Here is a 72,089-nt window from a genome sequence, read left to right as displayed (position 1 = left end):
ATTTATGACTTAAAGAATTTGAGAGATTGATTTGAAAGAGTTTGAGAGAATACCCAAGGAGGATAAGGGGATTTTGCTACGGATTTGTGCACTCCAACTCCAGACAAAACTCAAACACAAAACCAACTCAAGATCACGGGCACTCTCCTACAATCAAATCTAGATGAATGCAACTATTTGTTAGCAAGTTCCCCTTGGGTTGACGCGGGTTTGACTTGGCGACTACATGATTCACTCATTGCATGAATTTTTTTTAAAAAGTTTGTATTTTTGGTTGCATGAAAACCCAGGTTGTTACATAGGAGGCGCTCCATCCAGTCCTCCACCTCTCCAGGTGTGGCCTTCTCCATCCCCATCTGTCTCACATCCCCAAACCCTAGTTGGCGCATCAGCAGGCTGACGAGTTCGCCCTACTCTTCCGCAGGGGCGCTGGCAAGGAGGCTGGATCTGGATGACAAGGACGTGCATGAGCTCGCACTACTCTCCTGCAGAGGAAGTCTGTCGCCCGCGTCTGCCTCGTCCAGAGGGTGCGGGTTCGTCGATCTCGTTCGGGACTACACAGGATGCACATACTACATTGGAGGCGTTAGATGGAGTTGTATGTTCTGTGTTCATCCAGGGCAATGTTGTTCAGTGCCCATTACATCTCTTTATTAGTAGTTAGATAAACGTAAATGCCAACTGATGCAGTAGCATTACTATGTGTGGCCCGTGGCTACTTCAAAATGAATCATCAAATTAGAACACACAAGGTAGCTAATATATGAATTTTAGTGTGAAATAATGATGGGCTGGACTGGTCAATGCATAGCTGCTACTTGCACTTCGTCCAAGTATCATGTGAATAAATGAATTGTGATTTACTTGAGTGTATACCTTCATTGTTCACATTACTGGAGTCACCTTGGTCATGCTGTAGGTTGTAGCAGTGGTTAACATGGTTATGGAATGGCAATGCAGCGAGCAAAGGCAGCTTCAGGACCGGATTGTGCCTCAGTTACAGAAACTGTATTCTACCACAACCTGCTAAGAATCTGAATTGAGGTTTCTTCAAGGTATATTGATTCTAGATTCTTCATATATCAGTTTTAATTTGGATGTATATCCTGGATCCATGTATGGCCTGTTGTAGCTTAATTCCTACTATAAGATGCAGCATTTAATTTTGTGCATACAAGGAAGACTGTGCATTAGAGCCAAACAGTTTAAGTATCCTTTGGTAATTCCCTAGAGGTGGCATCCTATGCTGTTTCTGAAAACTGCTTCTGTGCTATTTCTGGAACCTAAAAATCCTGTGCCTTCAGTTTGACAGCATCACAACTCTGGGCTCACTATAGTATATTTTCTGTACAATGAAGGACAGGTCTGACACTTTGGATGCCATATCCTCCCCTTCGTCACTGCTTCATATAGCTTGGTGAGTTAGTTTTTGCTGCTAGTTGAATGCCAATATGCACAGATGATTTTGTGAACTGCCTATTCATCTGTGATCAATTGGCAACACTAGTTTCAGCTTGTGGCACTAGTTTTATTAGTGCAATTAGTGATTGGCTGATTGTAAACATGAAACTGAAATATATGTTAAATAGGTGTTTGCTATTGTCACATTTTTTTTTGCCGTTGTCTGACCTTGTTATCTGAGTTAACCATGGTACTGAATCTACACATGTTCTGTCAACCTAGCTCACCTTGCAACTTTCTGTTGATCTAGTTGCTGAATTGGTGCTGCGTGTTAACCAGGGAGGAGTCAGGCAAATGAAATCTTCTTTTCTTTTGTTGTTTGTCTTGGTTTTCTGACATCTTTGACCATGCTAGTTCTCTATATTCCAACTTGCAATCTGTATTGTTGTATGCTTGTAGACTTTGCATTATTCCATCTAGGTCTGAAAAATAATTTCTGATCTGAAAATTTAGGTCTGAAAATAATTTAAGGCTGACCTGTACACATTCCAAAGCTGATTTATTGCTAAGTTCAGTTTTCTTTGCCCAGTCCAGCACAAGTTAATTATTTTTGTACTTGTCTGTAACACTCTCTTAACGGGGAAAATAAATGCTACTTTGCTATGTGTACTAGGAATTACTAAGTGAGTAGCTGCTATATTTTTTATAGCTATGACACCCATTGCCTGCTTTGTTAGTTCATCAATGGCTTGTTTACTCAACTGAAATATCTAGCATTTTGGTTTTGAACTGAATTCGTTGACATCAGCTTGGTACTTGTCTGCTATTATTTTGTGTTTCATTTTTCAATTGTTCGTTTTAGACTTACAAAGTAGACAGGTACAGTAGCTCTTGATCCAAGTATTCACTGCTTGTCTTTTAAATGGCTAATAGCTAGTTAATTCATCTTCCCTTGCAGCAGTTTAAGAATCCTACTTGCTTCTTGTTGTCTTTGATCAACTTCTTCCCCTACAATCCTGTGATTGAACCTATTTGTATTTATCTATTAGATGTACCCAGGATACGTGAGGAACTATCACTACGTCAAAATAGCACTTCACTGCCGGTTCAAAACACCCCATCACTGCCGGATTTTGAACCGGCACAACCATATCGGCAGTGATGAGGGTCATCTATCACTGTCGGTTCCTACAAACCGGCAATGTTCTTCAACTTCACTGCCGATTGTTTACAGAACCGGTAGAGTTCCGGTCCACCAACACTGCCGGTTAATTAGACCACCCGACAGAGTTCAGTTCCACCAACACTGTCGGTTTGTGTTTTAACCGGCAATGTTGTCATAACGAGCACTGCCGGTTTGTGACAAGAACTGGCAGTGATGGAAAAGCTAACGTTGCCGGTTTGTGGCTCAAGCCAGCAGTGCCATCTTGACCAACACTGTCGGTTTGTTTCTAACCGGCAGTGAAGGCTACGACAACACTGCCGGTTTGTTGCTAACCGGCAGTGATGGCCCGTTCACATTTTATTGTTTTATAATTTTTTTTAATTTATATTTTTTCGTGGAATCGGGTTTCACTTTATATACGCTACGTAGACGACAGGACCATCAATATTAAACATTACAAATGTTACGGTTACGGTTCCAATGTTCTAATCAAGAACTCGATCCCTCAAAATAAAAAAGAAATTATTCGATAAGATGAAGCTTGCTTCTCGGACTTATTACAATAATCTAGCGAGCCGCTCTAGGCCATAGTGGTCCTTGAACTTCACGGATTGTGCGATGGAAAATACTCTATCTTTTTCCAATACCTCGGCTAAGATGAATTTTGCTAGCTCCGATTGCAGTGCGACGATCTCCATGTCTAACAGCCTTTCGTGGTTATATTTCTTACGCTGTCATTCAAAAAAGATGATATCCAAAGAGGAATCAGTAAATCATTTTGTTGAATTATTAACAAACATAAATGAAATGGGGATTATACACACCAACTTATCTGCTTCTTCCGATTTCTCGCCGATGTAGCGAAGCATTGCCCACATTACATAAAACCCGCATTCATTGTTTCCCACCGGCTGTTTTAGGTACTTCCCCTTCATTTCGACAACCTTGAATGGGACCTGCGTCCCACCGATATGTCTTCTTCGGACACTATGCAACATTAAAAGGAGAAACATTAGAAAGTGGTATGTGTGACTAGAAAATAATATGTTATTAGGATCGCTTACTAATTCAGCACCGCCACCAGTGCATCCAGATGATGAAATGGTTTCTTCTTCAAGTCCCACACCTCGATCAGATTTTTTGCAAGATTGACACAAATGAAGATGAAATGATTACTGCAATCATAGAATCCTAATTATTGAATAATTTTAACGAAAAAGAAGCATAAAATTAAAAGCCAAGAACACATACTCGCAGTTGTAGGCTAGAAGTATGTGGGTTTTGTTCTTCATCTTGAATTCATCGAAAACAACAATCAATCTCTCTTTCAAGTCTTCCACGTCACATCCTTGGAGGCCTAAACATGTCTTCTCATTGACTCGCAAGTGGTCCAAGAAGCCTATGTTATCCCATTTGCTTTTTAGTATGCAAAATTTTGCTATACACCTACATAAAATCATGGGAATTGATCAAAAGTTAACAATTTTTGTCTCGAGAGAGTAGTTAATTATAATATCGTGCGTGTAGGGTACTTACATAGTCCACAACATCAACATTTGTGAATCGAGAGAGCATTTCTGGTATAGCTAGAACAAGCACTCCCACTCGACATCGAACTTCTCTTCTTTAGGATAATAAAAAACATATGGCGAACAGATAATAACCTCAAAACCAAAGTCCTTCGTCTCTGTTGTTTGAGCCATGTAATATTCATGCAACTGGCGCATATATGTTGTCAAATTTTTATACTCGTCATCGGGAACCAAAAGATTGCCCCTTTCATACTTCATTGCCGGTGTTCCCGTCCCATGTACATCATAATAGATGTTCACGGCCTCTTCCATGGTTAATTCAGGGTTGTCCTCGACGTACTTCTGTATCTTCCTTAAATCTTTATTGTGTATTTCATCGGCTCTTATTGTAGCGTACTGATTCTGTGTTTGCCTTTCAAATTCGGACTTCAACAAACACGGAGGCAGTGAGGCACAGAGATTGAAGAAACTAACACAATCTTCCTTCAAGATGTGTGCTATAAATTTTCCTTCCATCAAGTTTGTAACGCTGCCACTGAACGACCTTTTTCTTTTTTGTTGGTCCTTGAACTACGAGGATACCTTTGATCTTGTTTTGGGCTAAGGTGGAGGAGGAGGAGGAGGATGACGATGAGAATTCTGTTTTTCCGGGGCTGATGAAGATGGAGGAGGAGGATTCTTCTCTTTTCTCGGGGCTGATGAAGATGGAGTTAGACGAGGAGGAATAGAAGGAGACCTCTGTCTTCTCGGGGGTGATGACAAGGGATGAGGAGGGGAGTGATCTCTGTTGGGAGATGGTGAGTGATCATCGCGTGTGGGCAAAGACTCGCAGTCGTCCTCATCATCAGAGGACAATTGGTGGTCAAGCTTAATGAAGCGCTTGCGCCAGGCCACTTGAGATCCCTTGTTATGACCAAGTTTTAGCATGTCTTCTGCTGTGTGGTACTCAATGTGTATCTTGTTATACTTCTTATCAAGTATTCTGTCAATGGTGATGCGAGCGTACCCCTGTGGAATTGGGCGGCCATTAATGGTCTCGTCTCTCGCAGGCCAGGCCTAGCCGAGTGCCACCTTGTCCTTTGTCCATTCCTGACGGATGTACAACTTGACATTGACGGGTTTAGTGATGCCGTCCACCGGATGAGGCACATTTGCATCTTCTTCATCGAGCGGGGTCGATCCACAGCTGCTGCAACCCCTAAACTATGGGCCAAAGGCAGTAGGAGTAGGGTTTTGTGGTACTCCTGACCCCTTGGACAACAAAATTTGCTGGACTCATGCTTCAACAGTCATGTCAATCCGTGCGTCCATTCTATCTTCCATTCGAGTGCTTGGGTGAGCACGTCTTTCTCCCTATTAGAAGTGTGAGTCCCTTGCCTCACCTCCTCAGTTAACTAGGAGATCCTCTAGATGAGTTCGCTCATGGGTTGATTTGTGGAGCTAAAGCTCCCATCCTCGGCATGCCATACATTCCTCCCCATACAGTATATTACCAATCTAGGCTCCCAATTGGCGATCTCAACCTGAACGCCTTCCTCAGCAAGGCGATCCATCTTTTCAAGTTCTGCTTCAAATTTTGGCATCTTTTTGGCGTAGCCACGAGAGCCGAGATGATGAGGATTTGTTGCTTTCTACGAGTTCTCCTTATTCTTCCTGCTCAGTTCTAAGTACTCCTCGGATAACCAATATTCCTTGAAATCCTGCCAGAAGTCCTTCTGCTTGCTAAACTATCCACCATCGAAATCTGTCTCTTTATTTTGGAGGACAAAATTCTTGTACAATGTCTCCTTGAAATTCTTGAAGCATGTCCCCATGATTTCTTTTGCTTTTTTCTTGACTAACTCCTTGTCATACTCCATTGGGAAAGTGAAATACTATGGGATCTTAATATCCCATATGTAATCCTTCTCACTTTCGGGAACCCTCCATGGGTCATCATCTTTCTCAATCCACTTCTTGTACCTAATCAGGATGAAGTCCCTTACAAGTAACCCAATGATAGTCTTGTATTTGGTCAAAGCTATAGGCGGTGAGAGTGGATCCCTGAATTCATCGAACTCAGTGATGTGCCAGTGTGCATTCCTGACAATAGGAATCTTTGACACGCTTCGCTTGGATCTGGCCTTCCTGCTACCCGAACCCTCTACCTCCTCGGCCGGCAGAGGCTCCTGCTGGAGACACCAAGTAAGCTATGACCCTCTCAATTGATTAGCGTGTGTGGCTACATAGTCATATGATACCAAAGTTACCTGGCCATCTTTTTCATTTTGACCTAGATCGAGCAGGCCGGACGGGGTCCATGGCTGCTCGTTCTCACTATCCTGATTGACTTCATCACCGTTTGTCGGATCATGCGACTCTCTCGTCCCAACGATATCAGCTGCTTCTTGTTGTCGATCTGTTCTTCGACGACAGGGTAACAGGCGACACCGAGTCATGGTTGTGACACGATCGTGGTTAGTTTTGGCTGCAGACAACTACTAATAGCATATGTTCATATTATATATATATATATATATATATATATATATATATAATATGTTTAATGCAAAGTCCACATACAACAAAATCAAATAATAGCATATGTTCACCTAGAACAAATTCATTGTTTGATTGACCACATACAACAAAGTCCACCTACCGTTCTATGAATCTAAGCCTACATCAACTTCCAAATAAGAAAAGCAATGATCATAGACATAAATAAAAGCATAACATCTTTCCAAGACAAAGGAGCAATTCTCCTAATCTTCACATCTCCGGCGGGTGGCTTCTCTTCAATCTCCAGTGCCAGCGGATGGCCATAGTTTGTATTCATTGGACCATAGTAGCCGGTTGCCCATGGTTTGTAAGGTAGGCCAGATGACTATAGTAGGCCCTCAAAGCTTTAGCTTATGTGTTGTATTTTTTGTGCAAATTACCAGGGTAGCGATTGACTTGAGCATAGCAATCTTCCTAGGTTCGATAAATCCCAAGCATGTGACCAACATGCACTACATACCATGCCATGGTTGCCTATACATTTAAGTAAACTAGGTTGTCATTCAAACATGATGTATTCTTATAAAATTTAACATATTTATGAATAATACACAACCATTGCATAGATAGGAGTGTTTGGAAAATAGCTATTCACATGCCTGAACATTGATTGCTTTTGCTGGGTTTTAACTCTAGCCTACCCCAACTTGTTTGGGACTTATAAGCTTTGTTGTTGTTGTTGTTGTACACAACCATTGCATAGACAAACAAAGGATACAAAATACAAATGTGACAACTACGTTGGCAATGTTCCTGATACAGGTTCGCAGCTTTCCACCATGGTTTCATTACGTTAGTCTGTTAATATAGACCAATTTTAAAAGTTGTTTTTAACTTATTTTTTTCTAGAATAATCATCTATAGATGCCTTTTTTAAGCATGCTATACATTCCATCAAAATCAATTGACACTCTACCTATAGCGATTATTTTTCCTACAAATGAAATTCAACAACATCATTTCTAGATATAGACCTTTTTTTACTAATGTACGTTGCTGAACAATGTACAGGTTGAGCTCAGCTTCCTAAATGCAGTTCTTTGTACAAGCAGGCTTAAAGCCTTTGCTACAGATTAAAAAATAGAGGGGAACAAAATAATTTATAAAAGGAAGCTTAAAAAAATAACCAAAAAGATAACAACACATGACCATAGCACACATATCTGTAGCCTCAGTAATAGTTACTACAACTTATGATTATATCATCATTGCACATGACCATAGCCTCAGTCTAATTAATATATTAAGTCATGATAACCTTAGTCTAAGTGCCATCATAGACTAGAGAAAACACTCAGATTAAATATAGTTATCATCGGCATTGACATCATAGGAAATGTATAGTGCTAAGAAGTAAGAAGACACCATTGGCAATGGATCAATGCTCAGATTAAAAACAACCATCATAAGCATAGACATGTGCTTGGTATAGAGAAATCCTCAGAATATAATCAATCGTCATTGGCATGGACATGTGCTCAGATTTATATAACGAACATATTTCAACAGTGGACATGTGCTCAGTATAACCATTTTCATTAACAAATTCAACTCGAGCTTGAGCAATCACTAAGAGAGAGATAAGGTTGACGACCGCCAACCGTTGTGGGAAACCAGGTTGAGCTACGGAAACTCCAAACCATGGGGTATTTCATCAAACACATAGACGTCAGTGAGCCACGCACTCACCGTTGGGGGTGGGAAAACAGTTGTCTGCGCGCTCCTTCAGGCCTCGACAGTGGGAGTGCAGGTTTGGAGGAGGGGCACGGCCGGCATTGTGGACGAGGAACGAGGGCACGGACGGCGTGGTGCTCCGGTGTGGGGCAGTGCACGGGCGTCGATGTCAAAGAAGAGGAGCGCAGGGCTAGGAACGGCGACGCGGGGGGCGGTGGACGGGTGCCTGGGGAACGGTGGTGCCCTTCGGCGCGGGGTGTTGCTTCGGCGGCACTGGGGGAGGGGTTGACACGGGGTCTTCTAGGCGGCCCTCGAGACCCATGTTCAAATCCTAGGCGGCCCAATTTTTTTGTTTTAATTTTATAATTTATTAAGTGGTCTAAAGGTGAAAAAGAAAAAATAAATTAGCCTTAGGAAACATCCTACACTAGCACAGCGGTTAAGTCTCAGAACTCTATAGCCCGAGACCCGAGCTCGAACCCAGGGGCTGGTAATATTTTTTTTATATATCACTGCCGGACCAATCCACAAACCGACAGTGATGTGGGTGTAGCAGTTAGGAGTTAAGTAGGATAACTTTTTCATTTCTTTCAAATACCTCCGACTGGCTCAACAGTTAAGACCCCCGCAACTTAGCCCCCGAGACTCGTATTCGAATCCCAGGCGACCCAATTTTTTGTTTTAATTTTATAATTTATTAAGCGGTCTAAAGGTCAAAAAGAAAAAATAAATTAGCCTTAGCACACATCCTACACCAGCGCAACGGTTAATTTTCAGAACTTTGCAGCCCGAGACCTGAGCTTAGACCCGAGGGCTGGCATAATTTTTTTTAATTTTTTATATATCACTGCCGGTTTTAAAAATAAACTGACAGTGATAACCAGCATCACTGTCGGTTTCGTCTCATCACTGCCGGGTTTTTTAAACCGTCAGTGATGTTTATATATATTATAAAATTTCTTTTATATACTGAATAAATAGAAGCATGTGTATTAATATGTTGAAATGGCTTGAAATTTTTTTGGCAAGCATGTACACCCAAATTAAGGCCCCACACAGGATCTTAGGTTTTTTTGATCAGTTTTTTATTTATTATATTTTTTTTGTGTGCTGAATGAGACAAAAGAGGGTGTATTTCATTTTGGACCCAATAGTTTTTTTCATAGATCTCCACAAAATTATTATCCCTAGGGCACATTAGAGCCTATATAAAAGTTTGGCACCATTCCAGATCTTTTCATGGGTAGACTCAGTTCAATCTATAATTAAACGGCGTCGTCGCGCGGAAATTCAATTAAACCTCAGAAAGTAGCAAACCATCTCCGAAAAATCCCAAACTAGGTATTTCCTTCACACGTGGCATGTGCAATTCGAAGAAAAAGTTTGAGATCAATATGACACCGGAATGCGTATGAACTACAGAAACCTTGATAACCTATGTGTATAGTCATGGTTCGATGAAATGGCTCATGTACCTCTATGAAGAATGTATACTCCGCCTATGTTGAAATGGCTTGAAATTTTTTTGGCAAGCATGTATATCCAAATTAAGGCCCTAAACAAGATCTGAGGTTTTTCTGATTATTTTTTATTAATATATTTTTCTCTATGCTAAATGAGACAAAAGAGGGTGAATTATATCTTGGACCCAATAGAATTTTTCATCGACCTCTACAAAATTCTTATCCCTAGGGCACATTAGAGCATGTGTAAAAGTTTGGCACCATTCCGGATCTTTTCGTGGGTAGACTCAGTTCAACCTATAATAAATTGGTGTCGTCGCACGAAAATTCAATTAAACCTCAGAAAGTAGCAAACCATCTCCAGAAAATCCTAAACTTGGTGTTTCCTTCACCTGTGTCACGTGCATGCCTAAGAATAATTTTGAAACCAATACGACACCGGAATGTATATTTCTAGTTGCCCGACTAATATTACATGAATTACATGCATGACAATAATTAAACACACAAAGCCATACAAATTAAAATTAGAACCCAATTAAACTACGACCTTGAAAACCTAACTAAATAAACATTAATTACTATCGAAATCACTGCCGGGATCGATCGGGCCACGCACACTAACATGCCTCTGTAGCCATATATGGTAATTGATGTCATGGATTATGTATCCGCTTATATCGATGAAGGTCAATGCCCATATGAGTGCACTCCCTCGTGCTTCACAATACCGAAAGAATGGTCGGCCATAGATGTAACCTACTGAATGACCACTGTCCCTGTTAGTAATCCTTATGCAGTACTGACGTCCTTCTATAGTGAGCTGGCTGAGGTTTCCACTGTAGAAGTCCCAATCATACCCGAGTTGCTCCGTAGTTTGGTCTAGAATGACCCACAAGCCACATGCAACATAGGTAAGGTCTTGGAGCGTAATCTGCATGCGGAGAAAAAGAAAAAAAATTAGAGAATGTTATTACAATAATAAACAACAAATAACCACAACTCAGGTATAAGTGACCATTTTACCACATCTGCATGGTTGTAGCTCGCAAACCATTCGCTTGCTTGCGGGACGGGGATATCACCAGCATTCAAAGCAAGTGCCTTGTAGTGCAAGAAATTAGGCACATCATAGCAAACACGTCGAAGTGCCTCTAAATAGATGCACACGACACTGAATTGGGCGCTTATCACGTCCGGGCTCTGTCCTCCTGCCTTGTGGATATGGTTCCGATGATTTGCACCTCTCAAAGGGATGGAAAAATTGAGTTCACACGTCCATAGCCGACCACTTGCATTAGATGCCATGTTCTCGATGATGTCCGAGATAAAGAACCAGCTAAGTGCTGTTCGTAGTCAATCTATTGGGGATATAGTCTGCAACATATATGTATGCAACAATGATATTAAACTAATTACACTTATTTATTAGCCTAAAAAACAAAAGATGTTGAAAAATATTTCATACAATAGCTGAAACAGGGAACCGTGGAATGGCCACATTAGGAGCGAATGGCTCAGCGCCAGGGTGGAAACCTGGTTCTTGTGGTGGGGGAGGTCTGTTGTTCATACCACCTGATCGATAAAATGCAAAAAAATATGAACATAAAATATATGCACAAAAAATTCTTCCAAGTAAAATGTGGCAACATAATTAAATATAGATCGAATGCAAGGAATAAGAATATATATAAATGTAGAATGAAAAGAAACGTGAATATAAATATAGATCAAATGAATATAGATAGAATATTGGAGAAGACAACATATCAATACCATTGAAAAATGCAGGAGCCATGACCAAATCATGTAGAGAGAGTGGATTTCTTGAGAAGTGAGAGTGAAACGTGAGAAATAAGACTATGAGAGTTAGTGGGTGGGTGGGATCGATGTATGTGGCCGGCGGTTCATTTTATATAGAGGGGCATGGACATCACTGCCGGTTTTTAAGTAGAATCGACAGTGAAAGTTAATATCACTGTCGGTTTTTAAATAGAACCAACAGTGAAAGTTAATATCACTATCGGTTTGTAAATAGAACCGATAGTGAAGGTGCATATATGTAAAGGATATATTTATTTAGATAGTACAGTGGGAAAGTTTTAAAAACAATGATATATTTATTTAGATAGTAATGAAATACATCAAAAAATAACAAAAATATTAGAAATAAATTACATATACGATAACAAAGACCTTACACTGAAATTCAATATACGATAACAAAGACCTATTTGCGTACAGGTCAATGTTACAATCAATGTGTATCAACACATTATAATGTAACCACCTAAGTAGCATTCTTCTAGCACCAATTAGGGTCAAACAGCAGCACCGAGGTGGTCTACGAACTATACCGGTTAGAGATGACAAGGTGGCATCGATGAATCCGCCTTGTCTGTACATGACCTTTTTCTAGATGCACACCATAGCGGATGGCTCTGTGAACCTCGTGTCATCTCCAATCTTTGGCGTTGCTCTATCTCCAGTAGCATTCTTCTAGTACCTCTTGTATGCACCATTTTGGTGGACTATGACGCATAACAATATCTGTGGTTTGTTGTGAGAGGAAAACACTGTATTATGGCTGACAAGACCTGGCTGAAACCAACATGCATGGAGAGGCTAGCTCCTGGCCGAGGGCGATTTTATAGGGTCTTGCAGTCGTGGTATATTTTTTGTTTCTGAACTAAAGTTGTCAGGGTAGGTGGGAGTAGTGTTCCTACTGTTGTGGTCAGTGGGAGCACTGTTGGCATATGAGGAGCATCTAGACATCACTATCGGTTTTAGTTTAAAAACCGACAGTGAATGGGGTCTTCTGTGTCAGTTCGAGCAACAGACTATTATAGAAGCTATCACTGCCGGTTTTAAAACCAAAACCGGCAGTGAAGGGCTCTGCCGCCATTGCAGTCTTTTAGTAAAAAAATATAAAAAAACACTGTCGGTTTAGAGCCTGCCGTCGCAGCCTTTTTATAAAAAATATAAAAAAATTCCCTAGCCTAGGATTCGAACCCAGGTCTCAGGGTTCTTAGTTTGGAGCCTTAACCACTATGCTAGAATAGGGATTATGTTAGAATTAGTTGTTCTTTTTATTTTATCCTGTCGTAACGCACTACTACTACATAATAAATAAACGAAAAATAAAAAAGTTTGGCCCGCCTGAGATTCGAGCGCGAGTTGCGGGGTCGAGAGTGCACGGCCTTAACCGCTGAGCTAGGATAGGAGTTCGGTTAGATTGGTTTTATTTTTTTTTCTTTTATCCTGTCATAATGCGCAACTAAATAATAAATGCAAAATTTAAAAAGTTTGGCCCACCTAGGATTCGAGCGTGGGTCTTAGAGTACAGAGTGCGCGGCCTTAACCGCTGAGCTAGGATAGGGAGTTCGGTTAGTTTACTTTTCTTTATTTATTTATTAATAGAAATAATGCAGTGAGTTTATATTCTAAAATAACACAAAAATTTGTGTCTTGATTATTTAAATCTATGATAATTAATTAATGGTCTATAATTATCAAATAATAGTGTTTGTGAATATCATCTCAATATTTGATTAGATAGTCAATAATTAATTATATAGAGATGCGCACAAAAAATAAATTAGATATTTAGTGCAAATTACTGATACAACGTCTGCATAATGATTACATAGTTAACAATAATCTAACTATCTTTAGGTGCATCAACAATGAGGGCCTCATTGTGATCAAGCCGTACGTAAGCAGGTTCGTCACCCTCTTGAAGGATAGGTAGGGGTACGTTCGCCCCGAATGGAGGCATTTCCTGATAGCCCCTATAGTCTTCTTCGTTCGTCACTCGATCGACACCGACAATCTTCCTTTTCCCTTCTAGGACTACTTTTAGCCTTTCTTTTGTCTTGTTGTCCCTTGCATAGAAGACTTGCATAACATCTCTTGCAAGGACGAAGGGGTCGTCTCTGTATGCGGTCTTAGTGAGATCAACGGTAGTGAACCCTTTGCTGTCAGTGTTGATTTCCTCAAGCCAGACCCACTAGCAGCAAAATAGAGCTGGCTTCAATGGACCATAGGCTAGCTCCCATATCTCCTCTATGAAACCATAGTATGTCGCCTGCACACTGCCGTTTTCGTCGTGAGCATCAAAACGAACACCACAATTTTGGCATGAGCTCTTCCCATCTTGCTTTTTTGTGTAAAATGTGAATCCATTGATCTCATACCCTTGGTACTTAAGATATGTACTCGAAGGTCCCTTGGCTAAGGCATCCAGTTGATTACCCAACTTTATTCTAAGCAAGCGATGTCGCAACCAATTGATAAATTCCTCCTTATGTTTTTTATCCAGCCAAGCCTGTGACATGCTCGGATACAGAGTTTGCAGCGATTATCTGTGCTCATCAATGTATGTCATCACACCCTTAGCTTGCTAGAGAACAGCGAACTATGCCTATCTGAAAGAAATAGGGTCGCCTACTGTAACAGATTTCTCCCCAATCATTCCTTTGCCACGTAGTCTTCCCTCGTGACGAGATTCTAGAACTTCGACCCTTTTGATGTCCAGATAATATGTGCAGAACTCAATGGCCTCCTCTATTGACCATCCTTCAAGCATGCCCCCTTCTGGCCTGAATCTATTCCTAACATACCTCCTAAAAACTTTCATCAATCTTTCGAAAGGGAACATCTGATGCATGTACATTGGGCCTAAGGCTCTAATTTGGTCAACAAGATGAATGAGCAGATGCAATGAGATATCAAAGTAAGTCAGCAAGAAATGCATCTCAAGCCTAACGAGAGTTTCGGCTATGTCCCGCTACAGCTGCTCTAGCGTGGACACATCAATGACCTTTTTTGAGATCGCGTTGAAGAACGAGCAAAGCTTTATGATTGGGGTGTGGACCTTTGGGGGGAGGATACCACGTAGGGCAATAGGGAGCAGCTGAGTCATAATGACATGACAGTCATGGGCTTTCATAGGGTCATAGTTGAACTTGAGTTCTCTCATGTTCACTAGCCTCTTCGGGTTCGCACAGTAGTCCATCGGGACTTTGAGTTCATTGAAGAAATAAATAAGCGCACGCTTTTCTTCCTTCTTCAATGTCCATGAAGCAACTAGAAGTTCAAATAGGCCATTCTCTAGCTCCATGGGATGCAGCTTCTTCCTAATTCCCAAGTGTTGCATGTACAGGCCTGTGGCTAGTGAATACTTCGATGTCCCCCTGGTGTCCATCAAGGTGTTAAGAGTGTTAGTGCACACGTTTTTAGTGATGTGCATGGGATCAAGACAGTGGCGTACACTCAGAAATGGCCAGTAAGGTAGTTTCCAGAAAACCAATTTTTTCTTCCAAACGCTCCCATCAGGCGCTGCTACTGCTTTGTCCCCGTTTATGAGGGTCGAGATGACGACTAGAGAGGGGGTGAATAGTCGTTACTAAATTTAATTGCGTCGGCCAACCGAAACAAGTGCGGAATTAAAACTATCGGTCTAGCCAAGACTACACCCATCTATCTATGTTCTCTAGCACCTTGCAAAGATCCTAATTAAGCAACAAAGGTGTCGGGGTAGCTAGAGCTCACCTAACCAATTCTATGAGCAAGGTCACACAAACCTATGCCACTAGTATTTCAAGCAATGAGAGAGCTCCCACACATGCTAGTAAGCAAAAGCACAAAGCCGACATGTAGGAGCTGCCGTAGTTGGTCCTGCTCTTTGGCTACTGCTGTCATCCCTGCAATTCCTTCTCCGCAAGCATAGCAAACTGAAACAACATGTTTGTTGTATTAAATTCTTTATAGTCAACAATATCCTGAATTTCACGTCTCAAACCACCATAAAAACGAACAATTTTATCTTCCATTTCCTCTACTATACCACAATGAATCATGCCCTTTTGAAGCTCGGCAAAATATTGTTAAACAGACATATCTCTCTGCTCTAAGCGCTGTAATTTCTTATGCAAATCTCGTTTATAAGAAGCAGGAACAAATCTATCACGCATTTCTTCTTTGAGCCCTTCCCATGAAAGAGGATGTACTTCCAAAGAAGTCCACCAGATTATAGCAAAATCTTTAAATTCGCTAGTGGCTTGTCTAACCTTATGGCAATCAAGTACTAGATGGGACTTAAATTTTGGCTCTACTGTCTAGGTATTCCTCACCATCATATCTCCCATGAAAAGAGGGAATGGTAAATTTAATTTTAGCATAAGGATCATCATTACCTTGATTTCACCGATTTCTATTACCTCCCATACATATTCTATTCTTATGGAGTCTTTTATGCATACGGTTCTCATTGGTCAGCCTCTCATCAACTAAACCATCAGAACCATAAACAACATCATCTTCATCCTCAACGTCATCTTCTTTGTTCTCGTCCATCTTGGGAGGGGCAATCTCAAGCTGTTGAACCCTCCCTGTTAGTGTGGACACTCGCTTGTCCACACCCTCAATATGATGATTGATGCTTCTAATCTCATTTGTTAATGTGTTCATCTGTTGTAGCATGAAATCCTTCAGCTCCTACAAATCACTTTTCAAAATAGGTTCGTCGTCTGGCATGGTTAGTTATAAAACAAAAGCCCTATCAACTATTTATGGGTTGGTTGATTGGTGGAATCACACCCTCACACATGTCTTACGAAGTTTTTACAAAGTTCTTACCAACGCGAGCAGAGGCTGGCAACCAGCGGCTTGGTTGTGATACCTGTGAGAAGTGGCACTGCGATTGCAAGGTCTTTTTTTGTACTGATCTGAAGAATATGTGGAGCTTGGAAGGCACACAAAGAGGAAAAATATATATATGTGGCACACAAGTCAGTAATAGATAGTATTGCTGAATTATATTTCCAAATACTTGTTCTCGTTGCTGGCCTAACGTGTTCCAAGTACCAGGTGTGTGACAACAAGTATGGAGAACCAAGTATAATGGATAGCAAGAGCAACAGAAACAAAGCACAAGACAACACACACTAACACAGCTTAATTAGGCCTTCTCTATGTGCTCATCTATATATTGTTCCTCTTTTGCCCCTCTCTTTTTTTCTCTTTTTTTGGGTTGTCGTTGTTTTTTTAGGAAACTTTGACTTTTTATTTTTATTTTTTCTTAACTTAGGAGCACACAAGAAGTAACCATAGAAAATTTGAGCTTAAACAAGTAAAAGATGTGGCCTGTGAAAAATTCAGAAGATATGCTCAAAATTAATAAAAAGCTTCCGGGCTCAAAAAGATATTCTTGTGACCAGTTTTTGGGAAAAATAAATTTGTCAAACCCGACAAAGCAGGGGCCAGGCGATTCTGAAATTTTTTGCTGATCGATTTTGATATAAAGAACGTCCAATCGGAGTTCGTATGCAAAAGTTATGACCATTTTAAGAACTGACTCCGAAATAGAGGACAAAACGGGAACAATGCGCACAAAATTGATCACGACGGCTAGGGTTTGATGGAAACGATGGGGAAAAACACACGAACTGGACTCTAACACGACCTAACCAGCAACAAGACCTCGACCAGGACATAAACTCAACACGACGGACACTGAAACTGAAATATGCAAAGGCTATGACGCGGAAGGTTCTAGGACAGGAAAAACGAGTATGTCACTGGACTATGAGACGAATGCGAAACACTCAAAACCAGGAGATAGATGTGAACCTGATGGTATACCTTAGCTCTGATACCACTTGATGGGGGACGTGATTCCCGATCTTCCGTCAGGTGGATGATAACTATCGTTTTAGGCGAAGCACGACACACCGATCCCGCTTCAGATCGAAAGATCCGAACCCAGCAACCTTAGCACCACAACTCTGGTTATCAACTATGTCACCAATTCGATTGATCTTGCCAAGAAGGCTAATTCCTGCCTGCAAAATGAAGAACACAAGCAAGAACTTGAAAGTACACAACTCAAAGTATGGGACAAACTGCAGATGTATGATTAAGTTCTCAAAGTGGGGTCTCACAAACCAATGAACGATGACTGACTATGAACAAAATGATCTAAGCAAAATCCAAAACCTAACGATGACGACGGCGAGTGATTATAAAGGTCATAGGGTCGTTGCCTACTCTGGACGCGCCCCCCTAACGGGCTTAAAGACGATACGTGGCCCATTTAACCAAATTCGGTGATGCAACACCCTAATAGATTCTTGACGCTGACTTGTTTCGACGATTCCTATTGATTCTGAAGGAATTTTGTCATGGGACCACTTCCATTGGTTTCCTTATCAAATTATCTTTTCATCCATATGTGCATCGTAAAAAATGGAGCCCAGATATGTGCTGAGTGACTAGTTTATGACAGACTGGTCTTGAAGACTGAGGCAGACTCGAAGTCGTGTTGGATTGGGCCTCCAACTTGTGTTGGACGTCCTTGCTGGTCATCTTTGCCTCTATCTCTTCCTCCAAATTCCTCGTGACTCTCTCTAATGTTCCTAACAAATATAACATCATTAGGTAGTAGTCTATTCTTAAAAGTATGGAAATAATCATTTAAGAATGAGGTCACCTCTAAATTTCGTTGGCGTATTCGAGCGCGGGTCATTACACCTTGCATATTGTTTGGAAGATGAGCGGCTGCGTCCTAAATAGTGATGTCCTCGGAACCGCGGCGAGCTTGTCGTCGCTCAAAGTCACCGGTGGATGCAATTGCGTGCTCGCCGGGACTTGGATGTCTGGGCCTTCTAGCTAATTAAAATGATGGTACACCCAATTGACGCAAAATATAATAAGAAAGAAAAAAGCTAAATTTCATTTCTACAAGAAAGAAGATCGGAGAAGTGATGGCGAACCTGGAGCGCGGGTGGTGCGTGAATCTCCAGGAGTACTCGCCGTCGTCCCAGGGCAAGCTGAGCCTCCGTGCCGACAGCGCGTAGCACCTGGCGCCGCTGGCCCTCTCCAGCCACACCCTGCACCTGCCGCCGTCGCCATATATGGCCACGGCGCTGGCGGCGTCGCAGAGGCCGAGGTAGGCGTCCTTCTTCCTGCTGCTGCTGCCCCGACGCTTTAGCTGCTCTAGCTGCTGGGTAGGGATGAAAACGGATCGGATACGGACTGATATCACTGATATTACATTTGTTTTTATATTTCTGTCCGGATTCAGATTCAAATATGGATATTGTCAACTATGTCGGATATGATACGATTGGATATCGACATCGTAAATATACGATTTGAGTATTCAGATACAGATACGGTATCGGATGTTGGATATCCGGACTTGGATACGGACAGATCTCAACCTCTCTAAACGAATTCGGTTTCAAATACGGTCGGAAAATATCCATACCGTTTTCATCCCTACTGCTGGGGGAGGAAGGCGCGCCATACGTGGTCGGAGTCGACGGCGGCGCAGAAGGCCGGGGATACGGCGGCGCAGCGGCAGGCGTCGCGCGGGGAGGTCCGCGCGATGGCCTGCGACAGGTACAGCTCCGGCAGGTCACCCACCTGGGTCTCCACCCTCCCTACCGCCGCCGCCGCCTCCTGCGCCTCCTCCATATCTGAAGCTCCGATCTGCAAAGCAGACTCTCCTTGCTCGAGAGGCAATTAAGGCAACGCACAATCGGCAATCGCAAACGCTATGATCCTGCCAAGCTAGCTAATACCCCTGACAGCCTGCTTATATATACTATACGCTCGGTCAGGTGGTGCATGCCGTGGGTGGGCTCCGTTCAATCTTCGCGGCACCGCACGACAGAATGGACCCGGCCCGCCGTCGGGTTGCCATGCATGCATGCAGGTGGGGGCCGTGGGGCGTTGAAGGAGGAAAGGAGGACAAAATGTGTTTCCTTTTCTGGTGTTGATTGACGATGTCAAGTAGCACATGGCGATCCAGGGAGAGGACCGAGGTCAACCGAGAATCATGTACCTTTTTTCTCGAATACGCAAAAGATTTACGTATCACTGTATCAAGGAGAAGAGTTTAAAGAAACTTACAACGCGCTTCTATCGAGCGCCGAAGAAGGTCGACCTAACACAGCAGAAGCAAGCTAGATCATCCTAGCAAAAGACCTCATGTTTCGATATTATATAAAAGAAAACGACCAATATCGACGCAGCTTTGTGGCTTAGGTGGCCTTGCGTCTTCGTGGCTGTCTGGACGGTGCCTTTCCAACGGCCGGGAAGAATCCATGTACGTTCTTGGACCACCGGCGCAATATATGCATGCTGTGCTTTAGTGAAAGCCACAATGCTCCAACAAGGTCCTATTTGGATACCCTAACTTTAGTACACTACTAACAAGTTACGCCTTGCTAACTTTTTACTTGTATTAACCCTTTTTCCGATATAAAGCAAGTTTTTGTTAAGGGCAATAAATTGAGCTGATACAAAGCCTTCAAATGGAACTTTTGCGTGGCCTCTCCTCTTTTTTTTCTTTTTTCTTTTTTTTTTGACTTGCTTCCCTTTCATTTATCATTCGGCCGAAGCCTCAAACATCACAAGTCAGAGACGCCCGCTGGAGTTACATGCCACATCTCCAGGCGTTGCGTACTCGTGACTTGTTTTGCATGACACTACAGGAAACGTCAAATTTGTCGAGTGTTTTTATGTTTGCCGAGTGTATTTTCTTGAACACTCGGCGAACAAGATATTTGTCGAGTGCTGCGCTAAAAACACTCCGAAAAAAAACACTCGGCAAAATCGGAGGTTTGCCGAGTGTCAAAGCTAAAAACACTGGGCAAAGAGGGGTTTGCCGAGTGTTTTTTTTACACTCGGCAAAAAAATAGAATTTATTTTTCTAGAAAAGAAAAAGAAAAAAATTAAAAAAAACTTTGCCGAGTGTCTAGATCTAGGACACTTGGCAAAGGAAAAAAAATAACTTATTTATCCGGCCCGCCCGTGCCCTCTCTCCTCCCCTGCCCTCACTCCATCCGCCCGCGTCCTCCTGCCCTCTCTCCATCCGCCCGTGCCCTCTCTCCTCCCTAGATCCGCCGCCCGCGCCCTCTCTCTAGCGCCGCCGCGCCGCTCCCCTCCCTCCCCTCCTCCGACGCGCCCCTCCCCTCCCTCTCTCCATTCGCCCGCGCCCTCTCCTGCCCTCTCTCCATTCGCCCGCGCCCTCTCTCCTCCCCAGATCCGCAGCCCGCGCCCTCTCTCCAGCGCCGCCGCGCCGCTCCCCTCCCTCCCCTCCTCTAGCGCGCCCCTCCCCTCCTTCTCCGTTGCGGCCCCTCCCTCCCCTCCTCCCTCTCTGGCGCCGGCACATCCCTGCCCTCCCCTCCCTCTCCTCTTCATCTCCCCCACAGGTGGCGGCGGCCCTCCCTCTCCCTCTCTCCTGCAGGCGGCGGCACTCTCCCTCTCCCCCACCACCGGCGAGCCGGAGCACCTCCACAACTGGCGGATCCGGCGCCCCTCCCGCTTCTTCCCCGCGATGGCGGATCTGGCCTCCCCCCCCACCAGATCCGGCGATGGCGGAGGGAGGAGCGGCGGATCCGGTGGTGGATCGAGCAACCGGCGTGGTGGTGGTCCTGGCGCGGGCGGGCTTCGTGGCGTGGCGGATCTAGCCTTCTTCCTCCGCTCCTCCCTTCATCTCTCCCTCCCTCCCTCGTCGCATGGCACCGGAGAGGAGGCCAGCGCAAACATGACGTCCGGCTAGGGGCGCCGCGCCCCTCGTCCCCTCCCTCCACGGCTCCACCATGGCGTGGATCCGATGGGGATTAGCCCGCGGGTGACAGATCCAGCCTCGAAGAAGTGCTGGTGCGGCGGATCCGTCGGGGAGGCGTGCTTCGGCGATGGGTCCGGCAGGGAGGAGCGCTCGGGCGGTGGATCCGGTGGAGAGTTCACTGGTGGCGGATCCGGCAGCATGGCCTCCGAGCAGGCGTGGATGGTGGTGGTGGCGGCGGTGCTGGTGATGTGGCCTCCGAGCAGGCGTAGATGGTGGTGGCGGATCCGGCAGCGTGGCCTTTTTTTATTTTTTTTTGGAAAAAAAAGTTTGCCGAGTGTTTTTTGGGCACTCGGCAACGTCTTTACCGAGTGCACGACAAAAAACACTCGGCAAACTAGCGTTTGCCGTAACAGGGTTTGCTGAGTGTTACACTCGACAAACTCTTTGCCGAGTGTTTTTGAGGGCACTCGGCAAAGCTCGTGTATCCGGTAGTGTAATACATGAGCGATCTTATTACAACAATGTTTAACAAAAACAAAAGCAAACTCCTGAAAGGCAAGCACAATACTTTCTATCTCCTTCAGAATCGGGTCAATGATGGATCGCTGCGAGTCCTCCTTCCACAGGTTAACAAGTTCAAGGCAGTCAGTCTCTAATACCACCTTCTGCTCGCCTTGCTGCCTTGCTAGGATCAGACCATCTCTGGACGCTATCGCTTCCAACATGCAGGCGTACAGCCCTCGATCATGCCAACGAGCTTGAGCCACTTTGAATGCTCCCCGGTGATCACGGATGATACTTGCCGTTGCACCGACATTGCCATTCACCTGGAAAGCAGCGTCCGAGTTTACCCTCTGCTTGACCCAACCAGGGTCCGGCGGCCTCCACTTCAAAATTTCCTGGACTTCGTGTTCCCGGCACAGTTGGCCAATTTGCCACAAGTCGTAAGCCGTATATATCCCGCGCCCACATCACAGCTTGGTAGACATCCATTGGTCTTTCACCATGACGTCTTTTGTTCCGCATCATCCAAAGTGCCCACATACGTACCACAGAGTATAAGCGCTGTTTCCAGCCTTGTGCAGACTCCCGCTATAAGATCAGTAGTCCAGGTTTCAGGGTTCAACTTTGGTATCTTTACACCCGAGCCCAGGTTAACCTGATGCCAAAAATTCTTTTGCTATCGGGCACTCCAGCAACACATGGTGGATGGATTCATTCGGGTCTCCACAATCCTCACAGAACACTATAGGCTCGATGTGTCTTCTATGCAGAATTGGCCGAGCTGGTAGGAAATTGTTTGACACTCCACCAAAATACCCTCACTTTAGGGGGGACTTCCAGCTTCCACAAAACTTTCCAGAAAGAATCCGCAGCTAGAGCTGCTGGGTTGTTGATCGTGTGCTCCTTCCACACTCTTCATGTATAGGAGCCCATATACCGACCGCACCGAATAGACTCCTGTCTTCTTCTGATCCCATGCCCAAAAATCCTGACCAGCCCGGCCTATGGGCTGTCTTAGAATTGCTTCAGCATCAATGTGTAGGAAGCAGTTTTTTATCAGCTCCACATTCCATATCCCACTGTCTGTCAACAAGTCAGAGACAGTAGACATCATTTCATACACATCATTTGATGCTGAATTGCTTCAGCATCAATGAATAGGAAGCAGTGCATGGTCTCTCCTCAATCTCAATAATAAACACACAGCCTTGATTACATAAAAAAGCACAATTTTAGTGACCATCATTTCATACACCATGTGTTTGATAAAGAAAAAAAAAAATCATTGGCCACCCACGCTAACTGTTGTGAAGCCACTAGCTACAACCAGATTCTGCAATTGTACATGGCTTTTGCATGATAGCATGACGGAGCCAACGACTAAATGAAAATAAGAACCTTCCAAGGACATGAACAAACTTTTTTATCTTTTTTTTTTCAAAAAATCAATCTCTCGTCGTTTTTTTTACGCATGACTAGTAATCGATGCATCACGCATAGTAAATCAGATGGAGTAGAACATGGGACATAAATTTATACTGGTTCAGATATGAGTTAAACTATGTTGAGTGTATTATGGTTGTTCTATTGCTTCATGTGCTGGCAGTCGATTGTAAGAAGGTACACCTATGCGTTTGTGGATTGAGGATCTATTCGGGATGCTGATCAGAGGCTCCATACTTCTTTTTATATAGTCCGGTGCTATGGTGACAGATAGAATCCTGATTGGTTTGTACGTTGACTTTTTAGTCAGTTACAATAGTTGGAGTCAGTTTTCATGTCTATATTGCCCGGTTGGGTCCCACCCTCTTATTTTGACAATTTCCGTTGACATGAGGGTACCTGGATCCAATCTCCAATGTAGGCGGTAGTATCCCCCGAGCCTATGTTAAATGCAATTCAGAGAAGCAGGCAGAGAGTTCGTCGTAGTACTTGAAATTCGAATGCGAGCACTTTCTGCGTCTGAGTGCTCCGAGTGTCCCGAATGCGTCGTGTCGTCAAGCCTGAGTGCTTTTTCTAGTCGTAGTTCACAAGGGCTATGCTAACGGACCCTGAGTGTCTAGCCCCTGAGCCTCCGGACAATTTGGAGAATTAATCGGAGCGTCAACTTGAAGCCGTAGTCTTTTTTGGATCCCTGAACGGCGACATCGCACCCAGTTAGCGTGGTATGACGACTCAAATGAAACCTAGCGGCAGTGTACCATAGTGGCCATGGCCGACTCTGGTAAGCCCAGCGGCGGCGTGCTCAAGTGGCTGTGGGGCCGGCGATATCGCTGGCAGTGGCATGATCGGCTCCGCCGGTGAGACCAGCGGTGGTGTGCCCGAGAGTGGCAGAGGCCGGCGACGTTGCTGGTGAAGTGTTTTTGTCTGCACCGTGTTTAAAAAAAAGTATAGCATCACCAACGGCGGAGGCAAGGGGGGCTGGCAGGGGCCATGGCCCCCCTAACATGTTACAACATTTTTTTATACTAGTATAAACTTATTGTTTTTTTATTTTAACACGGAGAATATAATAAAATTATTGTCATATACATATATCTATTAATATTTTTCTAGGTAATGAAATCATACAAAATACAACTAGATAGATAATACTATGAAGCACCTTAGAAAGACTGAGAGATCTCGAGGTTTATGAAATCACCCCAGATGTCTTGCTGATAAGTTGTTGCCTGCAACTGAAAAAATAACGCTTTTGATCCTAAACTATATATAAGAAAATACGAGCCCCAGTTTTGTTTAAAAGTTCAATCTTTTTGGTATATGAGTGGAAGTTATAGCAACAACGGATTCCGAGGCTAATAATCAAAACCATGCATACATGTGTCTGCATCTAATTGCTGCGCGCTGCCATCAGAACGCCATGGAAACCAAACCAAACGCATGGCCCTCACAGCCACAGCCACAGGAGATCCGTTTCATACTTGATCATACACACAGCACTGTCACTGGCTCACCGCCCTTTGTTTACTAACGCAGCAGGGAACAAAATAAATTAATTCATCAAGCAGGGCATTAAGCTGCAGTTAAGCATGTGGTGCGGTTGATCGCACGTGGCAAACCACTTCCTCCGCTCGATCCGTCCAAAACTGTAATTAATTAATTAAGGCGATGCTTTTAATTAGCTTGCCAATCTCACTGCATTGCGCAAGGGCGTCGTATTATATTTACATGTCAACGACTTCAGCAAATTGCAGGGTTGAAAGATACGTTTGCATCTTTGAATTTTGATTGCATGTTCCTTAGACTTTTGGGAGAAGGGGAAAACATAACAAAAAGGTTGTATCTATGAAATGATAGCTCAGAATTAGACCATGACCATGAAAAATGACGTCTAAGAACAAGGATCTACCTATGAAGAACCAATGAAGAACATGAAAAATATGCTACACAGCACATTCAAGTTAGTACAATTTCCATTGAAAATTTTCCCTATGCAACAGTGTTTCAAGTAGACGGAGGGAGTTCCTTATGTTGTAAGCTCCTCATCTACTTGTTGTGTAGCTACTCCCTCCGTCTTGAAATATAAGGAATCCTGTGCCATCAGAATGCGACGGATAACAAACCAAACATATTTGCTGATTCGTTTCATAGATACTGTACCTTATGGCCCCCACAGCAAGATTCATTTCATACTAGATTCATACACAACACGTATGCATGCCTCAATATATAGTAAGCACCGTGACCCACCATGTACGTTTCAAACAACATGGAATAAAGTAATTCTTCAAGCAAGCAACCAGGCAGGGCAACTCCAATTAAGCAAGCACTATCATATCTACTCGGTTGATCACACGTCGCAGCCACTTCCTTCGTCCAAGACTATATAATATAAGGCGCATTATACTTAACCCAAGTCCCAAACAAGGACACCACTTAGCTCATCATTAATCCCACTCATTTGTGTAAGGAAGGCATATGTACTTAATGTACACATGTCAATGACTTCAGCAAGTTGCTTTGAAATTTGATTACATATCCTTAGACTTTTGGAGAAGAAGCTTGGGAAAGAAAGCAGAAAAAGATGGAAAATGAGGAAGGCCAGCAGCAGCTAAGAAAAGTTGGAATTCTCGTGACTTTGTGATAGATAGCCAAATCGATCGATAGATAGATACATAGATAGATAGATAGATAGATAGATAGATAGATAGATAGGATATGATAGATAGATAGACAGACAGATAGATAGATAGATAGATAGATAGACAGACAGATAGATAGATAGATAGATAGACAGACAGATAGATAGATAGATAAACATATATCTTTTTTACTATGGAGTGTATATATATTGTCCATACGACCAATTGGTTGATACGAGACACACTGCACTCAAACAATCATAATGTTGGCATTAGCTCTTACCTAAAACCCATGGCGAAGTGCCAGAGGCACGTGAGCATCCAAGGACTTTGGCTTCTTTTCATGGTTCTTCTGGCATCTTACCATATGAATCCTGCCTCCAAAAGCTGGCCAGCCAGTGTGCCACGTCGCGTGCTTTTCCCGGCCGTTCGATCGGGCGCGCGGACGGTCCAGATCGGGCGAGCCGCGGTCTTTTTGCAAAAAAAAACCTCGAACTTTAGTCGAATTAACCCGCGGTCCAGGCCTCCTCTTCTGCTGCGCCGCGCATCTCCCTCCTGCTCGTCCCTCGCTCCTCCCTTCGCCTAAACTAACCCTAGCGGCGGCGCGAGCAGGAGCGCGAGGCGGCGACGTCAGCAGCAGCGCGCGCAGGCCGCGGTTGCGACGGCGCTCACGCAGGATCTCACGAGGCGGCGGCGCAAGCGCAAGGCGGCGACGCGAGGCACGACGGCGGGCAGCAGCGCGGGCGACGGCGGCGGCGTGTGCGCTTGGCAGAGGTAGCCCGTAGATGAGCTCGGTAGAGGCGATGCCTGTCGACGACGGCGAATCCGTACACGACGACGCTCGGCCTCATGCCATGGTGGCTTGCTTGCATGATCTCCGCAGCAGGCAGCTCCGTGGTCGCCGACTCGCCGTCATGCACCATGGTCTCCGCCATCCACCACCCAGGGCTACCGCCAAAGCCACGGCCCAGCACCCTCTCGTCTCCTTCCTCGGCGCGCTCCCCTCTCCATCTCGGCCTTGAGCACACTCTCGACGCCCAAGTTCCGGCCCCATGTCCTGTCCTGTGCAATACATGTGTTCGACAAAATGCCCAAAAGAGGCAACAAAGTACTCCCGTCAGATGAAGACTGATGTTGCTGTAGGTCGCCTTGCCTATAAACAGTGTGGATGATGAAAGCAAGATACTTTAGATACAAACTCCAACTGCTACACGATGGATCATGGTAAGTACAATAAATTACTTATTCCCTGCTCGGCTGCTCTCCTTTTCATTTGATTGTAATCATTATCAAATATCATGCCTAAGAGAATGCTCATACCAAAATCATGAAGCCAGCAAAGGTTGTAATTAAGTGCCAAAAAAGACAGTGAGAGCATGCTTCACGTAAATTGTCGTATAGTACTGTATTTTAAAATTTTAACTGACATTTGCAACATCTATAAGTGAGATCATGACTCTGATGTACTCTTGTGATTCTGGTAGGTACTACATGGAATAATTTGAAATTGATATACAATATATTCGTTGATGCACCAAAATTTTAAACCCAATTAGAAAGTTAGCAGTGCATATGTTTCTCTCTTCATATAAACTAGCCAACTAATTTTATGTGAAAGCATTTACATTTGAGGCTAGCAAACATTGGCTCACCAATCGATAAAACTATTACGTTAACTAAGCAGTCTTTTCTTTGGGGAATTGTAAAGCAGAGCAAACTTAAAACACACACTTTTAATCATGCAGTGTTTTCTATCTTCGTTCTTGCGAGTTCATAGGGTTTCAATATAAATTCAGTTACAAATTCAGTTTTGAGTCCTGCTATATATGGGTTCCGTAGCTAATAGGAGCAGAGTTACAAGGCAACATGAAGTTAGTATTGATCCTACTAATTAGTATACTTTATCTAGCCTTTTCTTAACAATGAATAATATATTCGATACCTCCTCTGATCACAAGCTAAACATAGGTCAAGTCTCTTCTACATATATCTGCATGATTCTCCTAAATATGTCAATTGATCAATATGCTCTATTCATGTATTCAATCTTTGATTAATATTATGCCATGTCTCCATTGTTTGTAAAGGTTACAGAAAGAAACATTTTTATATTTTTTATAATTTCTTTCATTTCAAAGATTACTACTCTGGAATAATTTAATGAAATCTACAACTTGATATAATCACGCTGCATGAATAATCCAAGCGGTACTTTACATTCAGGAGTCTTGCCTTCTTTTTCTGTATGTTTTTCATACAAGCAGTGTTGTTCTTGGATTATCACATTACCTGCTGGATCTTGGGAGTATAGTTTCACTCGCCATCTTGCTCCAATTTATGGTTTGTACCGCTATCAACTATGAGAGAATACTTTCCTGTGCTTTATAAAATGGCAAAACTTTATTTTGAGACCTCAGCACCTGATCTTCCATATTCTTTAAGCATTTTAAATTGAGCTTGCTGATGACGAGAGTATGTCTATTGTACCTGGTGTGGCTGGAGCAAATTACAAGGGCACGCTCATTAGTTGTGTGTGTCATGAATCATCTTAGAATTACCTATTCTAATAGTCTTTGCCTTAGACCATGAGACATGAAGACTCAGTTTGGTAATTGTTTTTAATCACCTCCAGTTATAATTTTATCTCCTCAATTTTGACTGAACAAAACATTTTCAACAGTGACAAAAGAGAAGTGGTAGATTATCCTGGAGATACTAAGATACAATGTGTTGATGCTTCCATACTCTTCGACAAGACAGGTAAATTTTAGCATACACGAAGACATGGAGTTGCTGCTGAAGAAACAACACAAGGTCGAACCCTTGCATCAGAGATCTTCCTGGCCACATTGGCTGCGTTGCCTTCAGCTTCAAATATACGTTTATTGTCTACTGAAAAACAACGTAGCTTATTAGAAATCTACTAGCTAGAACTGAATCCTGAAAAACATCACATATATCATACTGTGCATTTGTCCAAGGAGCATTGCCTTGCATACACTAGGACCATTGCAAGAGATGTCTACAGATAATCTTCTCCAAACTTCTCTGCCTTCAAATAATTTACAAGACTACTTGGACTACTTGCTTCTGATCTTGAAGCTTGTTTCCAGAATGAGTGATAACAAGGGGATTGAATTCAGAAATTCCTAGAGACATATAAGTAATATATATAGAGGGGCTAGTTACCTACTGCAAGGGCGCGGCAAAGCCGCACCTGTCTTTCTAGTCCTTAGTTGTTTGTGCACACACAATAAATGGTAATCAATGAATTATACCCATTGTCTTTTGAATAAATACATATACATATATACAGTGTTCATTCTAACAAAATTGCATGTAATACGATGGACCTTTATTAGGGCAAACCAAAGAGGACATCAACACTAGGAGTGTGACGATGACCACGACGAGGTCAGCAAGCTACATAATTGGTAGTGGTGGAGATATGAGACTTTTATGCTTTGCGAGAAATGGATACTGGTGGTGCGGTTTAAAGGGCTTTACTGTTTTGAGGGACTGCGTAAAGTATTGCAACCAGCAGCACTACATGGGAAATGACACTACTGGACTCGCATGCTTTGGACCAGAAACCCTCGGCAAAGGCTTTGCCGAGGGCTGCCCTCGGCAAAGACCCCTCGGGGAATTTTTAGACGGCGAAGGGGTCTTTGCCGAGGGCCCTTTATCGGGCACTCGGCAAAGCCTTTGCCGAGGGCCAGGACGACCCTCGGCAAAGAAAAGAAGCCATCACGCGCCGGCGCCGTTGGCGGTTTCTTTGCCGAGGGCCGACCCTCGGCAAAGAAATAGTTTTATTTTTTGAATTTTTGTTGCCGAGGGCCGGCCCTCGGCAAAGATTTTTTTTTTAAATCTTTGCCGAGGGCCTCCTCCCTAGCCCTCGGCAAAGAAATTTGCAGGATTTTTCCAAAAAAACCTTTGCCGAGGGCTATTGCAAGGGCCCTCGGCAAAGAAATAGTTTTTTTTTTAAATTTTTTTAAAAAACCTTTGCCGAGGGCCTGCTCCCTGGCCCTCAGCAAAGAAATTTTCAGGATTTTTAAAAAAAATCTTTGCCGAGGGCTATTGCTAGGGCCCTCGGCAAAGGACCCTTCTTTGCCGAGGGCCTTGGTCATTGCCCTCGGCAAAGAGACAGAAATTTAATTTTTTTTTGTTTTTTGCATTCCATCGACACAAGCATTTCATATATATACATATATATATCACACATAACCCATTTTCTCATAATATATCACAACCATAATTGTGAACCACAAATCACAATATATTACAACGACAAGTCACATGTTCATCATCATTCACATGTTTATTACGACAAGTTAATGAAATCCAAGCACAAGTCACAACCATAAATCACAAATCACGCTAAAGTCCAACCACATCACCTAGCACGAGTCCTCATCAAGCTAGCCTATGAGACGATGGTGAAGGAAAAGCAGGATCACCCGGTGACGCACTAGCGGGTTGATTGGAACCCGCGGACGGAAACTGCACAAAGGAGCAGAGATTGCATGTGTGAGTAATCCGGGAAAACAGTTTTGGAACTTAGAGATTGCATCTAGTAATCTAGGAATACAAAAAAATTAGACTCAATTGAAAATTTCGGCAGCACCTCCCCTGCACGGGGAGGTTTCCAAAACCTGCAAGAAACGACGGCACGAACGCCGACATCCACAACGGCACGAACGCCGACATCCACAACGGCACGAAGGCCGACATACATGCAAAGCACAAGCAAAAAGTAAACTTTCATACTTACAGGAGTAGCTGCAGGAGTAGGAGGTGGAGGAGCTGAAAACTGCACAGGTACACCCGATGCTTGCCCAAGACTTTGCATGATCACCATCATCTCCGCCATCTGCTTCTGCGCGGCCTCGAACGCGACCTTCTGGGCCTGCAGCTGTGCGGTCAGCTCCGCGTTCTGCTCTTGACTTTGCCTTCTTGTTTCTTGCAGCTCGGCCTACAATATTTCACTCCAATGTATCAGTAATGCAAATCTAATTTAGGTGTGTAAATATCTACGTACGACGAGTAAAGCAGGAATTATCTGGAGTGCTTGGACCTGCTGCAGTGCTGGAGAAGGCCGTGGACGTATGGGCTGGCTGGAGCTCGTGCTCCGTGCTTGGATAGCGTCGAGGGAGGGAACAGTGGTGGAGTCGATGGCGCCGTCTACAATCCACAGCCGCCCGTGCTTCTTGCCTCCTCCGAGCCTCATGATCGCCTCTGCATCAATGGGCTCAGTGCGCATATTGTAATCTTCCCCATAGATCTCCCTTACCGTTGACGTGTACTCTTGGACTTTAGTGTACACGTTTGGGTCAGAGTACGCCTGGGGCGGGGCAGCCGGGTCGAAGGAGACAGAGGACGACGCCCTGCCCATGTGGGACATAGCCCACGCAGAGAACTCCGAGACCTCCTCGCCCGGGTGCGCAGCCTCCTGCGAGAAAGATGGGAAGATGGTGAGAAATCAAGCAGAATTGAGCGTCAAAATAAATGAAAGAAATCACTTACGTATGCTTGTTTGTATCCGGGGAGGCTACGACTGCCTTGATGGTGAGTTGGACCTTGCCTCATCAGATGCTATTCCCGCTGCCTCTCGTGCGTGTCAACAAAGTCCTGTGATAACCACTTGTCCACGATCATGGCCCAGCACTCGGGATACGATCGGCACCACCAGGGAATCACCTACAAGTCATCGAGTATTTGACATATCAGAAGATGAAATTGAACCTACTTAATATCAAAACGAATCATTATGAATGTTATTCGCCTACCTCAAGGTACTGGTCCCGCGTCAGCGTAATCCGTCTTGCTTGAGGCTTGGGGAGGGACTGCCTAAGTACCGACCTGTAGTAGTCTATGTGGGCCTGGACGCGCCCATGGTGGTGCATCTCGGTGACATACTTCCTACAAGCTGCGGCAGCCGCCCGATCCGCCTGGGCCTCAAGTCCTTCTTCAGCCTTGAAATATTTCTGCATACAAAACCGATGTATCCATTCATTATTTCAATAAAAGATTTAACCAATGAATGCGATGTATTAAGCAATGTTGTGCGAGAGAGACTTACCTAAAACTCCGCCAATACTCGCTCCTGCTTGTTGCGGTAAGTGTCATCCGTGACCAGCGCGTACCTGTCCCAGTTGGAGGCCGGCTCCTGCACCACCGGCTCTTCGGACAGTTGCACAATGCTGGGGTACCATTTCCTACACAAAACACCAAGGATGCTCGCGGGGGTGCGTGCTGGAGTACCCAACAAAACCAACCAGGCCCTGCACAAGTGATTAAGAAAATTTATCAGTTTCTCTTAAGATTTCCAACATATCTTATGAAGTAGTTGTGATAACATCCATAGTTACTTACCTCTTTGCCATAGGCCAAATCACTGAGCGGTTGTGAGGAAGCGGAACCGGAGGGAGGCTCGCGGGACCTCGCTCGTAGAGAGTCCGGGTAGCGGTACCCTCTCCCTCGCCCTCGAGCGCCTCGCCTCCCTCACCCTCGAGCGCCTCGCCTCCCTTGCCCTCGAGCGCCTCGTCTCCCTCGCCCGTCTGCTGACCCCTCTCGTCCTCCGACGAGGACGAGGCTGTGGCCGTCACGTGCTCCTCCTCCAGCACCTCGTCACGTGTTGAGGGAGGAGACCGCTGCCTCCTGCGGCGGCTGCCCCTGGTCCTCCTCTCGTCACCTCCTGCGGACGCTACCCCGGACGACGACCCCTCACCTCGAAGGAGAGGGCGGTCTCTCCCGTAAACCGAGGGCGTGCCACGGCGTGGACGTCTGCTCGCCATCTTTGTCCAATCACCTGCAATCACAAAGAATGAACAAGACTAATTAGTACATATATTAGAAATAGATTCAAAATATATAAACAAAACACAAATTAAAAAACCATAGTATTACATGTATTAGGAATAATCTTCATGATTGGGATCATAGGTCTCATCATCACTGTCAAAATTGTCTAAATAGGCAACACTATCCGAAGGTTCTATGTTGTCATCGTCGTCATTGCCTAGAAGTAATCGCTCAAGCATTGCTATGTCCTTGGCATTTACCACCACATCTCCATCGACCTCGTCATCAACCGTTTCGTTGTCTACTTCCATTTCGATTGCTTCGGGTAAGACTATCTCAAACGTGCCTGGTAGCCCATCTTCTTGATAGAACTGTCCATCATATGTGTTTGCGTTGAAGTTGTAATCATCATCATTTGGGGCAGGTAGTTTACCATGTGGAGATACCTGGTGCACAATAGCCCAACCCTTAAGATCCTCTTTGTCTTGGTTGGCGTATCGAGTATAATACACCTGCACGGCCTGGGTTTCAGGCATTCGACGTCGCAACTTGCTCGAAACCTTCTCAATTTTTTACCACAGCCTACACATGTGATAACATGACATCTCACCAAGTTTCGTGATTTTCGGACTTCGTATGGATTTTATATAATTTTAAAACACTTTTCCGGCAAGTCGGTCGTCATGTTACGCGAACAAGATGCGCGAAATTTGATGCGAGTTCGTGGATAGGGACTCAACATGCACCAATTAACATGAATAACATTTTTCGAAACACTACATTGCAATATTCCATGCACCTGCAGTTCAAATTTGACATATTCGAAAAAAATCAAAGAATCGAAATAAATTAAGGAAATATACAAAACAAAATCAAAATTGGCCTAAATTTTAAAATTGAGTTCAAAACAATGTATTGTAGCACCACAAAAAAACTGGGCTAAAAAAACAAAACAAAAAATTGCCGAGGGCCTGGCCCGTGGCCCTCGGCAAAGAATTAAAAAAAAAAATCTTTGCCGAGGGCCTATCCTCGCCCTCGGCAAAGGGCTTCTTTGCCGAGGGCCTAGCCTCGGGCCCTCGGCAAAGGCGATTTATAAAAAAAAAATTTGGCCGAAAAACTCATTTTAAAAAAATCTTTGCCGAGGGCCTGGTCTAGGGCCCTCGGCAAAGACTTAAAAAAAAATTTGCCGAAAAAGCTGGTTTCATAGAAAAAATAACCTTTGCCGAGGGCCTAACGGGTGGCCCTCGGCAAAGCTTGACGGAAAATGGCCGCCGTGACCCAACGGGCCTAATTTGCCGAGGGCATCTTTGCCGAGGGCCGCGGCCCTCGGCAAAGATTTGATTTGCCGTGGGCCTGTCTTTGCCGAGGGCCGTACCCTCGGCAGGGCCGTTCTTTGCCGAGGGCTCCTGTGGCTGGCCCTCGGCAAAGAGTGTCTTTGCCGAGTGCCCGAGATTTGGCCCTCGGCAAAGCACGCGTTTCCAGTAGTGTGACTAATAAGTGGTCTGTTATCTAATAATGCATGTACTGACTGTTGTCCCTTTGTGACAAAGGACAATTTGTATTTCTGGCTCCATCTCTGAAATATGAGGAATCCAAGATACAAAATTTGTAGAAAAATACAAGGTATTTTGGTTTCTCAACTCCCTCTCTCCTCGGTCTTTTTTGGCAGTAAATACTTAGATTTCTTTTAAACTTGGTGTCACCTAAAAAGCCCGTAACTAACCAAAATGATAATTTAACTACTCTCTGCCTCTTAATTAGTGAGGAGCAAGGTTGTCTTTTGCCAAAAATTTTATTTTGTCCAAGACTTATTTGGACCCCTTATATTTTGGGACGGATGAAGTACAATCTTTGGTGGCCCCATCCCCCGTGTAATGAGGGCTTCCCATGATTTACTGATGGTTCGTTTCATAGATACCTTAGGTCAGTCTCAATGGGGATTTCATAGAGTTTCATGGGCATTAAATATGCTGACATGGTACTGTCTTGATGAAGAAAGAGAAGATAAAAGTTTTATAGATGAAACTCTCATGCACTGTTTCCAAAATATGGATGTGTTGGAAACTGGGAGATGAAACCCCCACTGAGACTGGCCTTATGCCCCCCCCCCCCCCCCCCCCCCCAGCAAGATTCATTTCATACTAGATTAATACACAACACATATACATGCCTTGATATATGCTAAGCACCGTCACCGACCATGTTTCAAACAACATGGTATAAATAAGTAACTCTTCAAGCAAGCAAGCAGGGCAAGTCCAATTAAGCAAGCGCTATCTACTCGGTTGATCACACGTCGCAGCCACTTCCTTCGCCCAAGAATATAATATAAGGCGTAATATACTGAACCCAAACAAGGACAACACTTAGCTCGTTAATTAATCTAACTCCTTGCTTTGTGTAAGGAAGGCATATGTACACAACGACTTCCAGCAAGTTGCATCGCATACACGATATATTTATGTCTTTGACATTTGATTACATATATGCTTAGACTGTTTGGAGAAGAAGCGTGGGAAAGAAAGCAGAAAGGATGGAAAATGAGGAAGGCCAGCAGCAGGCAGCCGCTGAGAATTAGCTAGCTAATAACTACGCCATGGTCATTAACGATGGCGTCTAAGATGATCTATGAACAAGAAAAACCGATGAAGCACATGAAAACATGCTTCTGCAATCTGCATATGTATAGGAATGGATCGGAACAACTAGCAGCGAAGAGGCTTGAACGCGATGCCTCGATGACAAGGCCGCGCTTGGGGTACCACCCCAGCAGCTCGAAGCTCGCCACCACCTCTTCCTCCCTCTCCATCTCGTCGCCGCCGTACATCACGCGCCCCATCTCCATCTCCCACCACCCGTCACCACGGAGCCTCGGCCCCCAAAAGGGGTTGACCCGATCGAGGTGAGTTACGAACTTTCCCCATGAGGGAAGGCCAACGCCGAGCCGTCCGCCCAGAAGCACCGTCTCCCGAGCCATGACCCACCTACCGACCTCCTTCGCCGGCCTACCTCTCTATTGACAGTAGATAAGAAATATTATAAACCATCAATATAACTTGTATAAGGGTATGAAAGTAATCACCAACAAAGGTTTAGGAGTTTAAACTAACAAATTCCACGAGTTCTGATGAATCTGTGCTTTCTGCAGGGTTTATCCAGAAAACCTTCAAGGTGGACCTATATGTCAGAATTAATCACGCTTAATCGCGGCATAAACAACTTTAGAAGGTTCCAGAGGACACCAGAAGACACCACACCGCGGCGGAGGTGAGAGGCCGCCACCTGCAGACCGGCCAGCCCCCTGGCCCACCCGTCAGCTTCCGCCTTGTTACGTCAGTTCTCCACCGCCTCCTAAATTGCATCTACGCCATCCATTCAAGTTGGTTTGATCCGAGGGCTCAGGATTGACGCTCCAGCCTATATACCAGCCCCTGCCACCCCCTGAGGCATCAAACCCTGATCAAGTCAGTTGAGATGATAGAAACCCTAATCATCCACAGAGCTCCACCGTATTCTTGGGCATAGCTAGCTAGGCTAGGTCTAGAGGGAGGCAAGCTTCGCTTGGATTCCCGATCTTGTCAAGAGCGTGGCTTGGTATAGCCTTTGTACCCCCTCTCTCGTTTGTATCTCTCATTACTTTTATATGTTTGCTACAATTGTTATGACAATATTCTTTATATCATTCATGTTCCTAGTTATAATGTTCATCGTGTACTTTGATTATATACTTAGTATAGCTAGATTGTCATCATGTTCAAGCATAAGTTAGTATAGCGCTCGCTCTGGTGTACACGGGGTGAGTGCTCGACATTGTGTAAGCGTGGTGCTTATACGTTGTTTACCTACGAATGCACCCTATATTCTGGGTCATGTGGTAGATCGCGGATGTGACACTCACTGTTGAGTCCTTTATAGTCCACTCCCCTAATATAGGACAAGTAGGATCTAGTTACGAAGGAAGATAAGCTCTATTCTCAATCTTCCTTAGTAATATTCGTTATATATAGATATGAAGTTGATCTTAGCCATGACTACTAGGTGTAATTTCACTAATCAATGTATGCTTTAACTTGTAATTAAGAATGACTTAGAAATTATTCCTCTATTATTCTACTTAGCCATGCTCTCATAAACATGGTGAACATGGTACAAGCTAGCCAGTTTTGTGGAAAGGCACATGAAGATGCAAGTGTTCATGTCCAACACTTCCTGGAGATCTATAGCACTTTCACCATCAAAGGAGTATCTAGAGACGCCATATTACTGTGCCTCTTCCCGTTGTCACTTTTGGAGAAGGCGAAGCAATGGTTCTAGCCAACAAAGATAGAAATACTACATGGGATAACTGCTCAACTACCTTCCTAGCAAAGTTCTTTCCCATAGACAAGACCAATGCTCTGTGTGGGCGAATTTCAAGCTTCCAATAGCAACATGATGAATCTGTCCCTTAGGCATGGAAACGATTCCAAGATTACATATTAGAATGTCCTCATCATGGGATGGAGAATTGTCTACTTATGCAGACTTTCTACCATGGGTTGACCAACAGTACCTGTGAGAACATGGATGTTATTGCTAGAGGTGCATTCCTATCACTCACAATCCGAGGTGCAACAACTCTCGTAGAGAATATGGCCTCCAACCAAGGCTGGAATGAAGAACATCTTCAAACCCGTAAGAGAGGTGGAGGTATGCATCAACTCAAGGAGGTAGACATGTTGTTTGCCAAGATGGATCTGCTCATGAAGAAGCTCGAAGACCGAGCTAATGAGAAGTAAGAAGTCATGCACATTCATGATTCCCGCATGATGTTTGAAGAGTGTGGAAACACTAGGCATTCAGGGAACAACTGTCCTGAAACCCATGAGGATGTGAACTTCATCAACAACAACTTTCATCCTCAACAGAATCAAGGATGGAATCAACAACAAAGGTTGAACTACCAAGGTAACTACCAAAGTAACTATTAAAGTAATAATTTTAATAATCAACCATACTTGAGAAAGTTAATTTCTGGCCAAAAGCTAAAATTATGGAGGGCTTATCTAGAAAGTTAGCTTCCAATGATAAGATCTTAGAAAACATAAATAATAGAATGGATAACTTCTCCTCTGCCATTAAGAACCAGCATAGTTTTAATAAAATGATAGAATCATAAATAGCTCAGCTGGAGGCCGTTGTTCCTCCAACTGACAAAGGTAAAATTCTAGGGCAACCGAAAGATCTAGAAACTACAAATCTTGTCGATATTCACAATGTAGCATACTACTGCATACAACCATCAGCTGGAGGATGGATAGATTATTCCTTGCTTGAAAAGAAAGGTGATCCAGGAAGACCTATCATCCCCATAGCTATTGGACCTCACATTTTCTAAGAAGCTGTCTGTAACTTCGGAGCAAGTGTCAACATCATGCCTAAAAGTGTCAACATCATGCCTAAGATAATTTATGATAAAATTAATGGAGATACTTTGTTGTACACAATTATGCGTTTGTAGCTTGCAGACCAGTCACTCTGCTATCCCAAGGGAGTTCTTGAAGATGCCATTGTACGAGTGGGACAATCATGCGTACCCGCAGATTTTTTGGTTTTGGGAATAGGTGGAGATATAAGGGCACCCATTATCTTGGGCTGACCCTTCCTAAGCACCACAAAAGCCATTATCTACGCGGACAGTGCAAAGATCTGCTTCACAATCAAAGATAAGAAGGAGAAGTTTTTTTTAAGAATCGTATCTTGCAATCTCCTGGTCATCCACAAACGTCGTACCTGCCCGAAGACACAACAGTGACCAAGAAGAAAAATAATAGGAGAAGAAAGAAGAACAAGGCCAGACAGTCACAAGAAGAATCAGTCAAGATGATCAATACACTCAGATCAGAGTACGACCACCTCCTCCCTTCACTGTTCCTTACCAAGAAGGAAGACCCTGGAGTACCGATGATCGAGTGCACAATTGGACAAAGAATATTCCATAAGACCTTCTGTGACATTGTGTTGGGTATCAACATAATGTTCAAGGTAACATATGAATACTTATTTGGTAATAAACCTTTGTTCCCTACATATATGCAATTGCAGATGACGGACCAATCAATTTGATTTCCGAAGGGAATAGCTAAAGATGGTATAGTAAGAATACAAGATCATTATGCCCCTGTCAACTTCATGGTTCTAGACATGGGAGAAGAAGACGAAGACGTACCCATCATCCTTAGAAGACCGTTTTTCAACACTATGAATGCATTCATCTACATCAGATCTGGACAAGTTCACTTCCAATTTTTAGGAGAAAAGGTATGTTGTTATTTTAATAGTTATACCACTTATGAACAGCCAAAGAAGACCTGCTCCAGGAGGAGACGATGATCATCCCAATGCCGGAAGAATCAATCCCTAAAGGATGGATGGAAAGGAGATGAAAAACCCAAGGAAGTTGTGAAAGATGAACCTACTCCACCAAATTGAAGTTCACAAACCAAACAGATGTGGAAGAAAAAGGTGACATCATTAGAGTCACCATCACAAGAGGTGCAACCATCAAGGTCTCCATCTCCGAGACCGACAGATGCACCCAAGGAATGAACAAGACTGAAGAAAAATCTTGTCCAGAAGACTTAAAATTCTGAACCCTCGCCAAGAGGTAAAATTGGTAGTTATCTATATTTACTTTTTAGCATTGGATTTAGAAAAGAAAATAAAAATCCATCATTGCATTATAAAAATCCTAAGTCCCATGTGAATACCTCCATGTATGAGAATTTCACTGCGGTGACACAAAAAAAATAATAAAAATACCATGCATATAATTATATCAGAAAATCCAAAAATATATTAGACAGACATCCTGCTAACAGTTTGCCAATTCAAAAATATTTTTCAATCTCAAGAATGACTAATCTCCAATGGCTGACCACTAACCCTTTATCCTAATCCGTTCCATGAATTTTGGTGTTCTTGTTGATATTTTACAGGATGATGCACATGATCAAGAGCAAGTTTCACCCGATTGACTTCATCTCATTCCACCAAGAGGGCATCCTCTAAGAGAAACCCAACTTCCTGATGAATGAAGAAGATATCTACTGGCAAAACTGCTCTAAAAAAACCATGACAACAACTAGCTTGGGGGAAGGGCATCCCATGTATCTAGCTAAGTATTTCTTTTCTTTTGTTATTCTTAAGTTTGCTTTACATTTGCTATAAAAAAAGATGCATAACTAAAAGAAAAAATAAAAATATGTCTTTGTGATAACTATATATTAGTAAGGTGTGATCTTAAAAATGAAAACAAAATAAAAAGTTTGTGTCTAGTTTGATCTTTAAGAGCTGAACAAATAAAATGACTCTGAAGGTAATCTCTTGAATGGAAATGATGAATAATTGCTCTGTTGTAATTTCTTGCAAGTACCTAGTTTCCAGCCTTAAATTCTCCCGAGTTTTGGATAAGACTGTTTTGATATAAGAATTTACTCTAAACTTGAAACTCGTGGGTAGCATATGCTTGATCTAAGTCTAGGTAATTGACAAATATGATATGAGAAGGTTTGAGCTGTTGTTTATCTTATTCAAAGTGATACTAAAGTTCTGGAGATTTATCTTTTGAAAAACATAAAAATAATTCATGATGAGTTCCTATATGACAAAGCTTGAATTCCTACCAGAGCCATATATGATATTTAGAATAGAAAAATTTTCACTCATATATGCTGCTTGTTCTGCATTGAGTTTAGTCAAGCTTTGTTGACCCTTATGAGAGATTTGTCATGCTCTTAAAATCAAGATCACGTACACAACACCCACATATGCACTACTCCTACACTAGGGGTAGGTGCAAAAACATGCCATTCCATTTAGGTCTACCCAAAAATGTTTTACTCCTACACTAGGAGAAAACACCAAAAATATTTCTTGATAGGCTTTTCATCCACTAAATAAATGCTCCAAGTTTTTGTTGCTATCTCTCAAAAGTTTGTTGTAGAAAAGAAGCATTGGGCTACGTAAAAGTTATTCATAAAAAAAAGAAAAAAAGATGAGAAAAAATGAAGAAGTGTCCGAGATATTTAAAACAATGGGTACTCAGATGCCCACCTGAAAAAAGAGAAAGAGATGAATAAGATAGCCCATGTTTTCTTGCAAAGTTGTTTCTCAGTTCCAAAAGAGAGATAAGTTTTTAAGGAGCATAGTAGAATTATGTTAGCTACCATATATATCCACCATACATCCACATGCATGCACATCTTGATTTGATTGTATGACTCAACTCCCTTTGGATCTAAGGTTTGACTTTACAATATATGTATTGCAAGTATGCTCTTTCATGCTTTCTTCACTCCTATAAGCTCCACATAAGCCTTAGTTGTAGGAAGAAAGCCATAACATCATTACTGCCTTGGAAAAGATCCACAAATACCACATATATTGAGAGACTTGAGAGTGTCATACAATGGAAGCTCTGAGTTTTATTTTGAAAACTTATAAAAACTCCAGAATAACAATAAAGCAAAGAACTTGAGACATAGTGCTTAACTTGATCGTTCTATCTTTTAATTACTCAAGACCCAAGTGAAGGCTAAGAAGCTCCATGGTTGAAGGTAATATGGGTAAGTTTGAAAATCAGATCGGTTTATTCTAATCCGGAGGAGAATTCTTGTTTGAACGTATGTGTACTTTTGAGGAGTGAAAATATCAAAGCAACTCCTGATCCATTTGCTGAGTTTAGCCTTGCTCAGGGACGAGTAAAGGTTAAGCTTGGGGAAGTTTGTTGACGGTAGATAACAAACATTATAAACCATCAATATAACTTGTATAAGGGTATGAAAGTAATCACCAACAAAGGCTTAGGGGTTTAAACTAACAAATTCCATGAGTTGTGGTGAATCTGTGCTTTCTGCAGGGTTTATCCAGAAAACCATCAATGTGGACCTATATGTCAGAATTAATCGTGCTTAATCACGGCATAAACAACTCTAGAAGGTTTTAGAGGACACCGGAAGACACCACACCGCGGCGGAGGGCGAGAGGCCTCCACGTAGGGCTGGTCGGCCCCACCTATAGACCGACAGGCCCCCTGGCCCTCCCGTCAGCTTTCGCCTTGTTACGTCGGTTCTCCACTGCCTCTTAGGTTACATCTACGCCATCCATTCAAGTTGGTTTGATCCGAGGGCTCAGGATTAACGCTCTGGCCTATATATACCAGCCCATGGCACCCCCCTGAGGCATCAAACCCTGATCAAGTCAGTTGAGAAGACAAAAATCCTAATCATCCTCAGAGCTCCATCATATTCTGGGACATAGCTAGCTAGGCTAGGTATAAAGGGAGGCAAGCTTCGCTTGGATTCCTGATCTTGTCAAGAGTGTTGCTTGATATAGCCTTTGTACCCCCTCTCTCGTTTGTAGCTCTCATTACTTTTATATGTTTGCTACAATTGTTATAATAATATTCTTTATATTATTCATGTTCCTAATTATAATGTTCATCGTCTACTTTGATTATATACTTAGTATAGCTAGATTGTCATCATGTTCAAGCATAAGATCGTATAGTTCTCGCTCTGGTGTACACAGGGTGAGTGGTCGACATTGTGTAAGCGTGGTGCTTATACGTTGTTTACCTACGGATGCACCCTATATTCCAGACCATGTGGTAGATCGCGGATGCGACACTCCCTTTGAGTCCTTTGTAGTCCACTCCTCGAATATAGGACAAATAGGATCTAGTTATGAAGGAAGACTTCTTAATCTTTCTTAGTAATATCCCTTATGTTTAGATATTAAGTTGATCTTAGCCATGACTACTAGGTGTAATTGCACTAATCAATATATGCTTTGACTTATAATTAAGAATGACTTAGGAACTATTCATCTAATATTCTACTTGGCCACGCTATACGTTCCAACTAATCGGGAGACTACTTCCACCTTTTCTCAACATGTAATATAACATCGGTTGGGCCTTCCAAGTTCCAACTAATCAAGTGTACGTGCAGGTTCAGTGTCATGCGTATACGTGTGCTACGGTCGATCGCACGTCGTGCCTATAAATAATACATGGGCATGGTCAAATAAATCAAATCATGATGGTCAAACTCCTAATTGTGTCCGTTGTGCAAATTGACCATTTTCACATGGAACACGTAATAATTGTTTGCCTTCTCAACTCTTATCCTTCATATATGTGTCAACGGCGGCAGCAATAGGTCGCAAACTTTGGTTACGGTTTGTTGGAAATTTCAGTTGGAGAGGGACAAAAAAGGCCATGCAATAGTGAAAATCGTCATTGTCGTCCACACCATCTGCTACGGTTCGGTTCACCGTCGTTGTCAGCTGCCTGCTATAAACAAGCGATGATGTGATCGATGTGCTATACAGTATTCAGTGTTTGACATTTTTTTTTTGTTTAACGAGAGCAACTCCAATAGCCCCGCTATTCTTGTTTTGGATATTATTTTAGAATATATATAGAAAAAGTAGGCTCTACTAGATGTGCTATCTAACTTTGTAAAATAGGAAATTGGCTATGCCTTATTTTAGGTGGCCATATAAAGCCAACCATGAATGTTCAAGATGAGAAATAGTGTCGATGTTTCACCACCGATAGCTTGCCACGGGGGTACCCGGGGCAGTTTGTTCGGGCTTCAGCGTATGCAGAACTCGACGGTAAACGCAAGAGACGGTCGATTTATCCTGGTTCGGGCCCTCGACTGTTATCGAGTAATAGCCCTACGTCCAGTCGGCGTTTAGCCTTTGCGTTGGATTGATTGTAAAGTGTTGTGTTTCGTTGTGTTATCTCTTCAGGAACTCCGCCTTCCTTTATATAGTCAGGAGGCCAGAGTCCTAGTCGGTTCACAATGAGGTTTCTAGTAGGATTACAGAATACTACTACTACTAAGATTACAGGGGAAGAAATCATAGTTAGACTAGATCTTCTCCTTTCCTTGTGGGGTATCCCATGGGTCCCGTATCGATAAGCCCCCGAGCACTTCATGGTTGAGCTCTAGAAGCCTCATCTTGTTCCTTCAGGTCTTGCCGAGCAGGAACAAGCGTCGTCAAGTGCTTTCTTGAGTGAAACCGTGTAGCGCTTCCTGGGATTTTCGAGTGGTGTGTGCTTTTTGAAGAAAAAATTACTCCCATCTGGATGTAGCCCCCGAGCCTCTTGCTATTTGGAACAAGGAGCTGGAGGGTCTTGTCTTGAAATTGCTCTGATTCTTCATCGAAGGGCTCACGAGCATATACCCGGGTTCTTTATAAAAAAGAACTCGGATGTAGCTCGATCTGGGTTCTTTTTGTCGTGAGGCCTTGAAGCGGTCTGTCTTGAAGAAGTCTTCTTAGTGACGTGCGCTTTTTCGAAGGAAAAAGTGCACTCACTGAGTGTAGCCCCCGAGACTCTTGCTATTTAGAACAAAAAGTTGGAGGGTCTTGAATCTTATGTCGTTTGAAAGCTGCTGTCTTGAAGAAGTCTTCTGAGTGACGTGCGCTTTTTTGAAGGGAAAAGTGCACTCACTGAGTGTAGCCCCCGAGCCTCTTGCTATTTGGAACAAAAAGTTGGAGGGTCTTGAATATTATGTCGTTTGAAAGCTGCTGTCTTGAAGAAGTCTTCTGAGTGACGTGCGCTTTTTTGAAGGGAAAAGTGCACTCACTGAGTGTAGCCCCCGATCCTCTTGCTATTTGGAACAAAGAGTTGGAGGGTCTTGAATTTGAATTGTTCAAAGAACTGAAAACCTCTCCTGTTGCAGCCCCCGAGCATATATCCGAGTTCTTTTTGATAAAGAACTCGGATGCAGGGTCTTGGCATATTCTCTGGTAGTCTGCTGTTGTCAGATGTAGTTGTATGGTGGTGGTTGAGTGTAAATGCTGTTTGTTCACGAGTTGTACAGTGTTGGTATATCCTTTCGAATATGCTTGTCCTTGAGTACTGTTCCTTCACGCCTGAGTCCTCTTTCATTGAATTCTGTCTTTTCACTGTGTCCTTTGTTAGGTTTGTTCCGTTGGTGCTCCCGGTCCATGTGCACCGCTTCTTTGGTCTATAAATACCCTCCTGGTGTGCTGTTTTGATTCATCGAGCGTTCTGTTGCGTGGTCTGCAATCTCCGTAGTCATGAATATGATAGTTTCTGAATTAGAGCATCCCCCGGGCGTATCTTGTAGTTCTTGTATATCTTGTCGTAGCTGGAGGGAGTCTTGTGATAGAGATTAGAGGTAGACTAATCTCGCAGTGGCATTGTACTAGGAGGTACGTGGCGGTAGTTGGAGGAAGTCTTGTGATGCGAGATACGTTCCTTCATCCATCAGTTCTGGGTAGATCCCCCTTGCCTGCCCTGCGACTGTCCGGTGCAGATCAACGCCTGGTCTGGTGTCACATCGGACTTGGGTAGAGAGATGCCTGTTTGGCCTCCCTGTTCCATGTTGTCCCGCCGTGCTGCTGACTTCCGCCTCGGATGTACTACGTCCGTCCTTTAAAGAAAACAGTGTAGCCGAGTGATGTTTGTTCTATCGAGTAGCAATTTGGAACACGTAGTCGTTCCAGAGCCTAGTCATCTCCGGGTTCCTTTTTGCTATCTTGCTCGTCGTAGTACCGAGTTCGTTGGGTCTTGTAAGATGTGTAATCTTGTAATTTTTGAAGCCATTTATAATGGAAAGAATCTTGTTTTCTGGGTTGTCATTCTTTTTTCTGCTGATGTCCTGGTTGTTTGTGAGATTCCCGAGTTCTTTCTATAAGAACCGAGTTCTTGTGTTCCTTGTGAGGCAACCCTTCGTTGCTTCATTGTTGATGAGTTCTTTTTGTAGCAATATGTTAACTCTGCCTTGGCGCTGGATGGATAAGTCTGAAATCTGCCCGTTGAACCGTACCATTGTGTAGAAGTGTGCTGTCCGTCATTTCAGCTTTGCCAGTTGTGTTGGGAAATGAACCGTTGCGTTCACATGCCGTGTTAAAATGGGCCTAATGGGCCGCATTTTTATTGTAGTAAAAATCTATTTAAAGGCCTTCTTTCTTCTTTTTCTTTACTGCCCTGCTTTTGCCTTGAAACCCTAGTTCTTACTCCGCCGTCACCATTGTCACCGTCATCTGAGCGCCACCACCTGACCATCATCATTTCTTAGTGCCTTATTGCTTTCGCTAGTATATGGGTAGGAAGAAATCAGCGAGCAAGTCCCAGGCAACCTTTGTAGACGAGGAGGCATCACTTTCTATGATTGAAAATCAAGAATTCAAGGCCATGAGGGCTGCTCAGAAGGTCTGTCCGGCTCCGACTATGACTGAGGATCAGTTGCGCCAGCTCGTCAGTGATTGCCTGATCCAGGACAAGGAGATTGCTGAGTGGAGAGCTCTAGGCCAGCATCGGGTCCTAGCTCTAGGCTCCGGTGAGATTGTTCTTTTTGTCTCCTTTATCCATGCTGGACTCTGCTTTCCTGCCTCTGCTTTTCTTCATCGCTTTCTCAATTATTTTGGGATTAGCTTGAACCATCTTACTCCCAATGCTGTCCTTCATCTTTCTGTTTTTGTTCATCTTTGTGAAACTTTTCTTGGAATTCCTCCTTCTCTTTCTCTCTTTCGTTACTTCTTCCGTCTGAAGCCCCAACCCCACAACGATGACACCCATGTTCTTGGTGGCTGCAGGATTTAGTTTTGTCAGGGTCATAAGGGTAGATTCTTTGATTATGACTTGGTTGATTCTATGAGGGATTGGCGTGCCGACTGGTTTTATGCCGCCAATATGATCCCTCCTCTTGCTGTCCATTCTTCTTCTGGTCCCGTGGTTAACGACCGATGGGAAAAGAATCCTATGACGATGGATGAGCTCCAGGCGATGAAGCCATTTTTGGAGAGGATATGTGCTCTGAAACAACAAGGCTTGACCGGCTTTGGTATCGTTTCCAGTTTTCTTCACCACCGTGTTCAGCCTCTGAAGGAGCGAGAGAACTACAGTTTTGAATACTCTGGAGTGGAGGACCCTTCTCGTATGGTCCCTGCCCTTGAGTTGACTGGTGAGGAGGTGCTCGACCACCTTCAGAAGATGTTGAAGGGAGTGAGCATCGTCCCGCATACTATCCCTGAGTACTGTGCTAACAACCCGCCTCCTGCTGTGAGTTGTTTTTTCTTATGCTCGTACTTTTTGTATTTCCTTTGCTGTCTCCACTTTTTGCTTAATAGTTCTCGTCTGGTTGTTTTACTCTTTTATAGGAATTGGGGCGTAACTTCGTTGACCCGATCCCCCTTGATGACTGCCCTGCCATTGTGGAGCTTGGGGAGAATCTTGCTGGGGCATCTTTAACCAGTAAGTTTCAAACCACCATGATGTTTCCTGGTGTTTCTTCCGCAGTTCTTGACACCTATGTTGAGTATGTTCCTCGCCCAGTTCCTCGAGCTCCCCGCAGTGTCAGAAAAAGGGGGCGGGCAGATTGTTCTTCTTCTGGTTTGCCTGCCACCAAGAAGTCTCGCCAATCGAGTACTCGTTCAGGTACTCAAGTTATAGGTAGCGTGCTCCTAGGTGAGCATATTAATATGTTTTGTCTTTTTGTTGTTTGCTTTTGCCTCTAACCGAGTACTTTTCTTCTTTTTCAGATGGCGCTGTGGTTGCCATGCTTGAGAGTGAGGAAGAGGAGGATGATGATGTGGCCCTTGTTACGTGTCGGTGAGTTGTTTTCCTGTTTTTCTACTGTTGAACACTTTTTTTTTGTTCTGACTTTGACCTTGTTCTCTTGTAGTAAGCGGTCGTCGACCTCGAGTTCTTCTGGAGCTCCGGTTCCGACCACGCCACTCCCGTTGCAAGGTGGCGGTGATATTTTTGCTTCTATAGTTCCCCCTCTAAGGTCTTCTGTTGGTCTTGGGGGTTTTATGAAGAAGAAGATAGCTAAGTGAGTGAATTCTGGTTATGTTTCTCTGCTTCTGTTTTCCCCTTCTCTGATTCATATTCTTATCGTCGATTTTCTTTATCATCTTGCAGGCCTTTGTCTTCACTCAACCCTCAGTCGACTTCTTGTCAGTCTTCTGGTGCGCCCCTACGTTCTGAGTCTCTGGACTTGGAATGTGCGGTCGGCGAGGTGGCTGTGAGGGGGACAGGGTTCTCTGGTAGTTCCGTAGCTGCTAATTTACTAGCTCCGGAGGTGACCGTGGCCGTGGCGGTGGAGCCATCTAAGGAGGCAGCCGGGGCTTCCCAGGGTACGGCCCTGGTCTTGTGTTCTTTGCCTCGGCCGGCTTCTCCCTCTGCTCCTCTTCCTAGTGGCGTTCAGTGTTTGGATGATGATGTGGTGCAACAATTTGATGCCACTCATCGGTTGTCAGAGCTGATCGCTGCCTGGGGAACCTTCATGACTTCTTTTAGGGAAAAACTCCAGGTAAGTTTTTTCTGAAGTCCTTTCTTTGGATGTTCATTTTTCTTCTGTTCTTCTGTTTTGTTTTTTCTCTTTCTCTTTTGCTCAGTCTTTTTCTCGGGATCATACCGGCTTCTTTTTCTCATCTAAAACTGAGAAAAAGTTATCTTCTGAGGTTAGTGCCCTGAAAATAGAGCTTGACCTCTGTCGGGCTGAGATGGAGACCGAGCGTCAAACGCACCAAAAGGAGGAAAAAGCTCTCCGTGCCCAGGTGGTTGAGGCAGGAAAACAGAGGGATGCAGCTGTGGAGGCCATGAAGAATGAGTGCAATGGTATTGCGGGTTCTTTTTGTTTTCTCTTGTATTCGAATTTTCCTTTCTGCTGACTTGTTTTTGGTGCCTGGTTTAGCTCTCCGAGTTGAAAAGCAGAAGCTCTCGGAGGGTATTGAGGAAATGAAGACACTTGCTCGCAATAGTCACAATAGGGCTAAAGAGGTAATTACTCGTGCTGAAGAAGAACTCGCGCTTGCCAAGTTGATTAGGCGTGGAGCTGACAGGGATCTTGTGCAGGTCCAAAAATGGTTGAAGTCTTGACTGGTAAGTTGGCGACGGCTACTGAGAACTGGAATGCTTTGTGGAAATCATTTCGGTCAGTAGCCGATCTTCTCCGGACTCCATCGGATGATGGTCAATCTTGGGCTCAGTTTATTCCCCAAGTTCCGACTCGTTTCTAGGAGTTCGTGAAGAGGTGCGCCCGACTTTGTACTAGAAATGTTCTTGCCCAGGTCCGGGTTCTTGCTCTGGAGATGCCCCTGTTCAAGATTGCAGAGGAAGCCGAGAGTCAAGAATATCTTGATGCTGTTGAAAAGATGGAGCCTAAGGTTGAAGATTTGGCTAGGAGGATTGTAGATAATCTTGATATTGATATTTCTTCTCCTGAAGACGATGCTTGATGTATTTTGACTTTAGTACTCCAGCCTCTGTAATAAGGATATTATACTTCTTTTTTGAATGAAGATCCTTTATTTTTCGTTGATGTCTTCCTTGCCTGGATGTCTTTGATTTTGTCAAGTGCTTGTCATGCTTTTGTCTACACTGTGTAAACAACTCGGTATTTGTAGATCGTTGTCTTGACATACTTTCTTGATTTGTCGAGTGCTTATCTGGCTTTCATCTGCGCCGTGTAAACAACTCGGTTTTTGTAGATCGTTGTCTTGACAAACTTTCTTAATTTGTCGAGTGCTTGTCTGGCTTTCATCTGTGCCGTGTAAACAACTCGGTTTTTGTAGATCGTTGTCTTGACAAACTTTCTTAATTTGTCGAGTGCTTGTCTGGATTTCGTCTGGTTGTAGAAACATCTTAGGATTGGTTCGGGTGTTAGCTTATTAGCTACCCTCATCGGCGGGCTCAAGCGTCTTTTCAGCTCTTTTGGTCTCAGCCGGTATGCTCAGGCGTGATTTCAGCCATTTTGCTTTTTGGATCGGGTGTTAGCTTATTAGCTACCCTCATCGGCGGGCTCAAGCATCTTTTCAGCTCTTTTGCTCTCAGCCGGTATGCTCAGGCGTGATTTTAGCCATTTTGCTTTTTGGATCGGGTGTTACCTTATTAGCTACCCTCATCAGCGGGCTCAAGCATCGTTTTAGCTCTTTTGCTCTCAGCCGGTATGCTCAGGCGTGATTTCAGCCATTTTGCTTTTTGGATCGGGTGTTAGCTTATTAGCTACCCTCATCGGCGGGCTCAAGCATCTTTTTAGCTCTTTTGCTCTCAGCCGGTATGCTCAGGCGTGATTTCAGCCATTTTGCTTTTTGGATCGGGTGTTAGCTTATTAGCTACCCTCATCGGCGGGCTCAAGCGTCTTTTCAGCTCTTTTGGTCTCAGCCGGTATGCTCAGTGAAAACAACTCGGGAAGATTCGTAATAAGACATCTGTTATCGAGGAATACCATCTTTATTGATCATGAACGTTTACATGCTTAGTGAAAACAACTAGGGGAAAGCCATAATAAGACATATGTTGTCGAGGAACGCTATCTTTATTGATCATGAACGTTGATCTCTTGTGGCTTGTATTTATGTTCTTCCTTGTGTTGTCTTCATGCGTAGAATCTTCTTAGTTGGCTGATGTGCCATGTATTGTTGACTTCTTTTCCATCTTCAGTTATCAACTTGTACGTGCCTGGTCCGGTGACTTTTGTGACGATAAAAGGACCTTCCCATGGACTGAGTAGTTTATGGCGTTCGTCAGTTTTTTGTATTCTTCTTAGTACTAGATCGCCGATTTGGAGTGATCAAGGTTGGGTATTCTTGTTGTAGTGGCGTCTTAAACCTTGGAGGTATCTGGCTGATTGAAGGGTAGCATTTACTCTGACTTCTTCCGTACTATCGAGTTCTAATCTCCTGGTGTGTTCTGCTTCTCCTTCGTCGTATTGTTCTATCCTTGGTGATGTCCAGATTAAGTCGGCAGGTAGTACTGCTTCTGATCCATAAACTAGGAAGAAAGGTGAGTATCTGGTGGCTCTGCTTATTTGAGTCTGTAGCCCCCATACTACTTTGGGTAATTCTTCAATCCATTTGGATCCATAGTCCACTAGTTCTTCGTATAATCTTGGTTTTAATCCGGCTAGTATAAGTCCATTAGCCCTTTCTACCTGTCCATTGGCTTCTGGATGTGCGACTGATGCGTAATCTATGCTGAAATCGCAATCCTGTGCCCAAATTTTGAATTCTGTAGCCGTAAAGGGAGAACCCAAATCTGTGATGATTCGATTTGGCATGCCTAAGCGGTGCATAATGTCTTGGATGAACTCAACCGCTTTGGTTGCGCTATATTTTGCGAGTGGTTTGTATCCAATCCACTTGGTGAACTTGTCAATTGCTACAAAGATGTACTCGAAACCGTCCTTTGCTTTCTTGAGAGGTCCTACTTGATCCAGCCCCCAGTAGGAGAAAGGCCAAGCGGGAGGGATGCAGATCAGATTGTGAGCTGGTACATGAGCTTGTCTTGCGAACATTTGACAACCTTTGCATTTTCTGACAAGTTCTTCAGCGTCTTTCAAAGTGGTTGGCCAGTAGAATCTGGTTCGGAATGCTTTGCCGACTAGTGTTCTTGAAGCGGCATGATTTCCACAGCAACCTGAGTGTATTTCTTCTAAGATCTCTTTGCCTTTTTCGAACGAGACACATTTTAGGAGTACTCCTGATGATGCGGCTCTCCTATATAGCTTGTCTCCTACTAGGACATAGTTCTTGCTTCTATGAATAACTCGGGTAGCCTCCGCTTTATCTGCTGGCAACTTATTCTCTTTGATGTAATCGATAAAAACCTGGGTCCATGAGGTGGTGATTACCAAAATCTGGGTGCCTTTAGCTGGGAGTTTAGGGGTTATTTCATCGGGTTGTTTGATAGAGGGAGCTGATAACTCTTCTATGAACACACCGGGTGGTACCTTCGCCCTGTCAGACCTGAGCTTGGCGAGGACGTCTGCCGCAATATTAGAGTCACGCAGGACATGTAGAATTTCCAATCCTTGAAAATGTTTTTCGAGTTTTCGTATTTCAGCACACTAGGCGCCCATGTTTTCTTTGGTGCAGTCCCAATCTTTGTTGACTTGGTTGACTACTATCGCCGAATCGCCATATACGAGTAATCGCTTGATTCCAAGGGTAATTGCTACTCGGAGTCTGTGGATGAGGGCTTCGTATTCTTCTTCATTGTTTGTAGCTTGCCATAATATCTGAAGGACATACTTGAGTTGCTTTCCGTCTGGAGAAATGAAGAGAACGCCTGCACCGGCTCTGCCTAGCTTGACTGATCCATCAAAGTACATCTTTCAATGGTCGAGGATGGTATTCGACATAGGTTGTTGAATCTCTGTCCACTCGGCAACAAAATCAGCCAGGGCTTGAGATTTGATTGCCTTTCATGGGGTGAAATCGATATTGAGAGCACCAAGTTCAACTGCCCACTTAGATATGCGCCCTGTTGCATCTCTATTGTGTAAGATGTCTCCGAGTGGGAAATCTGTCACCACGGTAATCTTGTGGCTTTCAAAATAGTGACGAAGCTTGCATGAAGTGATTAGGAGGGCGTAGAGTAGTTTTTGCACATGCGGGTACCGGATTTTTGATTCTGACAGTACTTCGCTGATGTAGTATACGGGGCAGCACACCAGGAGGGTATTTATAGACCAAAGAAGCGGTGCACATGGACCAGGAGCACCAATGGAACAAACCTAACAAAGGACACAGTGAAAAGACAGAATTCAATGAAAGAGGACTCAGGCGTGAAGGAATGGTACTCAAGGACAAGCATATTCGAAAGGATATACCAACACTATACAACTTGTGAACAAACAACATTTACACTCAACCACCACCATACAACTACATCTGACAACAGCAGACTACCAGAGAATATGCCAAGACCCTGCATCCGAGTTCTTTATCAAAAAGAACTCGGATATATGCTCGGGGGCTGCAACATGAGAGGTTTTTAGTTCTTTGAACAATTCAAATTCAAGACCCTCCAACTCTTTGTTCCAAATAGCAAGAGGCTCGGGGGCTACACTCAGTGAGTGCACTTTTCCCTTCAAAAAAACGCACGTCACTCAGAAGACTTCTTCAAGACAGCAGCTTTCAAATGACATAATATTGAAGACCCTCCAACTTTTTGTTCTAAATAGCAAGAGGTTTGGGGGCTACACTCAGTGAGTGCACTTTTCCCTTCAAAAAAGCGCACGTCACTCAGAAGACTTCTTCAAGACAACAGCTTTCAAACGATATAAGATTCAAGACCCTGCAACTTTTTGTTCCAAATAGCAAGAGGCTCGGGGGCTACACTCAGTGAGTGCACTTTTTCCTTCGAAAAAGCGCACGTCACCAAGAAGACTTCTTCAAGACAGCAGCTTTCAAACGACATAAGATTCAAGACCCTCCAACTTTTTATTCTAAATAGCAAGAGGCTCGGGGGCTACACTCAGTGAGTGCACTTTTTCCTTCGAAAAAGCGCACGTCACCGAGAAGACTTCTTCAAGATAGACTGCTTCAAGGCCTCACAACAAAAAGAACCTAGACCGAGCTACATCCGAGTTCTTTTTGATAAAGAACCCGGGTATATGCTCGGGAGCCATTCGATGAAGAATCAGAGCAATTTCAAGACAAGACCCTCCAGCTCCTTGTTCCAAATAGCAAGAGGCTCGGGGGCTACATCTAGATGGGAGTAATTTTTTCTTCAAAAAGCACACACCACTCGAAAATCCCAAGAAGCGCTACACGGTTTCACTCAAGAAATCACTCGACGACGCTTGTTCCTGCTCGGCAAGACCTAAAGGAACAAGATGAGGCTTCCAGAGCTCAACCATAAAGTGCTCGGGGGCTTGTCGATACGGGACCCATGGGATACCCCACAAGGAAGGGAGAAGATCTAGTCTAACTAGGATTTCTTCCCCTGTAATCTTAGTAGTAGTATTATTCTGTAATCCTACTAGGAACCTTATTGTAAACCGACTAGGAGTTAGGCCTCCTGACTATATAAAGGAGGGCGGAGTTCCTGAAGAGATAACACAACGAAACACAACACTTTACAATCAATCCAACGCAAAGGCTAAATGCCGACTGGACGTAGGGCTATTACTCGATAACAGTCGAGGGCCCGAACCAGGATAAATCGACCGTCTCTTGTGTTTACCGTCGAGTTCTGCATACGCTGAAGCCTGAACAAACTGCCCCGGGTACCCCCGTGGCAGGCTATCGGTGGTGAAATATCGACGAATAGCAAGGCTGTTATAGATCTCTTCTTTTTTTTAAAAAGTTTTCTATGTACAGAATGGCTAGACAATGTAATTTGGCTACTAGTTTTAGTCAAGCTGTTGAAGTTGCTCTTAATAGGTCATATACCATCTTGTGCTGTTTCTTCACTATCACAAAGTGCTTTGCAGAGCATTCCAAATGGTTGCTAGAGGATATGTTCTACTATAAAATATCCATGTTATAATAATTGCTCTTCCATCTTTCTCGCAATCTAAAATAATTGGAGTTGGTTACAAATGATTATATGGGCTTGTAGCCTAGTGATTATTGGAGCCTCAGTAGCACCACAAGTCTTGGGTTCGACTCTCTGTGGGAATGAATTGGTGTCTAGTCCTTTCGAAAAACAATTTTTACAAATAGATTGCTCTGAAAACTTTTTTTAAAAAAATGGACCCAAAGCTCAGCGTTAAATAACAATGAGCAGTGGGCCAGCATCGCCCCAGACATCGCCCGTGCTGCCACCACATCCATGTGCAACACCCGATCTACTTTTAAAACATCCAGATGCAACATAGAAAAAATACAGATGAAACACTTGAAACAAGTATCTGAAACACTTGCGAAAACGCCTGAAAAACATTTGAAAACCATTGCAAACATATGAAACATCCAGATGAATGAAACACTTGCAAACATTCGTATGAAATATCTGAAAACACTTGAAAACATATGATTGCAATATGCATGTATATGCAACATCCACATAAAATAAAGTGCAACATATGTCTGGAACAAATGAAATATTTAGAACATACACTTGAAACATACGTGTATAGCTATTACAACATGTGCAACATCCCGATCTAAGTCTAGTCATTTCTAAAAACAATTTTTACAAATAGATTCCTCTGAAAACTTATTTAAAAAATGGACCCAAACCTTAGCATTAAATAACGGTGAGCAGTGGGCCGGCGCCACCAGCGACATCCCATGTGCAAGGGCCGATCTACTTTGAAACATCCAGATGCAACAGTTATAACATATAAAAAAGACAGCTGAAACACTTGAAACAAGCGTCTAAAACACTTGTGAAAACACATAAAAACATTTGAAAACCATTGCAAACATATGCAACATTAAGATTTAATGCTTGCAAACATACGTATGAAACATCTAAAAACACTTGAAAATATATACTTGCAACATGTATGTATATGCAACATCCAGATCTACTTTTGAAACATTTAGATAAAATAAAGTGCAACATATGTCTGGAACAGATGAAACATTTGGAACATACACTTTGAAACATATGTGTATAGCTATTACAACATGTGCAATATCCTGATCTACTTTTGCAACATCGATATACAACACTAACATAACTCTAGAACATTTGAAACATACTCTTGCAGCTTGTGCTAGTCAGCAGAACGTCAACGGTCCAGCGTACATCTAGGCCCTAGCGCAGGCCTCCACTTCCTGCCAACGTGCGAGGTTGATGGGGGTACAGGCGTAGGCTTCCCTAGGCGCCCGTGTCTCCCTTATCGCGATGGGCGAGATGGATGTAGGCGTGGACCGCGGAGCAGCCAGGGATAGGGGCGTGGAGCAGCCAGGGTTGGGGTGCACGAGCAGCGAGGGATTGGGTGCGGGTGCGGTGCCGCTGTGCTGGAGAAGGCTGCGGTGGGCGTGTGCGTTGCCTGCGGCGAGCGGCCTTGCACAGTTGCGCTGGAGAAGCCAAGCGATTTTTTTTTTAAGATACGGAGGTACAATATAGGTGCGGTCTGAAGCAGCGAGCGGAGTGCGGGTGCGGGGCGTCCAGAGGGATGGACACCCGCATCCTATTATAATCAAATAGTAAAACAACGAGGTCTTCGTATTAGCGTTATGTCAGGTTACACCAAACCTGCCAAGTCAGCGCCAACGTGGCCTGTCCCTGCCAAACCTCGGCCTGAGGTTATTCAACCCCAATCGTCATGCATCTGCGTTTACTCGTATCACGCGGTGGCATGAACCTGGCCAGGCCTGGCATCGGCGAGACCGGCTACATGTTGATGTTCCATGCGAGACCAGTGGAACGTATATTAGGTTCTGAAATACCATGATGAATGCAGAGGAAAATTTGTGATCGATCTCTATGTACACAATTACTGCGGTTATCTACGAAGAAAAAAAAAGGACCAGGGCTAATTGATGAGCGTGCATCCTTGCCGGAATTTATTATTATTTCCTTGCATGGGTTTGTAATCTAGTAGAAGTCGGTTTATTTTTGTGGCTCAGTTCCACCACGCGTGGTGATGCGTACGTTTTCCTAGTTCCCGTTGGAATCCTTTCTCTCCATCGTGTCCTAATTGGTGCATCGGTTGAAGTGCGTTTTCTACGGCGGATTGCATCTACGTTGAGTAATTGTAAACCGAGAATATTAACCTTCAATTGATTTTGTTTATCTGGACGACACGAGAGACTTGGATTTGCTTGTACCTATTGGTTGGAACCTACGATCAGTTTGTTAGCGTGATTTTTATTCAAGCTGTGAGATACCCATGCATTTCACCGGGACAATGATCCAGATCTTTAAACTGGACATAGGGTACCACGTACCCAAACTAATATAAACCATGTGTCTTATGTGCTACCCATTTGAATTCCTATGTGTAGATACACTGGTCTGTATTGTCGGAGTAAATACTTCCGACAAAAGGCTACCTTTGAAGATAAAGATTTTTTTCTAGTGCTTGAAAAGAGGAGCAGTCCTAAAAAAGATAACTTAATGAAGAGGGGTTGGAAAGGATGTACTAAGGCTATGTTTGTTTCAGCTTTATCTAACTTTTGCCAGCCAAAAGATAGATGTTGAGACAAACAACCCAACTTTTGTTTTCCAAAAGCTGAAAAGTTAGATCAAATATCTAAATTATTTTATTCTTTTAGAAATACTAGCAAACATGCCCTTGCATTGCGACTGGAGATACAACTTGTTGTGTAGTTTGTGTAGGTGATTTGCAGCTTAAAACTTTATCCAACAAACATGTGGTGCTGTAAATTGTATACATAAGCAGGAGACACTTTGATATTTATCAAATGATTGTCTGTGCATTTTAATTTGTCTTGAGTTTGGACTCTTATAGTGTTTGAGATTGCATCATTTGTTTAAATTCGTCTTTGAATCGGACTCTATAACGAACCTGTTTGGACAGAAAAAATCACACCAGAGCGAGAGGATCTCTCTATGCATGGAAAATAGCGCTGTCGTGCTATTGTACTAAAGTATATAAAAAGAAACAAAGAGAAGGGAAGACATACATGGGCCAGTACAATGTAGCTATAGCACATTAGCTACACCCGCCCGTGTCGCTCGCCTCGTCGGTATCGAGCGCCACGTAGTGGTTGTTACACATGCATGGAGACGGTGTAGTCGAACTAGAGCTTGGTAGAGGTAGAAGTTGTTGAAGTAGAGGACTTGTCAGCCCATTAGCTGGAGTTCCAGGGCTAAGGAGCTAGGCCGCGAGAAGAGCTGGTTGGTTGGGTTGTGCGCGAGGGAGAGAAGAACAGGGCTAGGCCAATGGGCTGGCGAGGTCTGGGCTAGAGAAGGGAGAGGGAGTGGGCTACTGAGAAGAGTGCACAGCCGGCTGGGCTACCACTCGGGCCAAAAGATAGAAGAGAGAGGGAGGGAACTAGAAAATGGGTTTTCTTTTTATTTTCAAAGCCAAACCAAATAAAAAACAGAGCATGGTTTTGATTTTCACACCAAACACAAGCATCGATCATAAAATATGTGCAGCGGCATGAATGCATCAACAAGTGTGGAAACCTGATATTTGATTTTATAATATTATAAAAGTTTATTGTTTTCTATATTTTCATGTACACCAAAGAGCATAATCAAATCAAATTATTTTTTTTCAGAAATTTCAAATTTTATTTAGGGTCTATCACTTAGCAATCTACAAAAGCAATTGTCAATCTATGTCATATTTTTTATGCTCTTTGAATTAATCTGGGCTACTAGATGATTATAAAATCTAACAGTGTTGGCGGAATCTTGGCTAACTATGGGAGAGGCACATAAGCGGCTTGGACCCACTTGTTATTAGATGGGATGGCGTACAAAAGAATCATTATTCCTTTTAATATTAGACTAGTGAACATGCATGTGCGGCATTCACGTGTCTAAAAAAAGTTCATACACAAGGGAATAAGTACATATTTTGTTAAATCATTTTTGAAAATTTTAAAATTAACTACACAACTAATAAACAGTATTGAGGGCAACTTTGGCGAGGGGATTTCAAGAGGTCACAAAAACTCATTTGTTTTTTATTTTCATATATAGTACAATAAGATACACCATGTACCTTGACAGAAATTGGACATCCTATATCAATATTAGCTGCGGTGATCAGCAGAAAACACCACCTCCCCGCTCTGTTTTTATAAAATCAATTGTCTTTTACCACGGCCATGACAATGTTTATATCCTTTACCTAACCAGCGTGTTTCACGGTCTCACCTCAGAATACCAAGACTGATGCACATTCTTCAGATAATAGGATAGTACATAATTGAAACCATGATCTTGACAGTAACCATGAATCACAGCAGGAGGGCTTCCTACCTTGAAACAGTTAGCTGCTTCAAGCAATAGAAATGAGTTGCCAACCACTCTTCACTTCTTGAAAAACAGCTCCTTCAATTACTAACTTTAGTACACTGTAAGCATTAATCTTGGTTCTTCCTTTGTCAGTTTCATTATAATAGTTTTCATGTCACTATTCAATATTTGAATGTAGGCCAAGTGATTAGCGGGCATACTATCAGTTTCTTGCATGTCACTGCTTTCAAACTCTGCAACATCCAGTTGCATAAGATCAAACCAAATAGAACAGAGACCACCTCTTAGCTAGAGGGCCGGACAAGCATAGGAGAGCCATTGAGAGTGCTTCATGGGATTTAAACCAGTTTCTCAAAATCTGCAATACAGAAAATAATACAACTGATAGTGAGATATTGCCATATTAGAACTTAACTCTTTGTCATGAAGTGTAATATTCACACATTCACACTATGGATATTCAGAAACTAGATGGTTTGATTGTAGCAAATAGATGGCGATGCTCAGTTACAAATGAGCCCCTATATATGAAAACAAAAAGGGTTTAGACAAATGGAAAATACAAGCCATGTTATTTTTTTTGTGAGGTGCATCTTTTACACATCCTAGACCCTAATCCTAGAGTATCTTAGCATCAAGAGATTTTTATTTTTAAAAAATAACTTGTTAATCTTCATTGCAAATTGCAATGTATTAATAAAAGGAAGGCATGCCAATATATATGGATAAGTCAATTGAGCATTGCATTCATGAGCTCTACGTTTATAGCTGCACTGTAAGATATAGCAATTAGTGCTTACTTAATCGTAAAAGTAGGGGGGTTCACTTCTCTTTCCTGAGAAATTACATTCAAAATTTATTGTTTTATTGTAGACATGTGTTTTTTAATTAGTAGAATCTAAAAGCAAAAAAACCGAGTGTAGATAAGAGAGAACTATCATCAAGGATTGGAATAATGCATCTCAACCATCCAAATAGCTGGTCAATCAGTAATTATCAGTTCCAAGGAGTTAGTGAGAGAACTCTAAATGTATTTTGCAATTAACCATACATAATCTTAGCACTTCCCCAAGATATAAATGCTATATCCGGCTGCAGACTCACCTCTGATGATACTCATGCACGTTTCCTTTTGAACCCTGATTTTGTTTCTTTAGAATAATTTTTCCTTCGGAAAGCGAGCAATCTCATGCAGTCTCAACCTTAGTTCCACTTGAGCTTCAGGAAATAAATTAGTCTAGTGATCACGGTAAATACACTTCAACTAATCAAGTGCCTGAAATTGAAGCACGAAGTAAAAAGCCATATTTGGCATGAAAAGCGTAAGGATAAAGCCTTGAAATCATAGTACCAACAAAACAATAAATCAATCATAATGTGATCTACTCATCTGCACTCTATGTATCATCAAACCGCAATATCTTTGAAGCCAATAATTTTTCACACCTATTGCCGGATTGCAGGATAGTGTATAGAAATCGGCAACTGCTGCCAGCCGCAGACCCCACGGACATACCCCGCTTGAGCGTGAGATCCTCGGCGCGCTGTCCGCATCGTGGCCCCTGCTGCTTGTAACCCTAACCACCAGGTGCTAGGCCGAGGCGTCAAGGGTGAGGTCGCCGCTGCAACCTTCTCCTCTTGGTCGTCCCTTGGTTCACTGCCACTGGCATTGAGGGGAGCCATCGGTGCGACGGTGCTCAGGCAACGCATATGGAGAGTCAAGGTGGTGACCATGATGGAGGCGGTGAAGGCGCCGAACCGTCGAGTATTGGGCTGGGATTGTAGCTTGCGAGGAGATGGGATCTCCAGATTTTTTTTTATAACGGGATCTCTAGATTGGAAAAGATGGAAAAGGTTTTAACGTTGGGAAGACACAGATGCGGGTCGGGGAGGGAGCCATGTGGGTAAGCGCGGGCGGGTAGAATCACCGATGAAAAAAAAAATCAGGCGGGCAAGTAGCGCAAGAGATAAACACGCGTAAACGTTTATAAGTTTTCCTGTTAGGTCCACTTGTCACATCAAGTTGAAATTTTAGATGCATTGGATCTATTTTTAATGTAGATCTAAGGGACAAAAGTTAATGGCCCCGTTCACTGGTCTGAAACTTGGCTGAAACTGGCTGAAAAACACTGTTCCGGCTGAATTGTTGTGAGAGAAAAACACTATTCTGGCTGGAAAAAAGAAGCCGAAGAAACCATTTTTAAGACAAGCGAACGGGGCCAATGTGGGTAGACAATATCACGGTGACAGGCTATTTTTAATTTTTCGCTCTTTTGTAGTAAAATATAGATAGAGATAGAGATACAAAAATCAAGATATAGAGATATAAAGATGAAGGTAAAGATATACATCGAGATGATATAACTACGATCGGAGGGAGTAGTCATACATGTCTTGGATTATTGTACTCAATCGTCTCTTACTGCTCCAAACTCCAAACCAATATATACTCCCCCGTCCTAGAATATACAATAGTTAGTGTTAGACTTTTTCAGATAGATTAAGGTCCCTCCGTCCTATAGCTTTGGATTTTTTTTCAGATAGATTAATAAACACTACGCCATAGAGCCTTTTCAGGGGCCAGCTGCCCGTACTCATTCGTCGCTAGAAGTTGCCCCAAAAATTTGATTTTTTAGAGGCGGTTAGGTATTTGTAGGAGCAACTAAAAAAATGAGCCACCCCAAAAAAATGTTTTCCAGAAATCATAAATATGGACCGAAAAATAACAAAAAAACTTATTAACCTCAAGAAACCCGACTAACCAGTCAAACACACATCGCGCCAGGCCTCACGTCACGTGATTTTTCTGGGCAAAAATATGCGTTGCGCAGCCATCGGGGGACTTGAACCCCACAACCTCATCGCTCGGGCATTCCTCTCCTAACCACTCCGCACATAAGATAGCATTCCTCTCCTAACCACTCCAACTATAAGAGACTTATGTCCATTTGGGATATTCATCTGCCTCATTTTATCTTGATCCAATTTTAAACTGAGTATTTGGGACCAAAATGAATTCAAATAAAAAGTTGTCAACGACAAAGTTGTATAACTTTTCAAGATGTACAACTTTCATTTTGGTCGTTTCTCCATTTGAGGTCATTTGAAAAATTCGAATTTTAAATGTGAGAACTTCAAACATAATTTTCTATAGAAAGATGATTTCAACTAAAAAAGTTATCAACTACAAAGTTACATAACTTTTCGAGAACTACAACTTTCATTTTAGTCATTTCTCCATCCGAGGTTGTTTGCAAAATTCAAATTTGAAATGTGAGAACTTCAAACGTAATTTTCCATGAATAGATGATTTCAAATAAAAGTGTTGTTAATTACAAACTTGCATAACGCTTTGAAATGTACAACTTTTGTTGTGGTCATTTGTCCATCCGAGGTCATTTGCCAAATTCGAATTTCAAATGTGAAATCTACTAATATAATTTTCCATTGATAGAAGATTTCAAATAAAAAGTTATAGTCGTATAACTTTTTGAGATCTACAACTTTCATTTTGGTCATTTCTCTATACGAGGTAATTTGAAAATTTCAATATTAATATGTAGTTCTACTGTTCGGCTCCCATTTGTAGGGGTGGCTATATTTCTAGAGGCGGTTTTAGCTTAGCCGTCATACAAAGAAAAGGAGGCATTGCTATAAATGTTTTTTGTAGTAGTGAAGGAGGACGATTAAAATCTAAGTTGGCCTTTATTACCTTGGTCAAACTACAAGTGTACATGAGAGAACCAGCTGAGCAACACTCCTTGCCATATTTGTTTGCTGCCGTCAATCTAAAAAGAAAACCAACATATTTGTTTGCTGGTTATATTTGTGTTTGCGTGTGAGGGGATATTTTTTACAGCAAGGGGCATTTTTGAGAGACGACTCTTATAAAGCATCAGAACTTAAAAAATACTATATTTTGAGGCAAAATTATCTAAATAAAAGATATAAATTGCTACTGCCTCCGTTCCAAATTATAAGGCATTTTGGCTTTTCTAGATACATTATTTTTGCTATGTACCTAGACATTGTGTATATTTAAATGCATAGCAAAAACTATATATTTAGAAAAGCAAAAATATCTTATAATTTGGAACAAGGAAGTATATTCTTGGCTGGAGTATTTATTTTTTTTAATCCTGGCACATGGTGTTACATTGAATTGATGGTTAATAATTTTTTTCTTCTTTAAATAACATTGGAATTCTCGAGACTTTTTCTGATAGACGGCCAGAAAGAAAGATAGATAGATAGATAGATAGATTTAGACAGATAGATAGATACATAGACAGATAGATCGATAGATAGATAGATAGATAGATAGACATATATCTTTTTACTATGGAGTGTATATATATTGTCCATACGACCCATTGGTTGATACGAGACACACTGCACTCAAACAATCATATTGTTTGCATTAGCTCTTACCTAAAACCAATGGCGAAGTGCGAGAGGCACGTGAGCATCCAAGGGCTTTGGCTGCTTTCCATGGTTCTTCTGGCATCCTCAGTTGTTTGTGCACGCACAATAAATGGTAATTAATAAATTATACCCATTGTTTTTTGACACAAATACATTTACGTATAGTGTTGATTCCGACAAAATTGCATGTAACTCGATTTTTTTTAGGACAAACCAAAGAGGACATCAACACTAGGAGTGTGACGATGACCGCGACGAGGTCAGCAAGCGACATAATTGGTAGTGGTGAACATCCATTGAGAGGTGCATGCGTTAGGAGATCTGATGGATGGTGGTTGTGCGGAAGCATCCAGTTTAGGACATATTTGGACTGCTCAGCGTATTGCAGGAAGCACTTTGTTGGAAAGGACTAATAAGTGGTTTGTTATCTAATGGTCTGTTATTTTTGAAGCCCTGGTGAACGATGTAATACTATTCTCAAATCAATAAAGTGCGTTAGATGACTTCCCTCAAAAAAATAACCTATCGAGTTTTGCTCCAATGGTCCCTTACATGAAAACTGCACAAATCTTACAGCATCCAATAAATTAGTTTAATTAATTTCATGCTAGGTATTATCTAGCCAAGTCCTACCCGACACAGCCCAAGCCCACGCCGCGCCGCAATGACGCAATCTTCGGCCTTCTTGGGTTGCCCTAGTGTGGTACTGATGATTTTTCTCGATGAAACATATTATGCGAGCCTGCGACATGAAATGGCAGCCGTTCATGGTCAGAGCATATGAGATGACAGTATGGCCAGCAATGCCAACGAGCAGCACATTGATGTAGATCTCACACCACGTATAAAACGATTTTTAGCAACGGTTCGATTTTTTTTTAGGGGCGACTGGTGATGGAGCCGCCCCTACAGTGGCGTCCTCAGGTGCCCAGACACTAGCCGCCCCTACAAATGGAACAGCAGGGGCGGCTGGTGTTACGAGCTGCCCCTACAAATGGGGTCTGATTTGTAGGGGCGGCTCAATCACCAGCCGCCCCTAATAGCTCCGATTTGTAGGGGCGGCTCAATCACCAGCCCCCCCTACAAATGTCCCCCATATAAAACAGATGCATCACCTTCTTCCTCCTCGGGTCACTCACTCCAACCCGTGAAAGAAAGGTGGGAAGGCCTTGGGCACCTCCCAAAAATTGCTCTACTAAGGGGGAAGGTTTTGGTCTCAAATCCTTTGGTGGACAGGTTGTAGAAGGTAAGAAAATGCTATTCCATATTTTTTTTTGAAGTTTTAATGGTTGGTTAGTGAGTAATTAGAGTTTTGTTTTTCTCTCTCTTCTATGGTGCTTGAGCTACTTATGAAGCAAATTAGACCCAAGTTTTAAATGTACTAGGGTAAATTAGGGAGGGGAACAAGATCATACCCTTATTTGGTCCATGTTTCTTGATTTTAGTGAACAATTAGTTAGTTTTATGGATGTTTCATGTGCATGTGGATCTAGATCTAGGGTTTGGTTTTTTTATTAATTTCATTTTTGTAAATTTATGTTTGATGAAATTGGACTAGGGTTTGTATGAAAGGTATTGGGTAAAGTATAATTGTTGCTAATTGTTGTCTTTGAAATTGTTTATTGTAATCAATAAATATGTATTTTAATTATTTATGGATAAATGGGCCATTAATTAATTTTCCTTTACCATGGTGTGTTTGTATGCTTCATGTAATTATATTAGATTTATATTCATATATATCTGAAGTATATACAATTATTCTCAAGTAATTATTAATTTGTTTCATTTTTATATATATCTGAATAAGTAGTCCTTTAATGTTTGTTTTGTTGTTGTTGTAAAAGATGGAGTATAGGAACTCTTGGATGTATGGTTCGTTAAGGTTCAAGGCAGGTTTCCGTGAAGATGTAGATAAATTTATTAAAGCCGCAAAGAAGCATGCAACGACATTGAAAGAGAATAAGGATACAATTATTTGCCCATGTAAAGATTGCAAGAACCGTATGGCATGGATAGATATGACTATCATCAGATCACATTTGATTATGCGAGGATTTGTTGAGGACTACATAGTGTGGATTCATCATGGTGAAACGGTTATTGTTAACAACGAGGATGAGGAGGAATACGACGACGAAACCATAGAATCCCTGTCCCAATATTCAACCGAGCTTGATGCACGAATGGATTTCGAGTTTGGCAATGAACAAGGTGGTGATGCTGGTGGTTGGGATGGTAACGACGAAGGTGGTGCCAATAATGATGGTGGAGCACGTGTCGAGATGAAGATGATTTGGAGGACATGATTCGAGCCCTTGGACCAGAGATTTTACTAAATAGCCCGAAAGGTTTAGAAAATTAGGAAAGGGTGACAAAAGCATCGAAGGAGACTGTGTATGGTGTTGAAAAGGGTTGTCCGGCACATTGGACATTGCTACATTTTGTGCTTGAGCTGCTCATCCTGAAGGCTAAGTACGCCTGGTCAGACTGTAGTTTCAATGATCTATTGCATCTCCTATCATGGGTGCTGCCACAACCAAACTTAGTTCCCACCAACACATACCAAGCGAAGAAGGTCATAAGTCCATTGACAATGGGGGTTGAAAAAATCCATGCATGCCCCAACCACTGTATACTTTTTCGTGGCGAAACGTTCAAGTCATTGGATAAATGTCCCCGATGTGGGTCCAGCCGGTACAAAAACAATGACCTTTATGGTGGGGACGAAGCCTCCACGGGGAAAAAGAGGAACAAGAAGGGTACAAAAAAGGTGGTATAAGAATCTCAGCCCCCAGAGGACACTCTATTAGGCAACGATGCAAAGCAGAGAAGAATTCCTGCCTTGGTAACGTGGTACCTGCCAGTGACCGACCGCTTGAGACATATCTTCCTAAACCCTAAAGAAGCCGCACTCATGACATGGTGGGATGATGAGCGCAAGGTGGATGATGATAAGATTGCACACCCGGCTGATTGTAGTCAGTGGCAAAGGTTTGATGAGACGCACAAAGAATTCAGCGATGACCCAAGGAATGTACGGTTTGGCTTGAGCACCGATGGAATGAATCCCTTCAATGAGAGGATGAGCGACCACAGCACATGGCCAGTGATCTTGACCATGTACAACATCCCAACATGGTTGTGTCAGAAGAGAAAGTACCTTCTCCTCACTATTCTTATTTCTGGCCCTAAACAACCAGGCATTGATATAGACGTGTTCCTCGAGCCTTTGATGCAAGAAATGGAGAGGCTATGTGTAACATCCAAAAATTTCATTCTTTTAAAATAAGTAAATTTGATTTATCTATGCAATTATATGTGCATTCAAATTTAGGAAATAATATTTTTATGAAATTAAAAGTAAATATAAGGAAAAGATACAAGTTGATGCATACATGCTGCTGCACATTTGTTTTTGTAATGATTAGTTTTGACTAAAATTTGAATTGAATTCAAATTCAACTTGAAAATGAGTTTGGAAAAAGAAAAGGAATTTCTTTCTTTTTTTCCTCCCTTCCTCAATTCGGCCTGCTGGCCCACCTTTTTCCCCGCCGGCCCAGCAACTGCCGACGCTTCCTTGGCCCCACTCGGGCAGAACCGCACGCCCAGCCGCGCTGCCTTTCTCCCTTGCGCACCGCAACGGCCTGCGCGGCCCAGCAAGCGCGCCGGCCCAGCACCGCTGGCAACCGTTGCCGCGCCCTCCTTCTCTCTGCCGCTGACAGCACGGGCCCGCACGTCAGCGCCGTCCCTCTCCTCCCGCAACCGCAGCACCGGTCCAAGCGCAACTGCAGCCACTCCGCGCCCACGTCGCGTGTCATGGGAGCGCCCCCCCCCCCCGCGCCCGGACTCTACAAAAGCGAGCCGTGACCCCCACCGCCCACCCTGCTATTCGTCCCAGCTCCAATTCTGCGCTCGCCTGTGCACGAGGAAGCCGAAACTGCCACGCCGGGATCCGCCGTCCGCCCTCCGCATGGTCCGCCGTCCCCGAGCCGCGTTCGCCTCCGAATATCGCCGTGGTGAGATTCGTCGTGCCCTCCCCTCCTTCCCCGACCGATTATTTTGGTAAATGGTGTCTTGTATGGCCGTTTTCGGGTGCGCCGACGACCTCTGCATCTCCGGCCATGGCGACCGCCGCCTCAGCCCTCTCCTTCGGCCCCGTTCTCGGCCTGGCCGAGTTCGCCTGCTTCCCCTCTCTCTCCCGGTGCTCTCGGTTCATCGAACCGTGGACCGTAGCCCCCGAACCGAACACTCCGGCGAGCTCCACGCCGCCGGCCATGGAGCGCCGCCGCCGGAGCCACTGTTCCGGCCAACTCTTTCTCTCTCCCTCCCCCAGATCTAATCCGAGCCGTCCGTTCTTGATCCAACGGCCACCGATGGCCGATACGCTTTCGCCCTGGCATAATTGCTAAAGAGACCCTGAGTTTTTCTAAGTCCTAACCCGCAGTCCAAAGCACATTTCCAGAGTACGCTTTCCCCTTTTGAAAACGTAAAGTATACGGTTTTAGTCCAAAATACGTTTTCAGTATTTACAGAAATACCATTGCACTATTTTGCTCATAGAATCATCGTTTTAGCTCTGAATCGACCCGTTCAAATTGCGTTAGTTTTGTAATTTCATAATCTACGTGTTAGTACCACTGTTAATCATGTTTGCAACTTTTCAATTTCATGGTTAGATTTAATTAAATAAATTGCTATAGGAAATCTCGTTTAAATCATAACTTTTGCGTATTAGCTCTGTTTTTCGTGAACTTCGCGTTGCCGTGATCGTAGCGATATGTAGATTCTTTTCATAAACATTTTAATTTGTTTTCTATACTGTTGGTGTACTGTTCTAACTGTAGTAATGTTTGCTTTGCATGAATGTTCCTAGAATGTTGTATGTTGCTGTGTTGGTCGTGTTCAGACGGTGAGGAGAACATTGGTGACCAGGAGTACTTTGACGACCAGCAGGATCAGCAGGAGTTTGCTAACCAAGGCAAGTATAGCATGGGCCTACCTTGATGTCCTATTCACTTTAATCATTCACTCATATACATGTGTCTAAATTTGATAACCATAAGGACATCCTAGTTATTGGATGACATGTTTCCTTGACTCCTATGGGTTAACTGCATATGGGTAGATTGCTAGCGCTCTAACTGAATGTGGTCTATACAATGGTTAATGGTTCTATGGAACTAAAGGTAAAACATGCTTTTTAACAACTGATCCATAGGGCGAAGGAGCAAATGACTTTCGATCATGTTGCTCTCGGCCCTCCATTAGGACTTATCTGTCGGCAAAAGCTGGGATTGATAGTGCAACCGTGAGGGTCATATGGCTCTGATTTTAGCTCAGTAATAGGACCTTTTCTAGCTTGTTAGAGGTTACCTTTATGGTGAAAAAGGGGCTTGGCACGTTGGGTATAGGGCTGTCTCTGTTCCTATGTGTATAGCCGTGATGGATATGTGCCATAGGAAGGGGGGGTTCCTACATCTGCCTGTCGAGGAAACCTAGCGGCCCTAACTTGTTAGAGAAACCTATGAAATAACTTCATAGTGTACCCTGCCCGCTCACCTTGGCAGTGACATGGGAGTAATTAACCCGGGCATATGGGAATCACGACTCGCGGTGAATGTGCACAACCTCTGCAGAGGGTTACAAACTGTTATAACAGCCGTGCTCACGGTCACGAGTGGCCCGAAAAACTCACAGAATAATTGGTTACTCATTGTGGTTCATTTATGATGGTATATGATGATAATATGATGCAAATGATTCTGATATCTGATTATGTGGGTATAAATGGGAGCTTAAGCATAACTTGATAATAAAATCTTGACTTACTAAAAGTGCTAACTGCAGTAAACCTGTGTCATCCTTTTTGAGCTACATAACCCCATGTTATCTTGTTAAGTACGAGAAGTACTTACGCTTGTTTACTTTCTATATTTGGATAAAAATCCTGGATGGGTAACAGATGACAACGTGTATGAGGAGTTTCCTGAGGATTATTAGGCTTGTGGTCAACCAGTTGACCTTCCCTGTGATGGAGTTCCAAGAGAGAGTTATCTTTTTATCTTCCACTGTGTTGTGTAATACTAAGTTATGTTATTAATCGTGATGTAAGATACACTGTGATGATACTTTTTATAATTTGTCAACTTATGTGTGTGACTGATCCCTGGGCACACATGAGTTTAGTGCGTTCAATTTTATCCTTAAAATTGGGTATGACAAATTGGTATCAGAGCTGTGTTGACTGTAGGACGCAAGCCTAGTTAGAAATGGTCGTTTTAGCATCTTTGCTCCTCTGGTTTCATGCTTACTGTCTTATTCTTGTTATTTTATTAAAACCTTTATGCTTTTCATACCTTAATCTATTATATAAAATTGTTGATTCTAATTCTATCTCACTTTAAATCTATAGATGTCTCGTAACCCGAAGACTACCCGCCTCAGCACTGCAGGCTACCGTGCCTTGTTCACCCCCATGCTCCACAGGTGGAGAAGGAGATTGTGATCATCTTCGATGACGAGGAGATGGCTACCCCGACACCTGCACCTGCTCCTACTCCAGCTGTTGGACCTGTCTACCCTACTGTAGCTACCCCAGCGGAGTCATCAGCTACTTCACCTACACCTATGCCATCCCTAGCTGTCCCTGTGGTGGATGAGGAGATAGGCTGGAAGTGCAAGTACTACTTCAAGCCAGCCCCAGAGATGGCCTACTACCACACCCTCCTTACTCATGTGCTGGATGACTACTACCCTGAATCTACACGCCTCCATCAGCTATCATTGTGCATAGTACCAGCATCCTTTGGAGGCCACCTTTTGAAAGGTAGAGCTGGTTGTCACTGCTTGGAATGACATAAAGAATGGACATGAGGTGGAGACTGTCCACCGTGCCACTGCCAGAAGGGCCCATGCATTGGATGGCATGGAAGATGCAGCGCAGGACGCCTACATCTACTACCATGGCCGTCGTTTTGAGGCCATGAAGGAGGATCGTTTTAGGTACCTTCCTCGCAATGATCATGAGGGTAACTGGCAGGTCCTGGCACCACCAGAAAGTGACCCAACTCTGGAAGCAACAGTGCAACATGTCCATGCCATGCAGGGGTAGATGAGGAGGTCAAGGGAGAGATGCGTGCATCACAGAGGGCCGAGAGACGCCTCCAGAAGCAAGTTGATGAACTACGTGCTCAACTTGGGCTGCCACCGATCTACAAGAAGAAGCGCCGGTCGTTCACCATGATTGACACCGCCCCATAGGTGTTAGATTCCTTGTTTAAAGATTACAACGTTGTTAGTTCGTGAGTCATGTCTAGTCTTGTTTGGTCTTGTGAACTTTAATGATTAGATGTTTTTAATTGTGAACTTGGATGTTTTGGAGTTTGTTTGATTGCTGGAGGTTTGTGGGCATGTCCACAACTTCCCTAGGTTTGAACCTTAAGTTTAGATGATGTTCTTAATGTAGATGGGTTTGCTTTATCTTATCTCTACTGTGCTGTTTTCTGGAGCAGCCTGTGTTCTTTATCTTGTATCTCGAAATCTGGGCTGCCAAAAATTCTGAAATTTTTGTGGAGATATCTAGACTTCTGTACCTTTCCAATGTCTCTAGAATCACGTCAATATCTGTTCAAGTTTGTGAGATCTAGCTGACACAAGTTGAGGTTTCTGCACAGACTGGAACCCAGAACAGTTTCGGTTTAGCGTTGTTTTTGACCATGTGTATGTCAGAATCTGTAAAAGTGATCTAAATAAAAGTTGTAGCTGATCTCCTAATCTTTCCAACCGTTCTTGATACACCTCTGTTGGATCTCTGAAACTCAAGTTATAACAGATTTACTGGACTGTTGTATTCTAATCTTGTCCAGAAAATTTTCAGCATTGTTCCTTATCTTTATAAGCTCTCTATAAATGGGAAATCTCTAAAATTTTGCGCATTTGTTGGAAAGCAGATGGCCGTAAGAGGAGGAAAAGGCAGAGGCCATGGTCGTGGATGTGATGCTCTCATAAATCCACCACCACCGCCACCAGTGACTATGGAACAATTGATGGGAATGCAAGCGCAATTGATGCAAGTTATAATGCAACGCTTGGATAACGAACCTGCAAGAGGACCACCGCCTGTTCAGGTCAGAGATAAGCGTAGAGAGTTTAAGAAGGGTTGCCCACCGGTGTTCACCCATGCCTCAGACCCTATGGAGGCAGATGATTGGTTGCGTGCTGTGGAGAAGCAACTTAACATAGCACAATGCAATGATCTTGGGAAGGTGTTGTATGCTTCTGGTCAACTCCAGGGAGCAGCTCAGGATTGGTGAGATTCTTTCCAGTATGGACGTCCCATCAACGCTCCTGCTATCACCTGGTAGGAATTCAAGGACAACTTCCGGTCATATCATATCCCCGATGGACTGGTGGAATTGAAGCAAGAGGAATTCAGATCCCTTAAGCAAGGATCCATGACTGTGGCAGAGTATCGTGACAAATTTGCTCAACTGTCACGCTATGCTCCAAATGATGTAGCTAAGGATAAGGAGAAGCAACGCCGTTTCCTCAAGGGACTTTATGATGGCCTGCAGCTCCAGCTGATGTCCAACACCTACCCTAACTTCCAGTCCTTGGTGAACCGCGCTATTATGATCGACGATAAACGCAAAGAGATGGAAGCCAAGAAGAGGAGGCTTCAAGGGCAAGCTTCTAGAAGCAACACCCGCACGCATGCCTATCCCCAGCATTGTTTTTAGTAGAGGAACCAAGGACCATCAAACCAGGGAAACCATGGTCAGTATCCTCAATGTAACCAGTTCCAGCAACGCCCTCAGTACCAGCAACAGTATGGTAATCAGCGTCCCCCGCAGCAGACCGGCAATCCGGCAACACGCCAGGGAATGCCCAACAATGGTTTTGTGAAGAGTGGTGCACCCAATAACCCCAATGCATGCTACCACTATGGAGAAGTAGGTCACTATGCTCATCAGTGTCCAAAGAAGCAGAACCAGCAAGCCCCTTAGAACCAGAATGGCAATCAGAAGTTCAATGCCCGACCACCTCACACTGCGAAGGTGAACTATGTGTCATCTGATGCAGCTCAGGAGACGCCTGAGGTTATGTTGGGTACGTTCAGCATCAACTCTATCTCTGCTACAATACTTTTTGATTCCGGTGCTTCGCATTCATTTATTTCTCAAGCTTTTGTTAGAATGCATAGCATACCTTTATGTGCCATGAAAATCCCCATACTAGTAAATTTA

The 72,089-nt window shown here is 43.3% G+C and overlaps 1 long non-coding RNA gene and 1 other non-coding gene across 2 annotated transcripts; both read right to left on the bottom strand.

Annotated features, from left to right (window-relative positions):
• Positions 1 to 37,139: 37,139 nt before the first annotated feature.
• On the bottom strand, positions 37,140 to 37,248 carry LOC136502347 (small nucleolar RNA R71). The gene has a single exon (XR_010770508.1). It is a non-coding gene; the product is annotated as a small nucleolar RNA R71 (small nucleolar RNA).
• A 21,041-nt stretch (positions 37,249 to 58,289) lies between these two features.
• LOC136499232 (uncharacterized) lies at positions 58,290 to 60,133 on the bottom strand. The gene is made up of 3 exons (XR_010769947.1): positions 59,863 to 60,133; positions 59,521 to 59,692; positions 58,290 to 58,774 (listed from the first exon to the last, which is right to left on the bottom strand). It is a non-coding gene; the product is annotated as an uncharacterized lncRNA (long non-coding RNA).
• Positions 60,134 to 72,089: the final 11,956 nt, after the last annotated feature.

The sequence above is a fragment of the Miscanthus floridulus genome, chromosome 13, assembly GCF_019320115.1.
Source record: "Miscanthus floridulus cultivar M001 chromosome 13, ASM1932011v1, whole genome shotgun sequence".
NCBI lineage: Eukaryota > Viridiplantae > Streptophyta > Magnoliopsida > Poales > Poaceae > Miscanthus > Miscanthus floridulus.
Note: the sequence above shows the minus strand (reverse complement) of the source record. Positions and strands in the feature narration are given on the sequence as shown.